Source organism: Hippocampus zosterae, chromosome 11 (assembly GCF_025434085.1).
Source record: "Hippocampus zosterae strain Florida chromosome 11, ASM2543408v3, whole genome shotgun sequence".
In the NCBI taxonomy this organism is placed as follows: domain Eukaryota; kingdom Metazoa; phylum Chordata; class Actinopteri; order Syngnathiformes; family Syngnathidae; genus Hippocampus; species Hippocampus zosterae.
This window is the reverse complement of record NC_067461.1, coordinates 19,533,404-19,605,492: the sequence shown is the minus strand read 5'-3', so window position 1 is coordinate 19,605,492 and position 72,089 is coordinate 19,533,404. Positions and strand designations below refer to the sequence as shown.

The 72,089-nt window shown below is 43.6% G+C and overlaps 1 long non-coding RNA gene across 1 annotated transcript; it reads left to right on the top strand.

Annotated features, from left to right (window-relative positions):
* Positions 1-17,315: 17,315 nt before the first annotated feature.
* On the top strand, positions 17,316-22,814 carry LOC127610731 (uncharacterized). The gene is made up of 4 exons (XR_007965001.1): positions 17,316-17,545; positions 18,878-19,099; positions 22,324-22,374; positions 22,486-22,814. It is a non-coding gene; the product is annotated as an uncharacterized LOC127610731 (long non-coding RNA).
* Positions 22,815-72,089: the final 49,275 nt, after the last annotated feature.

Sequence of the window (72,089 nt, the reverse complement as noted above, 5' to 3'; positions counted from 1 at the left end):
CAAACCTCATAGACAATAAAACGATAACATAATAGCTAAGGCTTAATGTTAATGTAACTTGACGTTGTTCAAGTACAGAAAAACATTCAGAAGTAATGTCAAATACGCCAATAGAGGCAATATTCAATAGATTTTGGAGGCCCTAAACAAGATTTTACATGTGGTCCCCCTAAATACTTACAGCACAACTTTTCTATTATATTGTGATCACATGACCACAACTTTGCTCTGTTGGCTCGATAGAGGGGGTGTCCCATATTGCACAATGTCTCACATCGTCCCAGTCTCTCCCAAAGAGGAGGAGGCATGCATATTTGCTCACGCTAACTTAGCGATCCATACACGGCATCTTTCACTAATTAACATTGTGTAGAGCACTCGATACATATTTGTCACGTCCTTGTTTATCGTAGATGCGTGTTATTGATAACACAAGTGTAGCCTGTACTACTGGAGACAAAGTCCTTGTGTGTTCTACATACTTGGCCAATAAAGATGATTTTGATTGATTCTGATTCTCAATTTTCACTTCTGAGTCTTTGTTCACTTGTCCTAGACGCACACAGCTGAACAACATTATAGTCCTGTACATGCTATCATTCACCAACCAACAATAATTATTATTATTTTTCAAATTTATCTATGCCAATCACATACTGTATAATAAGAGGCAGGAATTTAAATGTTCTTTCACTATATGACCGAATGTAAATAATAAACTAATACGACTTCTATATAAATTGTCTTGCAAAGTGGTCTGCCGTGAGATTTTTTTTTTTTCTTGGTGAAATATGTGCTTCGGCTCAGTCAAGGTTGGGAAACACTGATCGAGGGCACCTCAAAAATGAATATGTCTCGGGATTCATAAAAGCAAATAATTTACATAGACTGAATTCATTATCTGCACCACTCAAAAAAGTCACAACAGTGGTCTGATTAGATGTATGCCAAAAGTTAGCACATTGTCTTGGTCATATAAACAGAAAAATGCTTGTGCACACACTGACACACACACACACACACACACACACACACACACACGCACACACACACACACACACACACATATACACACAGATGAACACACTGGACATAAGGAAGGGGCTTAGCCAATCGTCCTGACTTAGATTGAGCTCCAGACCGGGTCTTAATATTCTGTTGGAGTGGCAGAGCCGTTCTTCTGCACGACCAATCCCATCGTCTAGTCAAATTTGCATTAGCAAATGGGAAAGTAGCTATGGTCTATTTGTTAATCTGATCTTTGTTTACCCAACACTCTTGTAATCCACTTTTAATTAAATAGCTACCCAAATATGTGCGAGCAGCAGTTTGACTTTGTCTGTGCCCACACAGCCAGACTGATGCAGAAAGAAAGATCTAAAGAAAGAAAGAAAGAAATCACAAAAGAGCGAAGGAAAAAGAAAGAACCAAACATCACTCACACACATAAACACAAGCTCCAGAAAATGTGAGCACTGCAATTTATATATGCACACCTATGGGTCACTTCTGGAGATGGAGCATATTCCATTGTCTGGTCAAATATCTAATTCTAACCTCACAATAGATTTTGTATACACTATCTTGCGTAAAGCATGCACCGGGTAGTTAGAATAAATCATAAGATGCACAAACACACACACATTCTGTAGGTGCAAACACGGTGTCCAAAACGCACACCCCTACCAACACAGACAGACGGAGCACAATATCGCTGCATGGAGTCCTTTATCTATTAATAGTTAATGCCTTCCAAGGCCTGATAATGCAAGCAGATACCAGGTAGGCAATTACATCCTTCCGATTTCTTCTGCAATAAAAATTCACCGGTAATAGAAAAAAAGGATAAATAACATCACTGAATGGATGAATCCGAGGTTCTCGCCACTGCATATCCCCAATAAGTCAGCCCGCACTGACACAATCCACATTGTCATTCATATGTGTCGGCTCTGGTGTTTTTACTTGTAAAGGGAAGGCGCTTCCGAGGACGCTGTATCTGGATCTGGGTATTAGAGGTGACATCACATTACCCTTATCCCCAAACCAGATCTAAATAACTTTCTTCTTAGATATTTATGGGCCTCCCTCGAAGGCTTTGTATTCATATAGACACTTTGTAAGCTGGAGAAAGATAGAAGGTGCCATGCAGATTGCGTGCATATGTGTGGGAGATGAGTTATGTACAATGTGCTGGACTTGACAAAAGGCATCTCCAAGGAGTCACGAATGAGAAAGGGACAAGTGTGTCATTAACTGGACTTTGTGTGTGCTGTTATTATTCATATTTCATTTTTGCTAAGATTGGCTCGAGTTTGAGGAAGGCGACATGAGCACAGGAAGTAATAAGGAAAGTCCATGGCTGGGGATTTTGGGGGTACTGTATTGCTGTCGTTGGAGAACTGCGACAAGGCTTCCTTAGCACAGTTGAGGTTCCCTTTAGCAAGACACTGATTTTCTTAAATGCATGAGTCTCCCCTTGACTTCGGACAATTCTACGTCGCCCGTTGAGAACTCTGTGTGTGTGTGTGTGTGTGTGTGTGTGTGTGTGTGTGTGTGTGTGTGTGTGTGTGTGTGTGTGTGTGTGAGAGAGTGAGTGTATAATACAAAGTGAATATGAAATGCTGACAATCAACCTTTCAAATGCCAAGTTTTTGTGATATGGAAAAATGTGACCATGATAAATCATTTCAAAACTTCTTCCAACAATAACGTGAACACTCTGAATAACTCATTTCATGTGATTTCCTTAGATTAAGAGGAAGTAATTATAATAATAACTCAAATAATGTGATGTGGGATGTGGTTGTGTTCAGGACTAATTAAATACATTTCAAATCAAATATATCAATAAATGTAACCCGAACAAATGTGCACACGCATATTTGGGAGATTATTGATTGATTGATTGATTGTGGTTAAATGAAACTAGGTTCAACTGCCATGACTCCAGAAGGTATGTTTGGTGCAAACACCAATACCAAATAACACCAGTGAAGTATGGTGTGGCACCATCAGGCTTTGGGTTGAGCTTTCTTTACACAATAGATACCTGCCTCTCTGCATGCCTCTGCTGTCAAAGCCTTCAAATACAGCTGTAAAATGGTCAATGTTTCAATCTACTTAGTTATCATTTTTAAGTAAAGTTTTATGATGTGATTCAATCCAACGTTCCCCTTCTTTTTAAACTTCATGTACAGTGTATCATCGATGACAGACAATGACATCCAAGCGTATAGCTCCATACAAATAATCATAAATCTTGGCATGGTCACGGGAGCCCAGCAGTTGTCATCTATTTCTTTTATCTTTGTTTTCATGAATTATTCACATCAACAATGTTGGGCTCAAGTTATTCTTCCATTCCCACAAATATCGCTACCCCCTAATTAAGTTATTTGGTTTAGAACACCTTCCATTCTCGTTGTTAAAAGGCACGGTTTGTAATAAGTATTTAGCGACACTGAGCCATGAATATTTATTGTTGGTTCACTTTCCTCATAATGCTGCAGTCATAAAGGAGGAGCGGGGCTCTAATATACCCATCATTCCAGGGAGAGAGTATTAAGGAGAGATTTAATAGAGCCATGAGTATGGGCAGACTCATTATCTTTCTATTAGCCCTGTCGCTGTGCGCTCTCTGCCAGCAGGGTTATACTGACTTCTATTAGGTTAGCGGTCAGATACACACTTTCACACACATATTAACTCAAAAAAAAAAAAAACTACTTCCAATATAGGCCAATTTGGTAGCCTGTGCTTCCCAGCACAAATAGTTCAAGCAAATGAGTGTCCATTACACGACTTGATTTACGAGACTGGTAAACCTGATATTTTATTTGGTATGTGTGTGCGCTTTGCAAGTTGTTCAGCATTTGGACATCAAATAGATGGCTCCTTATGGGAGGAAAGAACACATAACCAGGAGTAACAGCTACCGCTTCTTGTTTTTTGTTGTTGTTGTTGTTTTACCCGAAAGAGTCCAATCCAATCAGTTCTTATGAGGGCAGTAACTGAGAAATACTCTCACACATTATAATTTGTTCATCTGCCCACCCCTATAACATCACACTATGCTGAGTCTCAAATGCAACCATCCATCTTCTCAACCGCCAATCCTCTTGAGGGCCATGCTGGACAACATCTTAGACATCTGCCGCAAACATGTTACAGAGAAAATAAGAGATGTCAAATTTGGCTTAAAAATTGGGCATCCATTGTTGAAAAAAAGACGGGCAAAGCAATAGGTTGGCTTCTATAAAATCTGAGACCCTAATAGAAATGTTTATCAGGAAACTAATATTGGGACATAGGAGCCAAATTCTTATTAACAACATGGCGTTCATTGCTCATTGGCTTTGAATCTAGAACGAAATTGAAAGTTATTGACTGACTGCGGTGGTACTTACATATGGTTCCAGCAGACATAAACCTATGTACACTCTTAGCCATCAAATTGTCAGGAGCACTGGGCGCATGTGAAAAGAAATCACCAGGACACCCAACATGAACCAAATTCCCAAACAAGCGCATTGAGTCCTGCACCGGACTCAAAATCAATATATCCTCCTGACTACCAATAGTTCAAATTTGTCCTCTGTCGAGGACATTTGTGAACCTAATTATCTCCCACCCAGTGCATCCAATCGCATGAACTCCTTGTGTGCTCTAAAGAGGACATCCAGTGCTTTCCAATGATGCCAAATTAGTGTGAGGTGGGGCTTTGTTACTTTGACTTCCCTCACTGCAAGTACTTTTTATGGGAAGAGGAAAAGTAATACTTTTTATCAAAAACATTTTGTCTTGAAATGCTGTTGGCATTTTATTTATAAGACTCTTATGAACACGTTAAAGTGTTGTTTGTGTGTATTTGAGCCTAGTATTCAAGTGTTTAAAAAATGTCCTCTGTAGTGGAATTTCAAAAAAATATTTTGGAGTAGTCCAATTACTTCACATAGATTGGGGAATTTCAAAATAAATGTGATTGGACAACATTTTTTTTCCTAGGAGTCAGGAGGATTTGCCACTTTTTACACTCAAGCGCAAAAACACGAGCCCTCAGTCATGAGAAGTTGTATATGGTGTTGTTTAAAGACGTAAAAGTAAACATTTTTTGCCCCAGGATGCAAACCTCGTGGCTTTTGTTCATTCGTAATCAACCGATCACATTCAAACTCATGTTAAATTAGTCACGACACATTTCCACCATTTAAAATGCCTCTCATGATTATGAATTTGTTTGTTTCTGGTATGTGTATGTGGGAAAATGTGTTATGCTCCGATCAAACCAAAGATTATTTTTTTGGGGGGGCCAGAGTTCCATAAAGAGGTGCTGGGGACAAACACAACGCTGCTGACCACCACCACAACACCATATTTACAGCGGTGGCAGCATCATGCTTTGAGGCCCTTTTTCTTCAGCTGTAACTGAGGCCATAGGTGGGATGAATTATAAATAGTTCAGAATAGTCGTCATTGACAGTGCAAAATCTTCAAGCTTCTGCTAAGTATCATTTTAAAACCCTTATATTACAATTTCCACAATTTTTGTAGATTTTTGCGTGTTGTCATCTTTAAATCAAAGACAAAGCATAAAAACTGTGTGATATATAAATGATTGAATAAATAAAATAGAACACATCAAGCAAAGACTACTTGAACATCTAAAATTATTTGGGGTTAATGAAAGGTACTTTAAACAGTGGCAGGTGTAAGCTGACTGCCATTGAAACTACTAATATTATTATTACTACGACTACTACTCCTAACAATATTAATCATTGACACTCAATAACATAGAGACCTTTTTGGACAAAGATGCTTCACAGAGTAAAAGACAAACAATGACAGCCAAAAACAGAGACAACAATAATTCCAAACCAGACAACAGAATTAAAGAAACTTCAATTTGAACAAGTGGTTTTAAAGGAGGGATTTGACGTTTTGGAATGAGTTCCTGATGGGTTGTGGCAGTAAGTTCCAGAGGGTGGGGGTCCGTGGCAGCAAAGCCTCTGTCCCCCAAAGGTCCAGCGTTTTGTGCAGTTGCTGAGCGGGGCTCAGTGGCGTTCCAGGAGGTCGGAGAAATTGGGAGGGGACAAGTTATAGACGGACATGGAGGTCAAAAGAAGGAATTTGTATACGATGTGGTGTTGGATAAGAGCCAGTGGATTGTGGTGGTTTATGGAGGATGGGGCGATGTGATCCCGGGAGCGGATATTGGTGTAGAGGCGAGCTGCTGAGCTCTGGACATTTATCCATCCATCCATTATCCGGTCCACTTATGCTAACTATGGTTGCAGGCATGTTGGAGCCTATCCCAGGTATCTTCGGGCAGTAGGTGGGATACACCCTGAACTGGTTGCCAGCCAATCGCAGGGCACATAGACAAACAAACATTCACACTCATAATATAGACAATACACAGAGGGTTCCATTAACCTGCCATGCATGTTTTTGGAATGTGGTAGGAAATGTGGGAACATATGGACTAGGATAAATGTGACATACAGTTTTTCTCTGAATGATCTGAATGTTGAGGTTTTTTTTCATATTGGTGTCGTAGTTACAAAAGTATGTCTTGAAGATTGGTGTTGGAACATCGGGGCAATGCGTGACACTACTCTACCATTAAGAGGTGGGGATGAATATTTTGGTTTAACCACCACCATTCCCATACCATTAGGAACACGAGCAGCCTTTTTTTTTTCTATACAGTGTGCTCAAGCATTCAGCGCACGAGGAGCAATGGCCCTGCACAGATATATTACAAAGCACTTAAATCTTAAATATATTTAATCTTAAATATATATATATACCAACGTGTCTGTGTATATATATATATATATATATATTACCCAATTAATAAATAAAGACATTTTTTTATTAATGAAGTGGAAAATGTGGTATGGTGAGACATCAATCATTTATCATAAAAAACATGGGTATTAGTAGGGTGATATGGTTCACGGGGATAAAATTAGACACGTTAAATAGGGAGCGCTGTGTGCATTAGTGTGAGTTTTTACATACGCAATTATGGAAGCCTTCAATGTTAATTTATGTGTGATCACTGAACAAGAAGAGGGAGGGAGAGGGTCATGTAAGTGGGTGAGATAAATAGATGGAAATAGGAGCAAATGGGGAGGAATTGTGTAGCCGGTTGCTCGACAGAAAGGGAAGTGAGAAGATGGAGTGAGGAGTTGTACAGGACGGACGGAATGCATTAGCGAGGAGACGTGGGAAGATTGTGTGAAAGACAAGCATATTAATGAGGCAATATGAATCACGCTGATTACTCAACAATTAGGGATATGTAGACTTCCTGCAACTGCACGAGGCAGTCGTTGAAGAAGAAGGAAGACACGGGAGTGTCAGTTGATGGACAAAACTGCAGGTGCATCGGAGGGGTCTCGTTAAACAAACGTGAACAGGCAGGCAGCGAGAAGCAGATTTTTTCAATTGATTTAAAGAGGAAGTGCACAAAGTCAACGCTGGATTGGATGAACTTGTAAATGAACTCATGAGGCATTGAATGGGGCTTAATGCACACCTAGGGTAATCTTTAATACTCCAAGCGTTAGTTTGACCATCTCCTACTGGAAAAACAAATCATGATAATAATAATACACTATCGTGGCAAAACCCTTTTGATCACGGCTAGCAATCACTGTCCTCGAAGAGATCCCGCTCTCTCCCTCTCTCTCTCACACACACACACACACACACACACACACACACACACACACAGACACGTTGGTCCAGTGGTTAGCGTGTCGACCTCACAGTGCAGAGGTACCAGGTTCAATTCCAGGTCTGGCCTCCCTGTGTGAAGTTTCCATGGTCTCCACGGGCAACTAGTTCAGGGTGTCCCCCGCCTACTGCCCAAAGACAGCTGGCATAGGGTCCAGCACCCTGCACGACACTTTTTGAGTATAAGCGGATTGAAAAAAAAATATATATATATATATATATATATATATATATATATATATATATATATATATATATATATATATATATATATATATATATATATATATATATATATATATACATACACACACACTCAACTGCGTACCCACACAGTTGGATAAAGTGAATTTTGTTATTTAATGTAGGTATATCATTCACTTACTTAAATTCAACTGTAATACATGCTAATGATGATGTGTGTGTGTGTGTGCGTGTGTGTTTGTGTATGTGTGTGTGTGTTTGTACGGCTATACTTGTGAGGACCACTGTGATTATAAGACCAACGTAGTGAGGACATTTTTGACAAGTGAGGACATTTAGGCCAGTCCTCACAAGTTTTTCATTCTAAAGGCCTCTAGAGGGTTTATATAGGCATCTCTCAAAGTTTCAGAGAGGTCCTCACAAATATACCAAAAATGATTTTTTGTGTGTATTTTCATTTAAATTCAATACACACACTTTTTACTCACTACCGCCACCTATTGATTTCTGAAATATTTTTGTTCCAACAAAACTGAAACTATAGAAAACAGTCTCATGGGCTTATTAGAAAGTAAAACAATGATGTATTTTTATTATATCTAATATTTGTCTAAGTTTAACTTTTTTAACAAACATCTTGTTATGAAATAGAACTTGTTATGCAAACCCAAATCTGGAATATGGCCTCAGACCCACACGAAATTACACCTTAAATCAAACCACTAAATAAAAAACCTAAAATAATTTAGTGAAGTACACACTTATTCCATTTGTGACATATTGAGGTTTTAGTTGTCATTTCATAGCTCCACATTTGTAATTTGAAGTGCACATTTCTAACATTAAGCAAAGCTCTCTGAGTATTTTTACTGAGTAATGTTTTATATTCTATTGTATACTACTGATGGAACTATTATTTACTATTATATTTAGGGCATCAGTCTCATCTTTTCCATAAGGACACAAGGACAGAGGTGGCAGAATAAATGTGCACTCAATTGTATTAGTGTTACTTTTGAAAAATATGACATTTAAAAAAAAAGAGTCCTTGAATAAGAGTAAATATGTACGTAGTGGGGCAGCCCGGTAGTCCAGTGGTTACCACGTCGGCTTCACAGTGCAGAGGTACCGGGTTCGATTCCAGCTCCAGCCTCCCTGTGTGGAGTTTGCATGTTCTCCCGGGCGTGGGTTTTCTCCGGGTGCTCCGGTTCCCTCCCACATTCCAAAAACATGCGTAGCAGGCTGATTGAACACTCTAAATTGTCCCTAGGTGTGAGTGTGAGTGCGAATGGTTGAACGTTTCTGTGTGCCCTGCGATTGGCTGGCAACCGATTCAGGGTGTCCCCCGCCTACTGCCCGAAGACAGCTGGGATAGGCTCCAGCACCCCCGCGACCCTAGTGAGGATCAAGCGGCTCGAAAGATGAATGAATGTACGTAGTGAAAGAATCACAAGTACTGAGTAATTGGTGAGGAACTTCTTATTTATATTTTCAAACTAACCCATTTAATAGAAATAGGAAAGTGCAATTAAATTAAAAAAGTTAAAGCTGTAAGCATATTTACGCCCTCAGGCATGTCGGAGTTCTCATTGTAACATACATTCAGTCATTTTCCGATCCGTTTTATCCTCACAAGGGTCACGGGGGGTGCTGGAGCCTATCCCAGCCGTCTTCGGTCAGTAGGCAGGGGACACCCTGAACCGGTTGCCAGCCAATCGCAGGGCACACACAGACAAACAACCATCCGCGCTCACACTCACCACCGAGGGACAATTTGGATTGTTCAATTAGCCTGCCATGCATGTTTTTGGAATGTGGGATCTGGAGAGAACCCACACAGACCTGGGGAGAACATGCAAACTTCACACAGGGTGGCCAGAGCTGAAATTAAACCTGGTACCTCTGCGCTGTGAGGTCAACACGCGGACCACTAGTTCACCAGGCCGCTCCCCAGAAAATCCATCCATCCATCCATCATCTACCGCTTATCCGGGGCCGGGTCGCGGGGGCAACAGCTTTAGCAGGGAAGCCCAGACTTCTATCTCCCTAGCTACTTCTTCCAGCTCTCTCCGGGGGATCCCGAGCCGTTCCCAGGCAAGCTGGGTGACATAGTCTCTCCAGCGTGTCCTGGGTCTTCCTCTGGGTCTCCTCCCGGTGGGACATGACCGGAACACCTCACCGGTGAGGCGCTCAAGAGGCATCCGAATCAGATGCCCAAGCCACCTCATCTGGCTCCTCTCGATGTGGATGAGAAGCGGCTCGACTCTGAACCCCTCCCGGATGACTGAGCTTCTCACCTTATCTCTAAGGGAGAGCCCGGACACCCTCCGGAGAAAACTCATTTCGGCCGCTTGTATCCGGGATCTCGTTCTTTCGGTCACGACCCATAGCTCGTGACCATAGGTGAGGGTTGGGACGTAGATCGACCGGTAAATTGAGAGCTTCGCCCTTTGGCTCAGCTCCTTCTTCACCACGACAGACCGATACAACGTCCGCATCACAGCAGACGCTGCACCGATCCGCCTGTCGATCTCCCGCTCCCTCCTACCCCCACTCGTGAACAAGACCCCAAGATACTTGAACTCCTCCACTTGGGGTAAGATCTCTTCCCCGACCCGGAGGGGGCACTCCACCCTTTTCCGACTGAGGACCATGGTTTCAGATTTGGAGGTGCTGATTCTCATCCCAACCGCTTCACACTCGGCTGCGAAACGCTCCAGTGAGAGTTGGAGAGCCCCGTTTGAAGGAGCCAACAGCACCACATCATCTGCAAAAAGCAGGGATGCAATACTGAGGCCCCCAAAACGGACCCCCTCAACGCTTCGGCTGCGCCTAGAAATTCTGTCCATAAAGGTTATGAACAGAATCAGCGACAAACGGCAGCCTTGGCGGAGTCCTACCCCCACTGGAAACGATTCCGACTTACTGCTGGCAATGCGAACCAAACTCTGACATCGGTGGTATAGTGACCGAACAGCCCGTATCAGGGGGTTCGGTACCCCATAACCACGAAGCACCCCCAACAGAACTCCCCGAGGGACACGGTCAAACGCCTTCTCCAAGTCCACAAAACACATGTAGACTGGTTGGGCGAATTCCCACATACCCTCAAGGACCCTGCTAAGGGTGTAGAGCTGGTCCACTGTTCCACGGCCGGGACGAAAACCACACTGCTCCTCCTCAATTGGCGGCTCGACTTCCTGACGGACCCTCCTCTCCAGCACCCCTGAATAGACCTTACCAGGGAGACTGAGGAGTGTGATCCCTCTATAGTTGGAACACACCCTCCGGTCCCCCTTTTTAAAAAGAGGGACTACCACCCCGGTCTGCCAATCCAGAGGCACTCTCCCTGTTGACCACGCGATGTTGCAGAGGCGTGTCAACCAGGACAGCCCCACAACATCCAGAGCCTTGAGGAACTCCGGGCGGATCTCATCCACCCCTGGGGCCTTGCCACCGAGGAGCTTTTTAACCACATCGGTGACTTCAACCACAGAGATAGGAGAGCCCACCTCAGAGTCCCCAGGCTCTGCTTCCTCCAAGGAAGGCGTGTTGGTGGAGTTGAGGAGGTCTTCGAAGTACTCTGCCCACCGGTTCACAACGTCCCGAGTCGAAGTCAGCAGCGCCCCATCCCCACTGTACACAGCGTTAGTGGTGCACTGCTTCCCCCTCCTGAGACGTCGGATGGTGGACCAGAATTTCCTCGAAGCCGTCCGGAAGTCCGCTTCCATGGCCTCACCGAACTCTTCCCACGCTCGGGTTTTTGCCTCGGCGAACACCGAAGCCGCGGTCCGCTTGGCCAGTCGATACCCGTCAGCTGCCTCTGGGGTCCCACAGGCCATAAAGGCTCGATAGGACTCCTTCTTCAGCTTGACGGCATCCCTTACTGCTGGTGTCCACCAGCGAGTACGGGGATTGCCGCCACGACAGGCACCAACCACCTTACGGCCACAACTCAGATTGGCCGCCTCAACAATAGAGGCACGGAACATGGGACTCGGACTCAATGTCCCCCGTCTCCCCTGGAACATGGGAAAAGCTCTGTCGGAGGTGGGAGTTGAAACTCCTGACAGGGGATTCCGCCAGACGCTCCCAACAAACCCTCACTATACGCTTGGGTCTGCCAGGACGGACCGGCATCTTCCCCCACCATCGGAGCCTACTCACCACCAGGTGGTGATCAGTTGACAGCTCCGCTCCTCTCTTCACCCGAGTGTCCAGAACATGCGGCCGCAAATCCGATGATACAACTACAAAGTCGATCATCGAACTGCGGCCTAGGGTGTCCTGGTGCCAAGTGCACATATGGACACCCTTATGCTTTAACAAGGTGTTCGTTATGGACAATCCGTGACGAGCACAGAAGTCCAATAACAAAACACCACTCGGGTTCTGATCGGGGGGGCCGTTCCTCCCAATCACGCCCCTCCAGGTATCACTGTCATTCCCCACGTGAGCATTGAAGTCCCCCAGCAGAACAAGGGAGTCCCCAGCAGGAGTACTCTCCAGCACACCCTCCAAGGACTCCAAAAAGGGTGGGTATGCTGAGCTGCTGTTTGGTGCATATGCACAAACAACAGTCAGGACCCGTCCAGCCACCCGAAGGCGGAGGGAGGCGACCCTCTCGTCTACCGGTGTGAACCCCAATGTACAGGCACTGAGCCGGGGGGCAATGAGTATGCCCACACCTGCTCTGCGCCTCTCACCGTGAGCAACTCCAGAGTGGAAGAGAGTCCAACCCCTCTCGAGAGAACTGGCACCAGAACCCAGGCTGTGTGTGGAGGCAAGTCCGACTATATCCAGTCGGAAATTCTCTGCCTCACACACCAGCTCGGGCTCCTTCCCTGCCAGAGAGGTGACATTCCATGTCCCAAGAGCTAGCTTCTGCAGCCGAGGATCGGACCGCCAGGGTCCCCGCCTTTGGCTGCCGCCCAGCTCACATTGCACCCGACCCATTTGGCCCCTCTCATTGGCGGTGAGCCCATGGGAAGGGCGACCCACGTTGCCTCTTCGGGCTGTGCCCGGCCGGGCCCCATGGGTGTAGGCCCGCCCACCAGGCGCCTGCCAACGAGCCCCACCTCCAGGCCTGGCTCCAGAAGGGGGCCCCGGTGACCCGCGTCCGGGCAAGGGAAACCTAGATCCATTTATTGTATTCATCATTGGGGTCTTTGAGCCGTGCTTTGTCTGGCCCCTCACCTCGAACCTGTTTGCCATGGGTGACCCTGCCAGGGGCATAAAGCCCCAGACAACTTAGCTTCTAGGATCATTGGGACACACAAACCCCTCCACCACGGTAAGGTGACGACTCACGGAGGGCCCCAGAAAATCCAATTCATTTTATTCTGCTTTGGACATTGAAACTGGAAAATATGACTTGCATTCAATAAGTAAAGAATTCCAATTCCAAGAAACCAAGAAACGATTAAATTCCATATTAGAGTTTGGAATTATGTTGCTTTAAAAACAATTGTAAATTTTTAAGTCAGTTTAAATATACTGTGTGTGCGGTTGTGTTTGTGAACATATATATAATTTTATTTGCTGTAATTATTTTAGGAGTATGTGACATTGGTGATCCTCGTTACTCAAATACTGTATGTAGATGTTGCTCAAAATTTATCATGCTCTCCTTCACATCAGACCTCAAAGTTCACAAAGGCTGTGGGAACTTTGATAATTGACTTAATCATTGGCCAAGAAGAGGAGCGGCTGTTACCTGCTCCAAAACGAAGTTTTTGCAGCACCCCTCCCCCCAGACATGAGTTTGTTTACATTTCATTTAGCAGAGCTGCGCAGAAGCCAGCCACAACGCTTTGCAAGAAAAAAATGAGTTAGGTACTGTATTGCAGAAGTGTCCCCAGCATATCCAATTTATTTCATTCAGCTTTGGACATTGAAACTGGAAAATATGACTTGCATTCAATAAGTAAATAATTGTTTCATCTAAATTCCATATTAGAGTTTGGAATTATGTTGCTTTAAAAACAATTGTAAAATTGTAAGTCAGTTTAAATATACTGTGTGTGCGCGGAGTATGTGACATTGGTGAGGCTAGTTACTCAAATACTGTATGTAGATGTTGCTCAAAATTTATCATGCTCGCCTTCACAGCAGACCTCAAAGTTCAAAAAGGCTATGGCAATTTTGATAATTGACTTAGTCATTGGCCATGAAGAGGAGCGGCTGTTACCTGCTCCAAAACGAAGTTTTTGCTGCACCCCTCCCCCCAGACATGAGTTTGTTTACATTTCAATTAGCAGAGCTGCGCAGAAGCCAGCCACAACGCTTTGCAAGAAAAAATGAATTAGGTACTGTATTGCAGAAGTGTCCCCAGCATATCCAATTTGTTTCATTCTGCTTTGGACATTTCAACTGGATCATTATGATTTGCATCCAATAAGTAACAACAGTAAGTATTCTTTAGTAAGAAATCATGTTTGCGTTGCTCAATCAGTCTTGATAACAGAATTTCCTTATGTGGGACATGACTACGGTACACGTCCTTTATGAACATGCAAGTGTGTTAACAAAATACATGTGTAAGAACACAAGCAGTAAAATGCAAAAATATATGCTCCAACAACACAAATAACACAAAAACGGCAGTATACAGTATAGGTATATGAACAAAATACATTATAACAAGAGTAGTCACAAAATGAGGGCTCTTTGCTCCAAAATGAGACCTATAACAGCTGGTGGCTTTTCTTTCCAATCACTCACTATCTCGAACTTGACCTCCCCTCGATCACCACCCAAGACAGCGTTGCTCAGCTGATGTTGTGCAACAAATGTCTGAAGGCATCCACGGGACCCTTCAAAGTCCTCCATGCCCATAGCGCGATGGAACTCGCCTTCTCTCTGATTAGCGCTCCAGTTAGCGCAAATTGTTTTCAAATCTCTAAATGACCTTTTCAAATCTCTAAATTACCTCGTGCCACCTTACCTCGCTGACCTCATCTGGTCTGCGGACCAGACATTATTAGAAGGACCAAGAACTAAACTGAGGCTCAGAGGGGATGGAGCCTTTTCTGTTGCTGGTCCCTCTCTCTGGAATGACCTCCCACTGAACATTCGGCAAGCCTCCTCGCTGCCCATCTTCAAAACGCGCCTCAAAACTCACTTGTATTCTTTGGCATTTGACTCACCATGACTTAGATTTGTTCTTGGTTTTGCTGTTCGGTGCTTTCTACTGTATTTATTACAGACTGCGTTACTGTTTGTTGTATATGTTAAATTGCTCCATGTAAAGCACTTTGTATGCAGCGATGGCTGTTTGAAAGTGCTCTATAAATAATGAGTTGAGTTAGCATGATAGCAGGTCAAGCATTCCAGGAAACGTTCATTTACTCTACAGTCCGTCGAGCCACAAGCAACTTGCTTTGAGCATCGGATGCATTCCATGTTCTCTTCCACAGTCATTACCATTCCTTTGTTTGGATGCAACGATCGACAGGACGTAAATGTAAATGAATGGAATAGAAAGTCGTTCACGATTCCAGTAAACTCATGCTAATAGAGAGATTCTGCTGTTTTTGTGCCAAAGAGAGTAAAAAGTGGTGCAGACAGTAATCGACGGTATCGAATGGGACTTGCTTGAGTTTGCTCTAATTCGAGCTTCCGTATGGCTTCCAGGTTCCATTTATCGGAACGTTCGTCCGTTGTTATGAATCGATCACTAATGTAATATCCATCCATCCATATTCCACCGCTTATCCAAGGTCGGGTCACAGGGGCAGCAGCTTTAGCAGGGAAGCCCAGACTTCCCTCTCCCCAGCCACTTCTCCTAGCTCTTCCCGGGGATTCTGAAACGTTCCCAGGCCAGCTGAGTGACACAGTCTCTCCAGCGTGTCTTGGGTTGTCCCCGGGGCCTCCTGCCGGTGGGACATGCCCGGAACACCTTTAAAACTCATTTCGGCCGCTTGTATCTGGGATCTCATTCTTTCGGTCACGACTCATTGCTCATGACAGTAGATGAGGGTTGGAACGTAGATCAACCGGTAAATTGAGAGCTTCGCCCTTTGGCTCAGCTCCTTCTTCACCACGACTGACCGATACAAAGCGCGCAGAGCAAGCAGCAGCCGCTTCACCGCTGCGCCTGTCGATCTCTCATTCCCTCCTGCCCTCACTTGCAAACAAGACCCCAAAATACTTAAACTCCTCCACTTGGGACAAGATCTCCTCCCCGACCCGGAGAGAGAACTCCACCCTTTTCCGACTGATTTTCATCCCAACCACTTCATACTCAGCTGCGAAACGCTCAAGTGAGAGTTGAAGGGCCCTGCTTGAAAGAGCCAACAGTCCCACATCATCTGCAATAAGCAGAGATGTAATACTGAGGCCACCAAAATGGACCCCCATCAACACTTACACTGCGCCTAGAAATTGCCAATGTCCGTAATGTTTATGAACAGAATCGATGACAAAGGGCAGCCTTGGCGGAGTCCAACCCTCACTGGAAACGATTCTGACTTACTGCCGGTAATGTGAACCAAATTCTGACATCTGTGGTGGAGGGACCAAAGTGCCCGCATCAGGGGACTCGGTACCTCATACTCCTGAAGCAATCATATAATGTAATATCGTACTCAAATGTGTAATGCATAGATTTTTATTCTGGGTGAGGGAATTTTCGTTTGACAGAAGTCAATAGATGGCAATACTTACTGTAATTATGTTTCATTGAACAATTATAATATTTAAGTCTGGTTTAAAAAATATGAACAGGTATATACATTTGTGTTATTACAGTTGCTGAAACATATAGATGTTGCTTGAAATTTATCATGCTCCCCTCAAAACAGACCGCAGAGTAAAATAAAAGTTAAAGGCTGAGCAATTTTAGTTTATCGTTGGCCATGAAGGGGGGAGGGGCTGTTCCCAGCTCCAAACCCTCGCAGTTGCACTGTTTGAACCTAGTTTATTCAGCTCCCCTCCCCCACACTAGTTTGAGCACGTGATCAACTAGGAGCGCGGTTCATACAGCAGCAACAAAGCTTTGCAAGAAGAGTTGAGTGTTGCAGTCGTGTCCCCAGAAAATCTAATTCGTTTTATTCTGCTTTGGACATCGAAACTGTATAATACGAATTGCATCCAATAAGTAAATAATAATGATGTTTCATCACAATTCCATATTAGCATTTGGGAATAATGTTGCTTTCAGAACAATTACAATATTTTAAGTCGTTTTTAAAATATGTGTGTGTGTGTATATACTGTATATATATACAGTATGTATATATGCTGTGCTCATTTTAGGAGTACATGACATTGGTGTAAACAAGAGTTCATAAAATATGTTGATATTGCTTGACATTTACTATGCCCCACTTCAAAACGGACCTCAGAGGAAAAGTGAAGGAGTTTTGGTTATTAAGGGGCGGGGCTGTTTTCACACCCCAAAACGTCACAGTTACGTTGCAGGAAACGAGTTTCTACAGCTACCCTCCCCCACATCACACTCGCTGACCATCAATTAGGAAACGCGCGCTTTGCTACCTGCACAAAAGGAAGGCGTTGAGAAGAGTGAGCGTTCGAGTCAGCATCATCGAGAAAACCCCAGAAAGTGACAAATACTTCAGAATTAAAGCAGGTAAGACACTCAAGTTTTGAATATTTTCTTACAAGTTAGTTATTCTAAGTAATTCGGGCAGGCTCAAAGGTTCGTGTTATATAAGCATTAGAGTGAAACCAACTATATGAATAACTCTACTATGCTGTACCTAAGGAGTTGTCACCAAGATAGAAAGTTTCCTCTCAAACAATAAACTTTCAATAGGCCGTCAGACACACAATACAGCGCCACAGAATAGGCCGTTGGTGTGGTAAAATGAAGTTTTAACACCCCCCCCCCCCGCCGCCGTCGTCTCGCCGTCGTCGTCGTCGCCATTTTAGTTGAGCAGAAAATTAGTTGCAAATGACCCAGCGTCTTTCGCCGCCGCCGCCATCTTAGTTGAGCAGAGAATTAGTTGCAAATGGAACCAGTGTCTTTCCATATACAGAAAGTAACTGCAAAAAGACGATGTAAAATACCAAGCAATTTACAGATAAAGTGGGTTGAACGAAATATTATACTGTGAACCATTATCAACACAAAAGTTAAAATTAAATAATAAATGAATAAAAAACAATAATAAAGGTTAAATGTGTGGATCACCAAAACCTATGCATTTTGGGCTGAAAACCCCCCCCCACTTATATGAGGAGAGATGCATATTTTCTATGTTTGTTAAGCTTTCTACTATTTTATGGGGACATTTTGATGATTTTTTTTGTGGCAACATACATTGTCACTGTCATCAACCTTTGCGATTTGTAACCACACTCGCTCATCGTTTATTGATCCCAAATACCCTTATTGGCAAAGCCGAATTAGTGGTGATTGAAACTTTGACTTTTCAAACGTCAAACCAGTTATTGGCCCAGGCTTATAAAAACACACTAGTGATGCATTCTCAGCATGAATCTTAACCTTATCATACTCATATCAACTTAGTGATTAGACGTTAATCGGCAAATTAGTGGATGAATGTTGATGTTGATTTTCTGAAATATCGATTGCTGGTATTGGCAGCCTCCACGATAACCTTAAAATAATGCCAGTATCAGCCTGATACCATTATTTGGTTTCGGCACTTACCTATCTTTGCCAAGCACTGGAAATGAGTGATATAGACATTTTTAAAAATTATAATAAGTCGACTTTTAATTGATTACCCGGTCAGTTACAAATGCTGTATTTGCCCATATTAAACAAAATAAGTTATTTCTATAAGGTATTTCTGTTTTGCCATGTTAATGTGTTCGATTAATATTTTATCCCACAGAACTATCTTGTCATGTAAGCCTGAATTATCAGTACTATTCTCTAACATCATTAATTGCAATGGTATTTTCTGATCTTTTTTTTTTTTTTAAATAACAGATGGACAATCCCACTGAAGATGGTGATTATTCTGACTCAAGTCTTTTTGGATCAGATGAGGAATACAAACCAACTAAGACATCCTCTGAGTCGAGTGATGACGAGGAGATATTCCATCCAAAGGTAGAAAAATTGTTCTTATGATACATCCAGTGAAGACTCTACAAGTCATCAGACATATGAAGCAGAGGAGCACAGTCATGTCTGCAATTCGTAAAGAAGGTAACCCATTAACCTATGTAAAAACAAAAGATGAGCAAAGAAGATCCTTCTTTAACCATAAAAGCATTTACAAAAAGGGAAGGCAAATGAGTTTGGCACAGAAGTCATTATTGCTTCTACTGTGGCCAATCAAATTTAAAGATGGCAAGGCAATTGGAAAGGAAACATAAGGCATCACAAAATAAATTCTGTGGGGGGGTTTGTGAACACATAAAGGAACAAACTACACAATCAACTCTGAGACGGTGCAGTCTCCTACAAAAGGAAAGATGACAGAAGTACAAACGAGCACGAAAGCAACACATTCTACCTGTATGTAATCAACTCTTTTCACGCGTAGCAAGTCTACTCCTGTAGCGTTCACACGTCCCATTTTATATCGGTGCTGCCCCGCATACTAGCATTTACTCCAGAGTAAATGTTTAAACCACCTCCTGAGCAGGGTTACATTTGCTCCGTTTTAAGCTGTTTTCAGGGGCTACACTGGTGTAACTTTGTACGTGGCAACGCTCGACATGGGGGCAGTCGGCTTTTGGGGTGGGGGGGGGGCAGAACGGATGAATGGACATGTCAAGAGTTTTAATTTCTCCATATTTTGTTCCGGTCAGTTGTCACGCAGTATGAGGAACATATATAAATTATATTTAATCCTTGTGTATTTTTAGCCGTTATAAATCAAATGTTTCTTGGGGGAAATAATGCGGCGTAAATTCACTCTAGCACCTAAAGCACTATGAAATGACATACAACAAAAATTTCTACTGTACAATATTACACGATCGATTACAGCATTGTTTTGGGTATTTTTGTATTTAGATTCATGTTCTTACCATTTCATTTATCAAATGCATTGCCCACACTGGACAATGTAATCTATCAATATAAAAGATGTTTTTCGAAACCCCTGCTATTCGCGTTCAATAGAGACCAGGCTCGTTCACTGGCTGCCACTGGAATGCACTTGAAGGGGGAAGATAATTTATGGATGATAGTTATTTTGAATCAGGAATCAGTATTTTATTTCTGCCAAATATTTGCATTGGTCTAACAAAATGTAATTATGTCGGTTGGTTCACACTGACTAGCATGAAATCATACAACATGTTCTTGTAACATACCTTTCAAATGTTATATGTTGCCCAGTAAATCTTCTCTATTCTTAATGGAAGCACGAACTTGTATTTAATACATAATACAATGATTTGCATGTCATGTTCAACCTCTATTTACCGTATTTTCACGACTATTCGACGCATCGTACCAATGGCCGCAGTCTCATTAATGCGTGACATTTCTGTATTTTACACATACACAGGACGCATCGTACGAATAGCCGCAGTTTTACAGTGGTAAAACATACGCCAGCTTAAACATACGGCATGCATGCGCGCACTCTAACACGTTAGCTTGAAGCATACGGTAGCATGCCAAGACATACAGATAAGATAAAAACAAGTTTTTAAAAAGGCAACGAAAGCAGAACTGAGTTCGGGTGTATTTTATTTAGCCATCGTACAATGTTCTCACGTTTTCGATCAATCATCACCCAGAAATCCATCAAAGTCCTCATCCTCTGTATCAGAAGCAGAGGACTGCACATCTCAGTTGTCATTGAATGCATCACATGCTAGTGTGAGTTGCTACGCATTGCCGAGCGGAAAGAAGGAGTAGCAACAGCAAAGTCAACATTTTTCTCGTGTGAAGCTTTCCCACATTTGAAAGTAAAGAACAGAGCGAAACATGGTGGCAGCGCGTGTGTGTGTAGAAAGAATTGAACAATTGTGCAAGTACCGTAATCCATCAAAAACGCCACGTTCCCTCTCGTTGTTGCGTATTGTGGCGTAACTCGCCCAGCGCTGCCTCTCACTCTTTGTAAAGTTGTGTTTGCCATCGATCATTGTTCCCATGCTGTTCGCAACTTTACTTTGAACGCCCGGTTGATGCCAATGTCCAGCGGTTGGAGTTCTTTAGTCAAGCCTCCGGGAATAACGGCAAGCTCAGAGTTCATTTGCTTGACTTGATTTTTCACCGCTGCTGTGAGATGGTCACGCATGCCAAAAGCATAACCGGTGGCTTTAAGTTTTAACTGAGCTTCGTAGGCATGTCTCTTTGTCGAATTTATTTTCAGGGGTTCTTAGAAACCAAAACCGGAGTTGTTTTGCAACAATGCACATTGCCACACGCTGTACAAGTGTTGGTACTGGCTTGAGGCGTCCACTTACACGCCCACCCTTCACCATTAGCGGACTAGCTTGTCTGTCCTCTCTCTCCCTCTCTCTCTCTCTCTCTCCCTCTCCATATATGTATATATACACGCCCACCCTTCTCTGATTGGCCGACTTCTTTCACAGTCACTTCCGCCTTTTCTCTATATAAACAGCGTGTTGGCTGTCAGTCAGATTTTGGAACTCGGCGCATATAAAGGACGCTCCGCACCATAAGGCGTCCTGTCCATTTTGGAGAAAATTTAAGACTTTTAATGGCGCCTTATAGTCGTGAAAATACGGTAATTGGCTACACTACTATGTTGGAATTGATGGCTGCAACACGTTCCAAACAAGCTGGGACAAGGTGGTTTTGGATGCAGTGCTCTCTGATAGGTCGAAGGTCATGGCCTTTGAATGTTATCTGTTTTTGGCCTTGCCGCTTACATGCACTGATTGGTCCAGATTCTCTGAACCTTTTGATATTATGGACCAAAGATGACGTAATCCCTCAATTCCTTGCAATTATACGTTGTGAAACTCTGTCCTTCAACGATTCAACTTGTGGTGACCCTCACCCAATCTTTGCTTGTGAATTCAGGATAGCTACTTTTTGACCCAATCATGGCACCCACCCATTCACAGTTAGCCTGTTCACCGGTGGGATGTGACAAACAGGGGTTTGATGAGCATTTCTCAACATTATTTTTTTTGCTAGCTGTTCCATCTTTTATGGAACGCATTACAGCCATTAAATTCTAAGTTAAATATTATTGGAAAAAATTAAATGTACCAATTTGAACATTGAATGTTGTCTTGTCTTTGTAATGCTTCACTTAAATATAGGTTGGACATGATTTGCAAATCATTGTATTCTGTTTTGATTGATGAGCATAATGTCCCAATTTCACTGGAATTGGGTTACTAAATGAATGCCTTGATAGCATATTTTTGTTCAACACTGATTTAGTAAAATGTGTCACTTTGTTCTCCTTTTCATGTGGTGGTATCGACCTTTAGCCCCAAAAAGGGAAAAGCATCTCTCCAAAAGAGGGAAGACTGAATTGGATGGTAAGCTTTGGATGAGGAACTATATCTCTTTTTTCATAATTTAACCAGTTAAAATGCATGCAACGTATTTGACAATGAGTGTCAAATCAGGGATGTCCCATTTCATTGCAGATTCGAGTCCAGGCGGGGACCCTGGCGGTCCGATCCTTGGCTGCAGAAGCTAGCTCTTGGGACATGGAATGTCACCTCTCTGGCAGGGAAGGAGCCCGAGCTGGTGTGTGAGGCAGAGAATTTCCGACTGGATATAGTCGGACTTGCCTCCACACACAGCCTGGGTTCTGGTACCAGTTCTCTCGAGAGGGGTTGGACTCTCTTCCACTCTGGAGTTGCTCACGGTGAGAGGCGCAGAGCAGGTGTGGGCATACTCATTGCCCCCCGCCTCAGTGCCTGTACATTGGGGTTCACACCGGTAGACGAGAGGGTCGCCTCCCTCCGCCTTCGGGTGGCTGGACGGGTCCTGACTGTTGTTTGTGCATATGCACCAAACAGCAGCTCAGCATACCCACCCTTTTTGGAGTCCTTGGAGGGTGTGCTGTAGAGTACTCCTGCTGTGGACTCCATTGTTCTGCTGGGGGACTTCAATGCTCACGTGGGCAATGACGGTGATACCTGGAGGGGCGTGATTGGGAGGAACGGCCCCCCCGATCAAAACCCGAGTGGTGTTTTGTTATTGGACCTCTGTGCTCGTCATGGATTGTCCATAACGAACACCTTGTTCAAACATAAGGGTGTCCATATGTGCACTTGGCACCAGGACACCCTAGGCCGCAGTTCGATGATCGACTTTGTAGTTGTATCATCGGATTTGCGGCCGCATGTTCTGGACACTCTGGTGAAGAGAGGGGCGGAGCTGTCAACTGATCACCACCTGGTGGTGAGTAGGCTCCAATGGTGGGGGAAGATGCCGGTCCGTCCTGGCAGACCCAAACGTATAGTGAGGGTTTGTTGGGAGCGTCTGGCGGAATCCCCTGTCAGAAGGAGTTTCAACTCCCACCTCCGACAGAGCTTTTCCCATGTTCCGGGGGAGGCGGGGGACATTGAGTCCGAGTGGACCATGTTCCGTGCCTCTATTGTTGAGGCGGCCAATCTGAGTTGTGGCCGTAAGGTGGTTGGTGCCTGTCGTGGCGGCAATCCCCGTACTCGCTGGTGGACACCAGCAGTAAGGGATGCCGTCAAGCTGAAGAAGGAGTCCTATCGAGCCTTTATGGCCTGTGGGACCCCACAGGCAGCTGACGGGTATCGACTGGCCAAGCGGACCGCGGCTTCGGTGTTCGCCGAGGCAAAAACCCGAGCGTGGGAAGAGTTCGGTGAGGCCATGGAAGCGGACTTCCGGACGGCTTCGAGGAAATTCTGGTCCACCATCCGACGTCTCAGGAGGGGGAAGCAGTGCACCACTAACGCTGTGTACAGTGGGGATGGGGCGCTGCTGACTTCGACTCGGGACGTTGTGAACCGGTGGGCAGACTACTTCGAAGACCTCCTCAACTCCACCAACACGCCTTCCTTGGAGGAAGCAGAGCCTGGGGACTCTGAGGTGGGCTCTCCTATCTCTGTGGTTGAAGTCACCGATGTGGTTAAAAATCTCCTCGGTGGCAAGGCCCCAGGGGTGGATGAGATCCGCCCGGAGTTCCTCAAGGCTCTGGATGTTGTGGGGCTGTCCTGGTTGACACGCCTCTGCAACATCGCGTGGTCAACAGGGAGAGTGCCTCTGGATTGGCAGACCGGGGTGGTAGTCCCTCTTTTTAAAAAGGGGGACCGGAGGGTGTGTTCCAACTACAGAGGGATCACACTCCTCAGCCTCCCTGGTAAGGTCTATTCAGGGGTGCTGGAGAGGAGGGTCCGTCAGGAAGTCGAGCCTCCAATTGAGGAGGAGCAGTGTGGTTTTCGTCCCGGCCGTGGAACAGTGGACCAGCTCTACACCCTTAGCAGGGTCCTTGAGGGTATGTGGGAATTCGCCCAACCAGTCTACATGTGTTTTGTGGACTTGGAGAAGGCGTTTGACCGTGTCCCTCGGGGAGTTCTGTGGGGGGTGCTTCGTGGGTATGGGGTACCGAACCCCCTGATACGGGCTGTTCGGTCACTATACCACCGATGTCAGAGTTTGGTTCGCATTGCCAGCAGTAAGTCGGAATCGTTTCCAGTGGGGGTAGGACTCAGCCACGGCTGCCCTTTGTCGCAGATTCTGTTCATAACCTTTATGGACAGAATTTCTAGGCGCAGCCGAAGCGTTGAGGGGGTCAGTTTTGGGGGCCTCAGTATTACATCCCTGCTTTTTGCAGATGATGTGGTGCTGTTGGCTCCTTCAAACGGGGCTCTCCAACTCTCACTGGAGCGTTTCGCAGCTGAGTGTGAAGCGGTTGGGATGGAAATCAGCACCTCCAAATCTGAAACCATGGTCCTCGGTCGGAAAAGGGTGGAGTGCCCCCTCCGGGTCGGGGGGGAGATCTTACCCCAAGTGGAGGAGTTCAAGTATCTTGGGGTCTTGTTCACGAGTGGGGGTAGGAGGGAGCGGGAGATCGACAGGCGGATCGGTGCAGCGTCTGCTGTGATGCGGACGTTGTATCGGTCTGTCGTGGTGAAGAAGGAGCTGAGCCAAAGGGCGAAGCTCTCAATTTACCGGTCGATCTACGTCCCAACCCTCACCTATGGTCACGAGCTATGGGTCGTGACCGAAAGAACGAGATCCCGGATACAAGCGGCTGAAATGAGTTTTCTCCGCAGGGTGTCCGGGCTCTCCCTTAGAGATAAGGTGAGAAGCTCAGTCATCCGGGAGGGGCTCAGAGTCGAGCCGCTTCTCCTCCACATCGAGAGGAGCCAGATGAGGTGGCTTGGGCATCTGATTCGGATGCCTCCTGAGCGCCTCCCCGGTGAGGTGTACCGGTCATATCCCACCGGGAGGAGACCCAGGACACGCTGGAGAGACTATGTCACCCAGCTTGCCTGGGAACGACTCGGGATCCCCCGGGGAGAGCTGGAAGAAGTAGCTAGGGAGAGGGAAGTCTGGGCTTCCCTGCTAAAGCTGTTGCCCCCGCGACCCGGCCCCGGATAAGCGGTAGATGATGGATGGATGGAAAAAACCTTACACCCAAAGAGCAGGCAAAATCTAAATTGGAGAAAAAGACAAGTACTTTTATTTTTTTTACGTATAAAATCCATATTGTAAAGCTATCACAAGGTGGTCTTTGTGAGTATCATTAAATTGCAATTGTCATCATATTTAGGGTCTCCCAGAGCAAATTTGAGGAGACCATGGAATGAAGAAGAAAAGGCTGCTGTGGAAAAACACCTGGGGAGACTTATAAAAGGGTGTCAAGCAAGAACAATGCACTGACTGCAAAATGAAAGAGCCGCAGGCCTTGGGTCAAAGAACCTGTAAAGACGTAAAGAACTTCAAGAAAAGATCTGCTTCTCGAGTTCTTCATTTTTAAATTTAAATTTTCTTGCTGGAGTATTTTTTTTTCAATTCTTTTCTACTCTTCCTGAGCAGTGTTGTTAAAAATGTTCTACTTGAGGTGAGATTTAATGTTGACATGTACTTATAAAGTTTTACAATATATTTGATTTAGTTCCGTAAATTAATTGGCCAAAGCATGGGTCACTTTTATTGTAGTAGTAATTGTACAGCAATCAATCGGTTCAAGTTGTGATTGATATATAATGTATAAATGAGGAACTCTGCTTATCTTAAGTTGAAACTATCAAATTATTCATAAAACAGACTACTCACACTTTTTAAAATTAAAATACAAAATGTCTGCTGTGTAATTGCAGGTTAATAAGAGAGGAAAAACTCTGAAGGCCATACCAAAAGTTGATTTGTATGCTTAACTGCAACAAAACCAAAAAAGATAAGATATTTTAACCAAAGTCACAACAGGAGTGAGGACTTTGAATGTGCCCATTCAGAGTCCTCACTCCTGCTATGATTTCAGTTTCAAGTCTACTTTTTATTGCTCTGTTTTTTAAAGAAGTTGAAGTGGGGAAAGTAGTTGGGGTGACATCTAGTGTACAAATCTAAGACTAGTTCCTCTCTAAACCTATCAGAAAGGGTGGTCCTCACTCCTTATCTGGAGTTACCCGGACCTCACAAATATAGTCTTACAGGAATGTGTGTGCGTGCGTGCGTGCGTGTGTGTATGTGTGTGTGTGTGTGTATGTGTGCGTGCGTGCGTGTGTGCGTGCGTGCGTGTGTGTGTGTGTGTGTGTGTGCTTGTATCAGACGAGCTGGATGTGTGCACTGATCTTATTAGGCAGTAACTGGCCTTACCCCGACCTCAGTAACTGAGGCGAGACCCTGCAGTGCCCCCATTCACAGAGAGTCCCCTGTCTGGTCTGAATACCCTCTTACATACAGTACATCCTGACTGCCCGACCAATCTATCTCTCTATCTGTCCATCATTCCGTCCATCCTTCTGAATAATTTTATTCCCTTTGTTGGATCCACAATTGATAATCTTCAAAATTATTTGGCCATTTTTGGCAGGTGATGACTCATGTCTGTCGATATGTAGTTTATAAAATGCTCGTGTGTGTGTGCTTTGTGTCTCTCTAGGGCGCGGGTGAGGGACACAGCTGTCTAAAATCACCACTGGGGCAAAGAATAACCTGGGGTCTTTCAGGACTTCATCTGTGTGCACACATACACACTAAAACCACACATAAACTCATCCCCACAAAGAAATAATTCACTCATAGCTGAAGCGTGATTTTGCGGAGAGCCTTAGGGTCAGAACTCACTGGCCTCAAATTATATTTCTCAACATGACAGACACAAAGTGGAATTATTGTCTCAGGTTGTGTTTGGCTCGGGTGTTTAAAATGCCTGATGGCAGCTCTTTTCATGTTCTCCTCTAACGCATACTCTCGACACAAATACAAAGTGTGCGCTGGAAAGAAAAACGTGGAAAATAAAGATTCTACACTTAAAACGTGTCAACCTCGAGTTTTAAATTGATGACTGATGATAAAAGTTGTGATGATTATGATTGAATGTAGTTGTATTTATAAAGCGTAAACATTTTCCAGTCTTACAGCAGCATTTGTCATTTGTCTTTTTTGGTGTACACTTTCGAAAAATAAAATATTCAGCCCATGTGATGGCTGAACTTTCAGGAAGTGACAATGAACAAAATACAAGTCCAAGTTTTCACTCTTCTGCGAATACTTTTTGCAAGGTGTTGACATGTGTTGTATGATTTTTATCCAGTTCATCCCAAAAAAATATTTTGTGGTTAGAGGTCACTGATTAAGGGCCACAGAGGGGCCCAGAGGTATCACCATCCATTTTTGGTCTAATTCGTCTCAAATAGTTGGGTGGAGGATGTTTCACGACAGGGACATTGCTTTGTGCACGAGGTCACAGTCATTCTGAAACAAAAAAAAAAGACCCTGTTGGATGTGTAAAATTGTCCAAAAGGTCAAAAAACTTTGAGACCACGATTGAGTGGCAAATAAATGGCAGCTTGTTTTTTTTTTTTGAGAGATGACTTTGATCCATAGTCCTGCTTTCACCCAGCAACATTTGACACAATCGCACATAGAAATCTTAATTTGCAGAACCATGACGGAGGCACTGAATATTTTGAAATAACCGTAACCTACGCAAATTTTTTTTTAAAAAAGTATAAACAGGCAAGCTCTGTTTTGCTCTCACATCATATTTTTCTTTCTCTTCATAACATTATGAATATTTTTGTTTCATCTCTTCGCTCTGTCCACATGAGTTTATTAATTGAATGGTCAAAGAATAAATGTTCAGTAAACATCTACACACAAGCTTTTTAAAGTACCTTGAAATAAATCCAACAATAATGTACCAGTTACTAATCACACTTCTTGGAGTATTTAGAGTTTCTTGGGTAGTGTGCATCACAGTGTCCTCAAAGCTTACAGCTCCAAATATATTTTTTACAGCCATCTGCGCCAGTTGGCTATTCTTAATCTGTGCGTGTGTGTGTGTGCATGTGTGTGATTTTTACCAACCTTACATACTGCAGTGGATAAAGAAAGTCATCAGCAGCACTTGGCTCAGGCACAGTGCCTCTGTGGTATATGCTGTGATGCCAACATAAATGCCAGTGGAGGAGCGTAAATGTCAGTCATGCACACTCAAGACACGCATGCCGAGTTTTGAGGGATAGTCTTCATGCAGTAGCATGGGGTCTTTGGCACGTACTCTTGCCCAGACTCGCATGTGGTCTGGGATAAGTGGGGAGGCGTTAGCTGAGCTGACACACTACCAGACGTGACATACTGCACTCGATTCTCTCCTTTTTTTTGACTGTTGTTCTCTCTCTTGTTTACTTAATAGAACTATCAAACAAGTGAATAAAGATGATCCAAAATATCAAAAACAATAGTTTGCGTCCAATTCGGGATGTTTTCAAGGTGCTTGTCAGAGCGGGCTTGATGCATGAAAATATATCAAAGAAAATTGTTCATGTTTGTCGGGCGAGGGGGCAACTTGGAATAACACTTTCATGAATATAGCTTTACATACACCGAGTTCGCTTTAAACCGTGAAAATAACTTGCGCTTGTCTCACGTGGAGATGTAATCTCTGACTTTTTCTGATTGTCTTTTTTTTTTCTCCCTATCTCTAAATGTGCCCTGTGATTGACTGGATGAACCCACATCTCACTCAAAATCTGCTGGCAGGGTTTAAACTACCTGCGGCTGTGACAGAATCAGAATCAGAATCATCTTTATTGGCCAAGTATGTAGAACACACAAGGAATTTGTCTCCAGTAAAACACGCTGCACTAGTATCATCGTAAACAACAAAATCATTGAACCATTTTAGAGTAACCAGTAGTTTTGTGGTACTATTTTGTGGTGCAAGAAGAGTGACTACGTCACTGACTGTTTAAGGAGTTAATGGCTAGAGTGAAGAAGCTGTTTAAGTGTCTACTGGATTTGGTGCGCATGGATCTGTAGCGTCTGCCTGAGGGGAGTGGCTGAAAAAGGTGGTGGGCAGGGTGCGGGGGATCCAGGAGGATTTTCCGTGCCCTTGTCTTGATTCTTGCAGTGTGCAAGTCCTCAAGAGTGGGTAGGGCGGTGCCAACGGTTTTTTCTGCCGTCCTAACTGTCCGTTGAAGTCGGATTTTGTCCTTTTTTGTGGCGGCCCCAAACCAAACCGTGATGGAAGAACACAGGATTGATTCGATGACTGCCGTGTAGAACTGTCGGAGCACCTCCTGTGGCAGGCCATGCTTCCTCAGCAGCCCCAGGAAGTACATCCGCTGCCGGGCCCTTTTCAGGATGGAGATGGTGTTGACTTCCCACTGCATGTCCTGGGAGACTGTGATTCCCAGGAACTTGAAGGTCTCGACGGTTGACACAGGGCAGTTGGATAGTGTGAGGGGCAACTGTGGAGAAGAATCTTTCCTGAAGTCCACGATCATCTCTACAGTGTTGAGCGTGTTCAGCCCGAGGTTGTGTCGGCTGCACCAGAGCTCCAGCTGCTCCACTTGTTGGCGGTACGCAGACTCGTCGCCGTCTTTGATGAGACCGATGACCGTGGTGTCGTCTGCGAACTTTATGAGTTTGACAGCTGGATCTGTTGAGGTGCAATCCTTTGTGTAGAGAGAGAAGAGCAGTGGCAAGAGGACACATCCCTGTGGGGCTCCAGTGCTGGTGGTGCGTATTGATGATGTTGTTGCTCCCAGTCTCACCTGTTGTGTCCGTCCCGTCAGGAAGCTGAGGATCCACTGGCAGATCGTAGGGGACACACCGAGGTGGAGTAGTTTGGGGGTGAGGAGTTCCGGGATGATGGTGTTGAACGCAGAGCTGAAATCCACAAACAGAATCCTTGCGTAGGTCCCTGTGCTGTCGAGGTGCTTGAGGATGTAGTGCAGACCTATGTTGACTGCGTCTTCCACAGACCTGTTTGCCCGGTAGGCAAACTGGAGAGGGTCCAGCAGGGGTCCAGTGACATTCTTTAGGTGGTTCAGCACAAGGCGTTCAAAGGACTTCATGACCACAGACGTCAGGGCGACAGGCCTATAGTCGTTCAGTTCCGATGTTGCCGATTTCTTGGGAACTGCGATGATGGTAGACTGTTTGAAGCAGGATGGGATCTCACACAGCTCCAGGGATCTGTTGAAGATTTGTGTGAAGACCGGAGCCAGCTGGTCAGCGCTGACTTTCAGGCAGGAGGGGGACACTTTGTCGGGCCCCGGAGCTTTCTTGATCTTTTGCTGCTTGAAGAGCCGTCTCACGTCCTGTTCGTGGATTTGTAGTGGAGAAAAAGAGGGTGGGGGGGTAGGTAGAGTGGTTTCTGGTAGAGGCGCCGACAGGTATGGCAGCCTCGGTCACACGCACACTAGTATTTTCCCTGTTTTTGTCATTTTCATTTGTTTTTGGCGACCCTGAGCGGCTTACTTACACGAGGGAAAGTTGCTGTGCATTGGGGAGTCTACGCTCGGTCTTTTTTCACCAGCACACGAAAATCCACAAGGTTTTTCGGAGCTAATCGCGAGCGGAGCGGCTGCGCTGTACGGAGCATGGAAATGCCGCCGGAGGAGGGGGAAGCGAGCCGGCGTGCTCGTCAAGCTCCGGCAGCGCGGATTTCGAACCCCGCTCCCATCGATCCATCTTGCTAATCTACGATCTCTGCCAAACAAGATGGATGAACTTCTTCTCCTCACAAAGACCAACAAAACCTTTGCATGGTCTTCTGCGCTCTGCTTTACTGAAACCTGGGTCAGTGCCGAGCCGACCGCGACACGGAGCTATCAGGGAAATCGAAAGGTGGTGGGATTTGCTTCTATATCAACGAAGAATGGTGCACTGATGTCACGAAGCTCGACGCACACTGCAGCCCGGACCTGGAGTCGCTGTCTTTAAACTGCAAGCCATTCTACTCGCCACGTGAGTTCACCTCCTTTTTACTAGTCGGTGTTTACATTGCGCCACAAGCTAACGCTAACACGGCGATACAAACGCTAGCCGAACAAGTAAACAAACTCGAACTAAAATACCCAGAGTCACCCCTGATCATTTTGGGCGATTTTAATAGAGCACATCTTAACCGTGAACTTCCCAGATATAAGCAGTACATCGACTGTTTCACCAGAGAAGGCAATATTCTAGACCACTGCTATACAACAATCAAAAATGCATACCGATCGGTCGCCCGTGCAGCATTGGGTCTTTCTGACCACAATTTAATCCACATAATACCTACATACAGACAGAAACTCAAATGTGTTAAACCGGTTGTCAAGACTGTGAAAAAATGGACAGATGAAGCAAAGCTAGCTCTACAAGCATGCTTAGACTGCACTGATTGGGGCGTCTTTGAAACTTCAACGGGCACATTGGATGAATACACAGACACTGTAAAATCATACATCAGTTTCTGTGAGGACATGTGTGTACCAACGAAGTCCTTCCGCTCCTTCAACAATAACAAGCCATGGTTTACTCCCAAACTCAGGTAACTCAGGAAAGAGAAAGAGGCCGCATTTAGAAGTGGAGATCGGGCACTGTACAAACATGCCCGAAACCAATTGACAAAGGAAATTAACATCGCTAAGAGAAGCTATGCAGAGAGGCTGAAAAACCAGTTCTCTGCTAACGACTCTGCATCTGTATGGAATGGCCTGAAAGCAATCACTAACTATAGAATGCCATCCCTCCAAACAATGAACAATAAGGGTCTTGCTAATGAACTAAACATGTTTTTCTGCCGATTTGAAAAGGATAGGTTACATCATACAGTAAAGGAAATGGATGGAAGTATCAAGACATAATTTCAACACTTTAAATAGTTTGTCAAGTGGCACAAGGAAATTAACCGCAATTGGTATTGAAACGTGACGATAAAACACGTACCGCTATCTTTTTGCTGCTTGTCCTCATGAGGGCCATGGGTAAACTTGTAACATAACCTTGCCGACATTGGTTGACACTTTGTGTGCAAGGGCCCAACAGTATTCAGCACAATGTGCAGTCATTCTTGTTATTTTGGTTTTCGTGATGGCCGAAACGTACAAAAGGTGCTGGCACTTTGCCCCTTGCTGAGTGTTGTTGTTAGCATGTAGCTCAAAGGGGCATGTTGTACCTACCTAATCTTCTGTTCGATCAAGGTCAGGTAATTCTGAAATGAGATTTGCCTCCACCCAGTCCAAGAAATGCAATTTTATCTGATCCCTCTATTTTGATAGCTCCTGAGTTTCGTCATGTGCGGTGAGGATCACGACCAGTGAGCCACTGATTCATTTGGAGTCAAATATAAAAATATCAAACCAAAATAGAAGATTAGCCCACATGATAATGTTTGTTTGTTTAATGTTTTAATTGAAAGGTTTGTTTCCAAAGCTTTTAATTACACTTCGATCAATTCCACACTGTTCAACTATGTGATAGCAAGTAAAACAAAATACTACTCGATATAAGGTCAAGTTCATTGGTGTTGCATTTATTTGTATTTATTTATGTCTTGATAGTTGATTTCTCCTTTTTTAAATGTAATTCTAGTATCATAATTGCATATAGAATGTTTCTAACAAACCAATCTGTGTCACAATTGTGAAAGAATTTGATGAAATCTGATGAATTTATTGGGGCCAACTACAGTTGCCTCAATACAAGGGAATGGAGGAGTTCTCTGGTCAAGATGGAGTATCCTCCATCTTGGTCTGCACATCCTCCACCAATACTGAATGTCAGGATGTTCAGTACATTTATGATAAAACAAGTACAGTGTTTTGTTTATATGAAGGCAAACAAGCAATGTATCTTGTGTGACGGCTCTTGCCAAATGCTGCCCATGGCAGTTCATTTGCGGAGGCACTAAAAGTGAAATGCCAATGTTCCCTTCCCTCCCATGTATTTGGAATGGAAATATGCTAGTTTATTAATTTTTATGATGATTCATTGACATTAATTGATTTAAAATGAATATGAATGTAAAGAATGGACCACATAACTAAAATGGAAAATTATTGGAGGTTATCATTTCTATTATTTTTTTTACTCATTCACATGCAGAGGAGGGGACAGTGAGGCCTCTCCTGACTACACACCTCCCTGGTTGTGTCAATATGATGACTGTATATTGAAAAATAGATAAATAAATAAATAACATCCAAACATGACAATGCATAGGAAATGTTGTAGTTGTTGGTTTTTTTTTTTTACTGTTTTAGTATTTCAGAGAAAAACATTTTGATAAAAGGATTTTCCATGTAACAATAAACTTTGTTATTTATCTGTTAACTTTGTTATTTAACTGTTAAATAATAAAAAAGAAAACATCACAAAAACACACAGGGCATGGCCATTAATTGAGATATATGCATTTAATTGAGATGATGCATGTCCCTGAACTAATTTGTTGACAATGTATACAGTACTGGCCCTGTACTTGGTGGCGGATCAATACGAAAATAAGCACACCACAACCCCGTCAAGCAAACATTTCAACCAAGCAATGACTTGTAACTAAAAAAAAAGAAGAACTTGTAAGAATAGGCGCTTGTAAGTCAGGATACAACTGTATCGTTTTATTTCATGCTTTTCGTTCCATTTGCTATCCTGTTCAAGGTCACGCTTAATGACTGATAAACTGCTTTCCACCCGTCACAACACAAATTGTCGAGTCACAAAGAGAAACGGGTACATGAGGTATTAATGAACAACTTTACAACAGTTTAGATTACTACAATGGTCGCATATATGTTTGTTGTAAATCCTGTCTTGTCAGAGTGGATGCAAAGTACTTAATAAGAATAAGAAAACCTTTATTCATCTCACAATGGAGAAATTCCCAATTTACAGCAGCAAAGTTATGAAAGGAAGAAAGTAGAAGAACACAAAGTATAGGAGCTGCTGTAAAGGTACCATTTCAAGGGCCTGCCAAGTTCCAAATCAATTGCTGGCCCAAAAACATTTCTTACTGGCTCTCATGCTTTAATTTGAATAGGATTTCTTCAAGCCTTGACGACGAATAAGTAGTGATCAGAACAACAGTGCATTTCCAATGCAAAGTATGAAAGTGAATTAGCTGCTAATGACTGGGCACGGATCGGAAAAGACAGATATGAAGAGATGGTGTGAGGCCAAGTTGGAGGACCTGATGGAATGAAATAATATGATTGGCCAAACCTTAGCCTGCTGGGATAAATTTCAGAAAAGCAAGAGAAGTGAGTCCAACGTCTGTTGCACAAGGAGCGTCTTCTCAATGATTTCTTACCCTGCTGCCCACCCCTTCCTTCAGATGAATTACTTATATTAGAGGAGTATATTGCTTGGCATATGGGAGTTACCAGTACCCTGTGATGCAAGTGCCAGTTAATCCAAGGTCCTTCCCGTCTCTCCGTTCATGGCGAGCCCGGTGGGCCATGCAAGGCTCAGCCAGGTTGGCACAGCTCCGGCTTGGCCAGTGGATTATTGAGGGTTACCAGTGATGAGTGGAGTCAGGCAGAACAGAGACAGGTGAATTGTTCAAATATTAAGACCCCCGCCCAAAAAACTAAAACAAAAAAGGAAAATAGTCAAGTCTTTGATTGGTGGCATGAATGATGACGAGTACTTCAGGTCAAGCATGATCAAAACAAAATAATTGTTTCCATTAAGTAGTACCTTTTAACTCATCTTGGTTTGGTTCAAATATTGAATAGATTAGTGAATACATTTACATGCAGTCAATAAGGGTTCAAAAAACAAAAACCCTTTCAAATCCTGAATATTGGCAATATTCAACTTTTGAAAGCCCATGTAAACACCCACAAAACCCCAAATAAGCTCATATCTCGATTATTATTTTTTTAAACTGAAACATACTCATGATCACACCTCTGTGTTACTGCTAACGCATATTGCAATACTTATGAGAGAGAAGACTTGCTCAGCAATAGGGAGTCTATGCGCTATGCGCTATGGCCCAGGGGTGCCCAAACTTTTTGGATCGAAGATCTACTTTTTGATCAACTAACCTCCCGGGATCTACCCTTACCGGCACGCGCGCGCATGCGCACACACACGCACATATGCACGCCATGATGAGAAACAGCCTGAAACTGAGGCATGCGATACACTTTTGCAGCCTGTTAACTATAGTAGTTCACACGTACAGTTTTAAAGTGCTTCCCTGGGCCCTCCTAGATTCCTATTCTTTGCCCGTGCCCTCGAACAATTGTACACAAAGCAAACTCTGAATGAGAATAATGACGATAATTGCAGACTGCTGAGCGCAAACAACTTCCAGTGATGTAATCACGTGCCACCGTAAATTCAAGATTTACCTGCTTTATTTTATTTTTTAATTATTTTTTGTGTGTGAAAATGAGACTGATAGGATGATTAGGGTGCAGCGTACATTAGCACAAAACATATATATTACTAACATGTACAAAGACACACAAATAGTTGTTTTTTTTTTTCTCCTCGACACTCCTCGGATCTACTTGGGACCTGTCTTAGATCTACCGGTAGATCAGGATCTACCTAATGGGCACCCCTGCGCTATGCGCTATGCGCGTCTTTTTTCGACACCACAGACAAACCCACAACTGTTTTTTAAGTTAATAGCTGGAAGCGTGGAAATGTTGCCGGAAGAGGGGGAAGCAAGCCAGCTTGCTGGTCAAGCTACGTCAGCGCGGATTTTGAACACCGCTCCCATCAAGCCATCTTGATAAACTAACTATGTTCTCTGCCAAACAAGATGGATAAACTTCTCAGAAGGATGAACAAAACCCCTGTATTTCTGCCGCACTCTGTTCCACCAAAACCTGGTTCAGTGACCACCACCCGGACACCATGCTTCACCTACCCGGCTTCCGTCTCCACTGAATGGACCATAACACAGAGCTATCAGGGAAATCAAAAGATTGTGGAACATGCTTCTATATTGACGAGGAATGGTGCACTGATTTCACGAAGTTCAATACAAAATGCAGCCCAGAATTGGAGTCGCTGTTTGAAAACCATAAGCCATTTTACTCACCAAGCAAGCTAACGCGAACACAGTGCTCCAAATCAGACACTTGAAAGCAATCAAGGACTTTCTGTATAATTACACACCTAAAGTTGTACTACAATTACTGTTACTGGTCACTTAAAAACGGTGCGATTATCTGCACCAACTGCACAACCGTCATCATATTGCATTTTCACACTGATCACTTTATTTCTGCTCGATGGCTGTGCACATTGTCGCACAGCTGTCAATGGAAAGTCTTTCGATACTTACAGTATATGTCATGCATGTCCTTGTTTATCGTAGTATCTTGTTATTGCAATACTAGTGGAGCCTGTACTACTGGAGACAGATTCCTTGTGTGTTCTACATACCCGGCCAATAAAGATGATTCTGATTCTGATTATAATGTCAGGAATTCCAATTCTACTCCTTTGACACAGACATTAAACAGATTGCTTGCGTCCTATCTTTTTGTTCAATATTAGAAAGAGCAAATGTACAGAGAGCGTTGTGTAAGTACACAGTATTATTTTGTCTTGCAGGTTTTCCAATTCCATTCTGTGGAATCCTAGTATCAAGTGTAGGCCTTTCTAAATGTTCTCACACTATGACCATTCAAATCTCACAAAGTGTGGCAATATGTACACTGCCATTGTTGGGGAAAGCTGAGTTTTTTTCACCCCTCGTGTTGGAAGCCACAGCATTTCAGCATGCAACATTTGAAAATGGGGCTAACATGTTGTGACATCAAGGAGGCAAGAGATAAAAAGTTGCCATGCTGACATCGGAGGCCTTTGGACCCTGTGGCACAGAGAGGCATTCATGCCATGCCTTCAACTTTCAGCTCTCGCATGGATGACTACGACAATGATCACCATCACGACCACAAGACTGATTGAAACTCAAGCCAAATAATAAGGAAAAAATAAACATGTTATATTCTGCAATTGTTTTAACACTGATGATTTAAACTGGGAATAACAAAGAGATTTTATCTTCAGCTTTTGTCGCTCCAAATGGTCAACATGGAAAAGCGATAACAAAGCTGTTGGAGATGTCTGACCATATTTTGTTTGAGCAGCTCATCCAACATTTTGAAAAACAAATGGTGTTAATGGTGATAGTGGTGGGAGGCAACACTGTGATGGAGGATGATTTCAAGTGGGACTTTCGACTTCACACACATAACTTCAGCACGTAAGAAACGCTCTGCGTGATCTTCCAATGCAGCTTGTGGACAAATATGTTTGCCAAGTATCACTGAGTGTCATCTCAATTATTTTGGTGTTTGTTTATCATCCAGATATTGTCTGCATTAAACATTGTACGTGAGTATAACAGTGAAAGTATTTTAAATCTACGGACCCTTTTTACATATTATGATTTATTCAATTAGACCCCACTTATTTCCTCTTATTCTTCCTTTTTTTGGAGTAGGTTACCTTCTGAAGAAACAACAACACACAGGTACGACATTGTGACCATCCCAATTTACTGGACATGTATAGTAAGTTCTCCACTTATCCGGGGTCATGTCACAGGAGCAACAGCTTCATCATGGAAACACAGACTCCCCAAGCCACTTCCTTCAACTATTCTGGCCGGTTCATAGTTCATTCCTAGGCCCACTGGGATACACGAGGCGCCTTTCTATTACAGGTTCCAGAATCAGTTGGCCCCGTTCTTCCCCACACTCGTTTGACCTAGCCTGGCCTTTGTTGCTTTTCAATTACAACAGGCAGGATCAAATGAACTGTGCAAGCCTCCACTGCACACTCCCGGTGTGCAAGGTCCTGCGAATTGAGTACACAAGTGGCCGAGTCTCTGACACTGTTTTTGGCTGTGTTTTGCTCGCTTAACGCCAGGAAAGGACAGTATGCAGTGGAGTTAAGATGTAGGCTTCAAGAAAAGCCTACATCTGTCAGCCAATCAGATGACAGTGATGTCACGGCCCTCCTCGACACCGCATTGTAGAACCAGGAGATTGGGAGAGGTTATCAGGGACAGTTCCATTGTTATCACTTGGCCTCAAAAAATTATGATGGAAAAGTGACCATACAGGGCGGAACCAGAAAAAAAAAAAAACAACCATTTGTGTGTCTTTGTACATGTTAGTAATATATATGTTTTGTGTTAATGTACGCTGCACCCTAATCATCCTATCAGTCTCATTTTCACACACAAAAAATAATTAAAAAATAAAATAAAGCAGGTAAATCTTGAATTTACGGTGGCGCGTGATTACGTCACTGGAAGTTGTTTGCGCTCAGCAGTCTGCAATTATCGTCATTATTCTCATTCACAGTTTGCTTTGTGTACAATTCTTTGAGGGCACGTGCGCGCGCGTGCCGGTAAGGGTAGATCCCGGGAGGTTAGTTGATCAAAAAGTAGATCTTCGGTCCAAAAAGTTTGGTCACCCCTGGTCGAGAGCATCTCATACGATTAAAGAGCCATCCAGATACCTTGATACTGTATACAATGTAATCTGTTCGATGTCCGACTGATACTTTAAATCATTTTGTGATTGCTATATATTTTCATTCAAATTTTATTCTTGCCCTCTCCGTTATTGGCAGTGCAATTTCCTCAGAAATTTCAACTGTAGTTCACACAGCATGCTCAAGTGCTGATTTGTGTCAAGTGAATTTAGATTTGGGTCTGATTTGGTCCTTTCCGCTTCAAGTTTAATTGCTCATTGGTGATAACCAAGCACATTGACATGCTGAAATATTCCACAGATGACCTTTATTGGCAAGTGTAAAAACAACATTGATGGGTATTATTACATTAGCAACCCCATTTATTTTATACCCTCACTTTAAATGCATGGTTGAGGCCATCACTTGCTGAGTGTATATGTGTGGGTGTGAATAGACAATTGCAATCACACACACACACACATGCACACAATATCAAACACGGCCTGCACACCTAAATTAAGATACTGTCTTGATGAGGTACGTGTGTGTGTGTGTGTGTGTGTGTGTATTTTGGCAAGGCCCTTCTGTACTCTGCAGGGAAGCGTTCCATTAAAGTTGGCAAGAGACTTGTTCACCCTGTGCTTATGCAGCCCTTGGTCTCAGTGTGCGATGAAAAACTTGCACCACATTAAACGAGCAGCACAGGTTCCCACTGTTTACGTGGCAAAGGGAAAGAATGCTTCAGAAGAAAAGGAAAATAAAGAAAGAAACTCCCCAGGCATTTAAAAGATTTCAGAGTGGAAACTTTCTGTTTAACCTTAATGTAAAACTAAACAAAAACAAATAGGAAATGATGGTTGTTTAATAGATGCAACATATCTGATTAGCGGGACATCCATCTATTTTCTGGACCGCTTGTTCATGGTTGGTGCACCACAACAACAACAAAAAAACCTGGAAACAATACATGGTTGCGCTCTCCCATGTCTGACCCCCCTGACTGATCACATTCTGATCAAGGTCTGATCATGCATTTTCACGTTCTATCAAGGCTTTTTCGATGGATGAAATGTGGGCACTGGCCAACTTCGGAGAATGTTTGTGGCCACAGCGGGGTTGAAAGAACCACCATTGCTAGGCTCGGCTTTATACCCCCCCACCCCGCACACACACACATTCCTAAGACCATTGTAGAATGCAATGTGTCTCATCTCAAAAAAACCCGCACACAGAGATGCAGCTTGATTGAGCGTAACAAAGTGACACCAACCAATCTTTCTGTGAGAACCATGACAGAATGTGGCAAAACACAACAAAAACCAAAATAAAATAAATAAAATAAGAATATGGAATGACTGAGACGCTGGCAAAATAGTCCAACTGCAGATTGCCTTCAACTCTAGTTATGTCGTCTTACACAGTGTCACATTTTGTTGCCATTCATTCCAATTTACAAAAGGTTTCTCATTCATACCGTGATTTTTTTTGACGGGGGGGGACATTTTAATTTTTAAAATGGCCATTTATTTTGCTTCTTGTAAAAGGAGTGTTAGGATGCATTGTTTGTCCACGGTGTTGCCCCTCCCTTTTTGTTGTTCCCTTTTTTCAGTCTGGACTGGGCGTCTCGCTAATTGGTGCACCTGCCTCCCTTACACACTTGCGAGTCTTCTGCTTATCAGCCACTTACAGCATAAAAGCCAGCCTGAACAGCCACCCGTTGCCAGTTCGTCAGCGATTCCTTCCTGCCGCACTCGCTTCTGCCCAGCTGTTACGCCCCTGCGCCCTGCTCTCCTTGAATTGGTTGTTTTTATTCTACTATCAGATTCCTGCCACCTTGACCTATCCCGCTCCGAGCTAAATAAATCCTTCTGAGTTCATTGTGTCTGTGTATGGGTCCTGTTAAAGTTAAAGTTTTTCTTAACAGGACCTTATTCCACGAAGCCTAACAAGGAGTTCATGAAAATAGGATCTTTTAGCATGAGTTTTTCTTCAAACCTGAGGCAAATGTGATTGCTGATTTTGGCTTAAATCAAACAAAACGTGGCTTTTATGCAGTTGCTGGCTTCCACAAAATGACCGGAATAAAATAGTTTTCTGTTCTTTGTAATGTATTTGTTTTCATCTTCCACTTCCACTTCAAATGATATCACTTAAAATGTTATTTTGAAATGTTGCACAAAATTTCCAGAATGAATAGCATCAGACCCACCCAGAGCCCCTTTAAATAAGACACCCGTTGCCATCAGCTCACACAATTTGTAAGGTTCAGTGAACATACAATTTCTCTTCAGAGTACTGGTAAAAGATTGCAATCTTACTAGAAACATGCCCAGCAGCCGTGGGCACAATTTGTTCGAGTGAACACAATTTAGCCCTCGTTCTTTGGGGCCTTAGCCCCTTAATGTTTCAAGCTCATGACAAATACTTTTTCAACTAATTCCAACCAATTGGTACATGCAAAGGACAATTAGGGGCCATTTTATATTCAATATTTATATTCAATCACTTTGAAACATTGTTTTCAGCTTTCTCAATGGGTCTTTGTAAGAAGAGCCCAACCTAAAACCCAGGTAAGATAACCTTGACAAAGAACCTCCCATCCAGCAGATGTATCTCATTAAAACACAACACAATGGTCTTCTTCAGTTCTAACATCTGGCCAAAGGTCAGAGCGAATAAGACTTTTGGATGAGAGGTAAAACTTCAATAATCAGGAAGTCAGGGCTCTTCTTGTTCAACTTCTGCAGATTATTACCCTATTTTTTTTTTCCATGCGGGTGGGTGCAGACCGCTTGACAGTCTATACTTGTATTCTGACCTCTCAACATAGATAGGAAAGAGTAAAGTCCCTTTTGACCCTGTGTAAATAATATGTACGTACTGTGGTGGTTCTTAATAATTCTGGGCACTAAACCTCCCCCCCTGATACTGACTGTTCTGTCCCGACATTACCAATGACGGATTTTGATTTGCATTGCTGGCTCTCTGGATTTGTTTCCAGAGAGCGTTGGACTGGGCAAGACTATACCCTTTGTCACCGATTCTGTTCATGATTTTTCTGGACAGAATTTCTAGGTACAGCCGAGACATTGAAGAGCTCAGATTGGTTGCTTCAGTCTTTCACCTCTGCTTATCGAACAAGACTGTATTGTTGGCTTGTTCAAGCCACAATTTCCAAATTGCACTGGAGCGATTCATACCAGAGTGTGAAGCAATTTAGATGAATATCTGGGACGCTTAAAGGGCCACACTAACGAAAGTCTGGAATCTCTGAATTTTTGTTCGGCTTGCCGCATAGTGTGACATGTCCTTCACCTTCCTTCTTTAGCATTGACCACTTGAAAAACAGTGCACTCCTGATGGCAAGAAACATGACATGAAAGAGGCCACTCTTGGCCTTTCTGATGTGGCGCACACAATCATATTGTGGTGTACAGTATTTTAGAAAAAATATAAATACAGCACTTCAACTCATGCTACATTTACTCCCTGCAAAGCTAGTACCTGATTCGCAAATGTGGTATCATTAAATAAATGTGTTCCCTCAAGTTCTTTTTCTCGAATCGACTGCCCTCTCCCCAACATCCAAGAACGAGTCGATACTTTTTTTTTGGGGGGGGGGGGCGAGATGCAAAAGGTGGCTGGAGAGACGGAAGTCTTGGCTTCAATGCTGAATCTGCTGCCCCTGTGACGCCGCCCCAGATAAGTGGTATAAAATGGATAGTTGGATGCTCACTCATACATAAGTTATTTACATCATGCAAAGCAGGCCAATTACTTGCTCTTTGTTTGAAACTTTGCTAGTATCTTACAGCATATACTTTGAGTTTATGCTGCCGGTTCTGCCATATATGTTTTAGGTCCATACATTTTCTTTTTTTAGCTCTGTTATGTCTTTTACTCCCTTTGGCGTTTGACTCAGCATGACTTAGATTTGCTCTTGATTTTACTGCTTGGTGCTTTCTACCGCCTTATTACTTATTACTTATTACTGATTCGTCTTACTGTTTATTGTATATGTTAAATCGCTCCATGTACAGCACTTTGTATGCAGCGATGGCTGTTTGAAAGTGCTCTATAAATACTGTTGACTTGACTTGACTTTGAGCTGCTTTATATCCCCATGTAAAAAGTGCTGGTCAATTTAACACCTTGTCTCACGTGAACCTTGTTCAAGTTGGTCTTTTGAACCACAAATCACCATCAAACATTCAGAAGTGATGTGACAAGCGTGCCTCTGAGGAGATGTCCGCTTGAATGCGGTTGGACATGTTGAATTTGTGTATAAAATGTGTAAGAAAATGTATGAGAAACAGAAAGTGAGTTTCCCGAGCGTCAGTACTGTTCATGCGAACCTTGCTTCATATTTCAACCAATGCTTGTCCATCGTTATGAAAAGAAAATCGGAAGACTTTTGAGCACGATATGACTTCTCCGTGTGCTTTTGTGTGAATCTGGTGATACGTGTATGTGCGCTTCTGTGTGAGTGTGTGCGTGTGTGTGGTAGGTGTATTGACATTGCTCCCTGTCAAAGGCGATTTGAGGCCAGTTCAGTCACTGTCAGGGCTGAGGCTGAGGTTGTGCAGCGTTTGTGTTTATCAGCTCTGTTAGATGCTGTCATCGAGCAGACTGCAAGCGGTGCGCAGGGGACCGATCATCATCTCATCCAGCAGGTAAAGAACATTGAAGTGACAAGAAAGGACCTCCAACCACACATACGTGCACGCTCACAAGACATGCCAAATGTTGGCCATTCTCAGTGCTGGCTCAGCCCTCAGGTGTGGAAGAAAGGTGTGTGTAGACATCTTTGACAACCAATAGGAGTTTTAGTACGTGCTAGGCATCAGTCAGAAATGATTGCCTCATCGACAGTTGGAAAACATATTTGAACACAGAAAAAGTACAAATCAATTGGAAGCGTAAAACACATTCTGTGTTCATGCGACTTTGATAGGCGGGTCTTGTCGGGGTGCTGTGTGACATTGGTGAATGTGTGTGAGTGTGCGGGCGGGGGAGTTTTGGCGGGCAGGAGCTTCTGCGTGATTGTGCTCTGAGTGTGTTTTTACGTTTTATTGATCCGGTAATCAACAAAAGGCTGAAAAATGAATCTACGGTTCTCCTCTCTCTCATGTGACATGAGCATTACATTAAGTCACTTGTTGCTTTGACTTTTGGGTTGTTCAAGTAGGAGTGGCCACAGGAAATCACTAGTATTATTTTTTTTCTTATTTATTTATTTATTTTTGGGCACAGTTTTTACATTTCCTGACGCAACCCACCAATTTCTTTATCCTTACCCAAGCTTATTCTTTTTGCCCTGGCTGGGAATAAAACCCAACCAACCTGCATATAAGGCAGCAAAAATGCATTAGGGCAGGGGTGCTCAAACTTTTTGGATCGAAGATCTTCTTTTCGATCAACTAACCACCCGGAATCTACCCTTACCGGCGCGCAGGTGCACCCGCACATGCACACACACACACTTCATTTTATTTTTTACATATCTTTTGGGTGAAAATTAGACTGATAAGATGATTAGGGTGCAGTGTACATTAACACAAAAATATATATTATTAACATGTACAAAGACACATAAATGATTGTTTGTTTTTTTTCTCCTCGACACTACTCGGATCTACTTGGGACTTGTCTTAGATCTACCGGTAGATCAGGATCTACCTAATGAGCACCCCTGCATTAGGGTATTTACAGTGGGAGGAAATATTTTATGTTGCAATTGCCAAAATCAACCGGAACTTGGGGAGACCTCAAGCTTTGATCCTGTAGTGTTTTCAAGTCCTAATCAACATTTTAAATCCATTTTCAAGGCAGATTTTGTGAAAAGAAATTAGACGAACATGAGATCAGCCTTTATTTTCTTTTTTCGAACATCCATAGTTCTGTGGCAGGAGCACTTACACAGATTCTTACTCTATGGGAAAAATATTCATAACGATAAAATTTTGAATTTTTCAAAAAGGGACCAAAACTATGCTGATACTCCAAATGGTTCAAGAATAGCTACAAATTTACTTTGGGTGCACCTTTCCATAGACGTTTTTGGCAAAGTGCCCGAATCCCTGCATTCAAAATTTCATTCTATTTTTAAATCATTATCTTGAAGATCCACCAACCTAACACATGCCAAACACAGTGAATTATCTCTCGTTTCTTTGTTTTACAGCCTGTTTTTAATTTTTGTTGATCCTATGGTGTATGTGCAAGAATAGGTTCAGTAAGTTGGGGCAGGAGGATACTAAATAAATATATGCATTTATTATTACTATTTGAAAGTAATCATATTGGGGTTTAATTTATCCTGCCACAAAATAGTGTGGCTAGATTAAGTCTACTGTCATTGAAGTGCATTATTTGTTCTTGAATTCAAAATTAAATAGCTGACAGGTTGTGGGTTAATTCATTATTTTATATATATATATATATATATATATATATATACACAACTAACTTTTGTGGAATGCTAATCAATAAACCCAATGCTGTTGGAAAGTTCTCTTTGATACTCTTTTTAATAGATGAACAGCAGTACATGTTTTGTGTCATGTACAGTTACTTCCTTCATTTTCTCAAGTGAATTTTCAACCAAAATTTTCCAAACAGGTAAACAAATAGATAATTATCGTGGAGTTTGGATACTGATTCAGAAACTCCCTTTCCAACTCACTCACATGATGAACAAAAAACATTATATTGTAAATATGAATAAAGCATGATGGAATAGAAGAGAATTAAAGAAACTGAATTCAGAAGAGTGGAGTGAAGGAGATCGCTGTGCAGTTGAGGTCAGTAATAACTGTGGACAGGTTCGGATGAGCAGACCGCCAAGACACGAGTTCCCCGCAAATAAGATTAACAGGGATGAAATTTTCCCTGGAGGATAGGATTCCTTCACACCAAAGAACGATGAAAAGAGCGACATTTCTCCCTTGCTTTGCAATACATTCTGAGGACCGCGTTGTGTGTGTGTGTGTGTGTGTGTGTGTGTGTGTGTGTGTGTGTTTATGCTTTTGTGTGTTTGGCGGACTTTGGTGGACATATAAGAAAATATGAGTACACAGTATTGTATTATCACATTTGTACATAGTTAGAAGGGTCATGCCAAAATGAGCAAATTACAGAAAAGTTTAAAAATGTTTCTCAACATACAATTGCAAAGATTTGAAATTAAAATTCTGAATCTGCGGAAATCTGTGGATGTAACCAGCAAGCCTGAAAATCAACATGAAATTTGAGGATATTGCCACGTAAGCTCATAAACACTTGAGAAACCCATTGTCAGGAAACACAGTTTGTCGCTACTTCTGCAAATAGTTAATCCTTGACCATACAAAGCGAAAGCCACATCTCAACAACATCCAGAAACCGAGACGGTTTATCTAGGCTCGAGTTTATTTAAAATGGACTACGCAGTGGATTGTATTGGGAAATCATGGGCGTGGTGTCCTCTGGGCCAAATAGGAAAAGGACCAATCCCGAATGTTATCAACCAAGTTAACATCCAGCATCTGAGATGGTACGGTAGTGTCTGTTAGTTCCCTTTGGTGAAACCATTCATGCTGAAAGGTACTCGACATATTAGAGTAATAGTTTTGTGACACGTTGTAACCGTTGTTTGGGAAATAGAGCTCTCTTACTCTGTGTTGCCTTTCAACGGGCAGTGGCTTTGTGTGGGGTGTGGCCAGTTTATGATCACGCCTGCTTAAAGATGAACACATTAGATACAGCTCTGCTTTTCCAAGTTAACATGTGGAGAGCTTTTTTTGTTGTTGCTGTTACTCAATGGAAAAATTGTTTGTGTAAAACCACGCTGATTAAGTTGTACCTTCATGAACTGACAAGACTTTTGTGAAATCAAAGCACTTTTGTGGGTGAGGTTTTTTGCCTCTTGTCCTTTTTACTCCACCACGTGATCCTGAAAAGTTACAACCACTTAAAATAAAGTTGAAAATCTCCACATTCTTATCATTTTATTTGAAATCCATTGTTGCGATGTATAGACAGATTCATTTAAAGTCATTGACCAAATTGTATTTAATTACAATAAAAATATAAATACATTTCCTCACCTCAACTCCACCAACATTATATGACTACTCAACTCAAAGTCTTCCAAATTGTGACTGTGGAAGCAACACAATTATGCACACTAACCTTGTATGTTTTTATTTACTCAATTTGTTTATGCATTCACCTCCTTGAACTGAAGGAAAGGCAAAGTGTGAGGAGGAAAAGTGAGTGCGTGATTTCAAGTGACATGGAGGGTTGCCTGGGAGCCTCTTCACGGCTCGGCTCGGTCTGCGACAAAACGAGCCCTTCAACTTCCGACACACACAAGCCTGTGCATTACATGCACACACACACACACCCACGCATGAACATACACACCTGTTATACTTTGTTCTGCAAAAAATTTCACAAACTAGACTATGTTCACATTGCAGGAGAATATGCCCACATTGTCCCCCGCCCCATGTTTACAAATACACATGTTTACTTTAAAACAAATACAAACTTCTCATGCGAACGAAATGCATCCCCGAAGGAGCACGTGCACAAAATACGACATCAAGAGACACACGCATGCACACAAAAGTTGACTTCACATAGCGGAATGGTTACAGACATAAATATGGTCATTTGGGTACTAAAGATATCAGTCCTTACACATTTGTGGCATTTGCAAGGATTTTGTGCAAACCAGTCCCCCTACATACAGTATTTAGCCATTCTAAAGCATCATCTTTCTGCTTTTCACGTTCTTTGTTTATATTTTTTATTTTGCTTCCACGTGGGTCGGATAAGTGCGAGTGTCCATATTGCAGTCTCATCGGACACACATACAAATGATATCCACATACTCAAGAGGCCTGGATGGGATTTGGAAAATCTAGATTGTGCAGTTCACGGTGAACTAAAATCACATGCGTGGGGAAAAAAATCTGAACTGACCTGCATCTTAAATGTAGCTTAAGTCTGTTCCACTTCCAAACCGAACATTTAAATATGGCAGTATAGGAGTTTGGTGTCCATATATGAGAATATATACTTTTAACATGTGTGCACTTTATTATTTTTGAAACCATTTGAAAATCATTGCGCTTGTGAATGCCAAAGTTGCCAGGCAGAAACTCCCTTTCACACTGTCAATTGTCAACATATGGTTTTACGCTCCAGGATGATGAATTCCTGGTGCAGATTGATGTTGGCTCAAATTCCAAAGAACCTGTTAAATCAGTGGTTCTAACCTGGATTCGATCGAACCCTAGGGGTTTGGTGAATCGTCTTGGGGGTTCAACGGAGCATGTCAATTAGTTGTGATACTCCCGCTTGGCCATCACTGGCTGCAGATGATCACCACATTGATTGTCCAATCAGTGCTGCGGGAAATTTAGTTTGCTCCGTGGTCAATGTGTGACTGTCGTGATAGTACATCATGCACGGTTCACTTTGTGCACATTTTAAAAAACATACATATGTCTTGACATTTTATTTACTTTTTTCTCGTTTTAATAAATGTGTTTTTTTATGTCTTGAATTTGTAAAAAAAGAAAAACAATAATAATATTTTTTTATTTTTCACGAATGAAGAATTTGGTGAATATGCATTTGAACAGGTTGGGTTCAGTACTTCAAACCAGGTTAAGAACCACTGTGCTAAACGGTTGGACAATTGAAGCACTCCACAAATTCTGTCACCATTTCTTGAAGCTAAATTATGTTAAACCAAAGGTGATTACACAGAAAACTAGTAGTAGACCCTACACTGTAAATTTCCCCATTGCGGGACAAATAAAGGATATCTTTATCGTAAAAACACTTTCACAAAGTTGTTCATGAAGATGTTAAAAATAAATTTCCTTTGGTGTGTTTGCAAGCTCCATGTGGCATACCACGAAGGTTGACAAGATAAAAGGAATGCCACCAAGTTCAAAAAGCTTTACAGACGTAAACTTCAGCATCGTGGGTATTGTGGTCCGCTGTCTTCTGTGGGTCTGGGATCTCTGCCTCTCTTTCTGCCTGACTCATCTTCCTATTTATGACCAGAGTCAAGTGGACAGGACTGACGGATGAGCCCCTGAAGCAGGGGTTAGGCAAGAGAGAGGGGAGAGGAGGGTGTTTGTTTTGAGGGGGATGTTTGCACTCATTCCTCTGCAATTAGAGGAAAACAGTGTGCGAACAGTGTGTGTGTGTGTGTGTGTGCGCGTGTGTGTGTCATGTGTCAGGGGCAGACATGGTGTGAGTTGGACTTTCCTAATCCATTATCAGTGGGCCTCGCTCCAGGTGGCGTTATGTCGACATGCTGAATGGCGAGTGTGTTGTGATGTGACAGGTTGGGTGTAGGAATGATCCACGGAGGCATCTGATGTGCGGTAATTGCTTCCCTCTCAGTTAACGGTTAGAGATCATCTTGAGAGCGGAAATTTGGTTCATTCAAGGCACACTTTCTCACCACCAGTGCCAAACTTCACTTTTCTCTTTAGAGGGCTGGAGAGGAAATGAGTAGCTTAAAGGGGAGACAAAGTGTCCCTACTTTGTTGGTGTCATGTAACAACAGATACACAATATAGTTCTTCTTAATTTAACTTACTACGATTACACACAATCAACAATGTGATTCAGAAATTTCATCTTATACCTCCTTGACGGAACATAAGGTAGCACTTTACATTTGATCATTTTGCATATTATATGAATACGTTAGATTGCGTTTGGACTTTCTTCGCCGAACATTTTTTAAATTTCATCTCCATGCTCTGTATTTTCATCTGTCTCCTATCAGCCACCAAGTTCCTAGTGGCAAACCTTTATTCTGTCCGAGTCTGAACAAGTGGCAAGAGCGCATCGACATGTCGCCACATAGAGAGTTTAGATGACTTCAATGTGTCTGGCATTCCTGTCGGCCCTCAGATTTCCCAACTTGTCTACTGTCAAGTTACGAATGGTTGTTGGAGTGTGTGGCCCCCAGGATGCCCCTGAGCAAGTCATCCTGGCCGGCCTTACGACCAACCAAGCCAAACCTGGTTCCTGATGTCCCAGTTGCCCCTAAGAGTGGTCTCTATCAACCCTGAACCTGAACCCTGAACCCTGGCTTCCTGCAATTGAGTCCACCTGTCTCTGTCTCAAAACTGCCAACCATGACCCTGTCATGGCAATATGTGAATGGTGACACCTAGTTGCCGCTGACTCATCCAAGCACCTTCCATGAAAGCTACCAAAGACTCATTTATTTTGTGAATGGTGAGTTAGAATGGTTGAAAATGAAGGATTTGGAAGGGACAATTAAGTCCAAATTACTGTCTTGTGATGAGCAGATTGCGGAAAAAAAAAAAATCTTTATGAAGCAGGCGAGGCATTTACAGAAGGTGACGTTCCAATTAGTCTGCTTTCTTTTTTACAAGAACATTCTAACATTAGGGGCTATGTTTTTTTTTCAAATTTTTGTAGATATCTCATGTAAGTTTAATAAATCAATTCATTGAACACATTATTTTGTCTATTACATTTTTAAAATGTCCCTCCTGGGCCACAATACAGATATGGGAGTGGTGGGGAGTCACACACGGACACGAACGATAAGGCTGGAAGGCAGTGATCTGCGATAGCCTTGGCCAATGTTACATCATCTACCCGTGGAAGTCTGATTGCAGTTCCTTATGAATGTACTTTGCGCGCTTCGATCTTCTGCATGGAAATATTTCTGCTTCCACAATGTCAAACCCTGTGCGACTCCAGTGCGCTGACGTTAACGGGAATGAGAGGAGCCGATTCCATTCTAGTCCAAAAGTCCATTTCTGACTGGGCTTGTTTGAAAAATACCAAGAGAGGGAAAACTCCACCCAAGCACACATTTATACCTTGTTTTCCACTATATTTGTACTGGTTATGAGAATAGGAAAAAGCATGTGTGCTTTTTGCACATCATCTCCAGCATTGCCCCAATTTCTTTTTTTATTTTAATTTTTTCAAAAAGTCAAGTTGTGAGACTTACTTTCTATCCATCCAAGACCACCATAGGTCATCTGACAAAATAATTTGTGTGTGTGTGTGTGTGTGCATATGTGTGTGTTTGTGTGTGTGTGTGGAGGATGTAAACATCTGACAAGCAACACTATATTTAGCAGTGTTTAGGAATTGAATTAGTCAATTATTCCACTCCATACTGCATTAGCTGCATCCCACTCAAGGCCAAAAGCATGAGTGAAAAATACATACAAAGTAATCATGTGGAATTAAACCGTTTTTACTCATTTAAAACGCATGTTGTTGTTGGGTTTTTTTTGGGGGGGGGGGGGGTCATTGGCAATTCTTTATTGAAAAATTTAGAGTTTAGCTAGTCATAAATAGGATTTATCATAGGTAGTCTATAATGGCATGTTTTACTGCAGTATGATGTTGGTAACCAGTATTACACACAGTGGTGCTTCTTGTAAAAGTGCCAATGTGAGCGCTTTTGTGAGGATGGTTTTATCGAGGCCGTGTACATGAAGTGGAATGTTCACATAATTAGGTCACAAATTCAAATACTGTGCATTAGGTCGTTTCCCTATTTGCGATTAAGTAGTTCTTAGTGGGCCATATCTGTCATCAGGAAGGTTGTTATTAGTTAACACACATTTCTTTTTTTCTCAAACATACACACACATTGAATTCAAATGGATTCTTTTAGTATTCGCACATTTGCATCTGCCTTCAATCAATCACCTACAAACCACAAAATGGACATCAACGGTGCACACAAAGGAAATACATTTTGCTTGCTCAGTCCTTGAAAAAGTGTGCGGGCCTTATACACTGAGACTTCCAGAACTTGCACACACGCATGCATCAAAAACGCACACGCTACAAATACCACTTATCGGACTTACACATGCCCACGACATGCTTACACTTCCACCCTTGATTGGTGAACCGCAAAACACACAAACACTCAAACAGGCACAGCTCCCAATGCTTCTAGGCCTTCTGAAGGTATTTTCACTCTCTCTCTGCCTCATCAGGCCCTGTAGCAAAGGGCAGGCAGTAGCTAATAATAGGTATTGACTGGTTCAACGTGGGATGAGCAAGGTTCAACCATTGGATCTCCAAATGTGCCCGGGGGTCACTCTTGCAGCGAACAAGTCTCCCTGGACCAGGCTGAAAGAAAAGGCATTTTAAACTTTCATGACTTCTCTGAAATCACAGCTGTTTCGCCTTTCAGGCCTTAACTCTTTGTACTGAAAGCGCTCAGCCCGATCAATATCCACGAAATAGAGTGAGCAGGGGGAGAGAAAGTGAGTCGAGGATGGAAACCAGACATCTTTATTTCAACAACAGAAAGTGGTGTGCACAGAGCACACAGGCCCAGGTTTGTTCGGTCACTGCGGTGGTGAACTTTGTGAGCGCATTTGCTGTTTCTACAAAACAGTGTGATGTGCATTTGAAAGTTGACATACTGTTTGCGATCCCCTCTTGCCATAAGATGCTCTAATTGAGCGCTTGCTGATTGTGTCATTTTAGAGGGACCACGTTCTGATGACCAAGCGAAAATCCACTATTGAAGCCACCCTCTGAGTGAATTGTTCTATGGTGTAATTCATTCATTCATCTTCCGTACCGCTTGATCCTCACTAGGGTCGCGGGGGGTGCTGGAGCCCATCCCAGCCGTCTCCGGGCAGTAGGCAGGGGACACCCTGAATCGGTTGCCAGCCAATTTCAGGGCACACATAGACGAACAAGCATCCACGCTCACACTCACACCTAGGGACAATTTAGAGTGTTCAATCAGCCTGTCATGCATATTTTTGGAACGTGGGAGGAAACCGGAGCGCCCGGAGAAAACCCACGCAGGCCCGGGGAGAACATGCAAACTCCACACAGGGAGGCCGGAGCTGGAATCGAACCCGGTACCTCTGCACTGTGAAGCCGACGTGCTAACCACTGGACTACCGGGCCGCTCTATGGTGTAATATATTTACTAATACTTAACATTATTCTTACTATTGTTGTTTTTTTTAAAAATAAACCACGATGTGTACTTGATTGCGCCGACTTTTACCTTTACTTACCACAACCATGCTCCATGTACAGCACTTTGTATGTAGCGATGGCTGTTCGAAAGTGCTCTATAAATACTGTTGACTTGACTTGACTTGACTCAGACAAATGTTTTCACAATTGCCAATGTTAATTCTGTAGTTCAAATATAGATACCGGAAAATTTTAACATGATTCCAAATTCAAACTCCTGGTACTCTGGTTTCCTCCCACATTCCAAAAATATGCAGGGTAGGGGTGTCCCCCGCCTATTACACGAAGACGGCTGGGATAGGCTCCAGATCTCCCCGCCACCCCTGTGAGTATAAGCGGATTAGAAAATGGACGGATGGATCTTACATTACCCTTAAAAAACATAATTGGCAACTGGCCAGCATCTCTTCCCAACAAACTCAGCTCCTTCGACACCAGATTTGAGATCAGCAAGCGCCACTCAGCTTGCCAACACAGATTCTCAAACTTAGGCTTGTTGACCCCTTTGTTAAAATTCCACACCAAGGATGTGGTAAAGCCCCTTTCAAGGACCAGAATGAGCAGTGACCAGAAGCTGACAATATGAGTGGCCAGTCTGTCAAAACACTGCACTGAGCAGCTTAGGTGCATTTTTCAGATCCTATTCCAGACCTCCATAAGCACTGCTGCTGTCCTCAAGCTATAGAAAAACTCCAGCATCATCCCCATGCCAAACAGTAACTCCATCTGGACCATGAACCACCTCTGTCCAGTGGTCTTCACCTCCTTTGGGATGGAAGTCATATGAAGGGGCGTTTGAAACACCAAATTCTCTCCCAGACCAGATCACACCTCAATGCCCTCAAACCTGCATACCAGGAAGGTAGAGATGTCTGTGTCCTCTCGCCATTGCTCTTCAACCTCTACACCGACGAGTGTAGGTCCACTCAGCACCCTGGACCTGCTCTGCAGCTTTTTGTTCCAGAAGGAACAGAAATTTAGTAAGATCAAGGAGATAATGGTGAGCTCATCAGAAGACAGAAAGTGCAAGCTGAAGCTGGAGCTGACATGTTTTCAAGGACTGACCAGTCCATGGGTCCCGGTTGGGACTGTAACCCAGTAGCAATACCTAGGGGGTTATCTTACATTTCCACCTCATGTTTTCCTCCAAATAAAGGTGACCCTCAGGGTCTCTCTGTCTCCTTCTCTGTCAGTAACAAGATTCTTTGATGCCTTCATTGAGCCTGTCATGTCAGTATCGATAGTCTGTTGGTGCCACTCTATAATCCTGCAGGAGAAGATCTACCCGCCCACACACTGTCGTCGAGGTGTGATGCAGGTTCAGAGGAGTTCTCACTTGCTATCTGACTGCTATTATAAGTAGCAGGTTTGTGACATGACTGCATGTATCTCAAAGCCCCACCCACCAACATCGCAAACAAACATTTGCGATTGACAGTTGTAACATACTCTAGACACTTTGCTTTCCTCCCACATTTCAAAAACATGCACGGTCATTGATTGGACATTCTAAACTGCCCTTAGATGTGATTGTGAGTGTGGATGGTTGTTCGTCTTTGTGTGCCCTGTGATTGGCCGGCAACCAGTTCAGGGTGCCCCCCGCCAAGTGCCCAAAGTCAGTTGGGATAGTCACCAGCACTGTGTCCCTCGTGAGCATAAGCGGATTAAAAAATGGATACATGGATATTCTTGCAATATTTTAAATTCAAGACCCATAAGAAAACAACTAAGCACATAATGTACTGTAAAACTGTGGCTGTATTGTTCTGTACTTTACTCTGTTCCGCTTACTTGTGAAACTAAACAATCAACAAAAACAATTCCACAGATTGTCCAATTCATGTCAGTGAATTGAAGACATGCACTTCATTGAAATACATAAAATACAATATACCAAAGAACGCAAAACACAGTATTAATCTTTTCATGATGGATGAATTGAGGTCTTATAAGTTACATCTAGACCATAGGAAAATTTACAGGGTGGCTTGGGGTGACAGCTGCTAAAGTTTGGTCTCAGTGTGTATGTGTGTGTGTGTGTGTTTGTGTGTGTGCGCGCGCAAGTGTGTGTGTGTGTGTGTGTGTGTGTGTGTGTGTATTTGTCATGCCTTCAGGTACAGGGGAGTTCATCCCAGTGTTTCTCCAGCTGCGATAAAAGGAGAAGTTAATACTCAGGGCAGTGAGACAAACGTTTTTATTCAAAGGACACTCCAGCTGCGGCTTTTCCGGATGAACGTCATGGTCATGAAAGTCTCTGATTTAGAAACTAAGTGTTATTAAATATGCCATAAGCCATAAAAATAGTGAAGTGAAAAAAACACAGTACACTGCAATTCACCATCAAAATGTGCTACTGATAAATTCAGCTAAATGATTCTTACCCGGAATCAAACTGCACTCTGCACTGTAAGGCCGACGTGCAAACTAGTCAACCACCGTGCCTCCCAACTAAAGAGACTTGTTTTTTTTTCCTGTCTTACTATACAGTAGTATCTTGATTTACATATTAATTTCCCATTTGTTTGTTTTTATGGTCCATGTATTGGTATGAAAAATGACATGGGGCAGAAAACCATGACCATACAAATGCCTGAGTTTCACAAATGTGTGCCTTTTATTCAAGCTTGGTTGCACGGTTCAAGTTGTGCAGTGGCTATTTGTCCTTATAGTTGTTAATATTAAGATGCAAAAACACAACACTGACATTGCACATACTGGAAAATACAATCCTTTGGAATGTCTTGAAGAATAAAGAGACCCCTGGTGGAAAAGGGTACATTGTTTTTTGTTGTTGTTGTTTTTGTTGTTTTTTTGGGGTGGGGGGTTGTTCTATTTGGGGAATCAAACTGCATGTGCTGGCATTTCATTGACAAAAAACATGTTTTGTGTGTCAGGATCTGTAGTCATCACAGTGTCTATTTGTCTGCTTGGGCACCAATGTAAAAGAGATCCTGCTTGTTTTGGACAGACTGTTACACAGTTAGACATAATGTAACTAGCGCCAACAGTCAGTAAAACATTTCTCACGTTATTCAAGAAGTAATAGAATATCCAGATGAGTGGGAAAAAAAAGACACTTGGCCTGATTTACGCAAGTGTACACATGCAAAACTGGCACAAACCTGATTGTTTATGCAGCTGCCAAACGGAGAAAGCTGCAGCACAGTTGACTTTGCATGTTCTTAGAGGAGTGCAATACATGCAGATAGGCTAATTTAGCACACAAAATGTGATTTTTCAAACTTAAAGATGAGTGTCAAAGCTGATTTTGTGTTTAGTTCTGCATCTGAAAAAACAAGTGAAAAACTCTCACTCACACACTTTCCAGGGCTGTGTTTCATTAGTCCGTGTGTTTATGTCTGCATTCATGCGGCCTGGCTGAGAAAACTCCCCGTTTCAAGGTCCTCTTTGGTTGCTTCTCCTGGCTTCTACTTTGAGCAGAGAGCAGAGGGAGTGACCACATTTACTGCTCGGTGTTTTATGGATGGACAGCTTGTATGTGCGTGAATGTGTGTATCGTTCTTTGTAAGTGCACCCGGTCACCTTTGATGGTAAAACATGTGGGACATGCTGTTCTCGTTGATGATCACACGCTTCTAGCCATGCTGACATTGCCGGCCGGTCACCCTAGGGCAGATGGCACCAGAATCTCTGTGAACGTACTTACAGTACACTGTATGTGTGTGTGCGTGTGCATGTATGTGCAAAACCCGGCATTGCGAGGAAACAGCTGACCCATGGGTCACTGGCCCGAGACAGGCTTAATTTTTCAACAATTAATCTCTTTCAGACAGGATGGACAAAATGAGTTTAAAAACTCTGTCACACACCATCTGACAAATGCAGTCACATACGCACTCTCCCCCTGACGGACTTCAAATCACTCTGTGTGTGTGCGTGTGTGTGTGTGTGTTTGTGTGTTAATCTGAGAGGTGAGTATGAGGAGATTAGATGGACCCAGGGGATTAAAATCTGCCCTTTACCTCACAGGATCCGTTCCAGCAGGGACAGCCGGATGGACACACAATACATGCACAAACAAATTTTCAATTTTAAGGTCCAAAAAAGAAGACATTTGTATCACAACAGGAGCGCTTGTATGTTAAATGAGCTAACACAAAAAATGAACAAAATGGTGCCGCCTGAAGTTAATGAGAGGCTGCAAAAAGGGAAGCTGTCATCCAACCAACACCAACATTGGTACGCATTTCTGGGCATGTAGAGTGGGTTTCCCTTCAAATTTCAAAACATTCTTAATGGTTTGGAAAACAACTTCTGACCCTCTCTATCGATGATGAGTCACAAACACATCAACTTCCAAATGCGACACCCACTCTCGTTTTGCTCGCTCGAGCAAAGGAAATCCCATTCATTTTTAGCACCACTTTTATCAGTGTCATTCATAACGGAGTTATTCTCCAGACTAAACACTGGTAATTAAAATTAAGAATTTAAAAAAACGGCAAATTTGTGTGTCAGATGTTATCAAAAGCTTCAGTTTGTTTGCGTTCAACTCCACAAACAGAGGTCAAGCGCAAAATGTTGGCGCCCTCTGCAAGACATTATAATGTACAATGTGGCCATTTAACGGAACACAATAAATATCTGGATTTGAATCATATGATTGTCATCCTATTTTTTTCTTTTTATTTAAAGAACAAAATATGGTATGTGTGTGCAAATGCGTGTGTCCAGTCAGTGACATGCGGGGATACAAGCAGAGACAGGGAGCATGTTGGAGCTGACAAGGCCTGTAGGGTCAACATCAAGCCAAATCAACTGTACTTGGGATCAACCACTGCTCCGGGTCTGTCAAATTAGGGCACCACGCCAACACACACAAACACACATGGACATGCACATAAACAGCTGTCAGGCACACACACACTCGTGACTGCCCACTGCCCCGGAAACATCAGAGCACATCTCTGCCCTGAGGTGAGAATTGCAGTGTGTGTGTGTGTGTTTGTGTGCGTGTGTGCGCGTGGGTGTGTGGGCAGTCACAGGGTCTGTGCAGTGACTGCTTTGCTGGAACATACTGGCTGAGTGGCAAGGGATTTGTGTTGGTTTGTGCATGGACACGTCTGACTGGGGACGTTTTTGTGAAAATTATGTGTTAAATGCTGTTTGAACTTGAGTTAGTCATCCCTACCGGGTGTATACATCGCTTCAGCATCGGCAATAATACAAAGAAGAGCACCTCAGCTGTTCATTAATAGTGTGTGTGCGCGCACATGGTATTTATCTACACCGTATTATAGTCAGGTGTGTGTGTGTATATGCAGAAATGTATATTTCAGAGTATTGTGTGTCTGCATGCGTGCATGTGCGTATGTGTCGGTTATGCCCCAAGGGTGTCATCAGCGGGGCAGTAAATGGGCATCTGTGCGTGGTCCAGCGGAAGCCAGCCGGTTAACTGGGCTAACTGGGCCACCTCTGCCAGCTTTTGCCAGCTGTGTCACCGAATGTCTTCACTTTGTCAACCTCATCATCTTTGGCTTCACTCAGTTCATCCACCATGGCCACCACCGAGACTCTACTATGCCCATCTCGGGCTGGACTTCCCTTCCCTTGTCCTACTGCCTGATTCTAAGTAATTAGTTATTTGGTAGAACTTCCAAGTCAAGCGCAGTATTTTATTCAATTAAAACACACAAACACACACACACACACATTCATTCATTCATTAAAACAATTTCCCGTGAGAGTCACTGTTGTGTTAAAAAACAAATAAACAAACAAACAAAAAAAACAAAGTTAGATTGTTACTATCTGATGTGGATCTTGTATTTAATCGTCATTCTGCATGATTTAAAGCATAAATCCAAATATATTGAGCAAACTCAAATTCCCAGCACAAAATACTGCAATGGTATTGAAGTTCTTTTTTTTTTCAGCGTTACTGAAGATTTCCGTGACCAAACCGTCATGGATTGACATCCATCCATCCATCCATCCATCCATCTTCTACCGCTTATCCGGGGCCGGGTCGCGGGGGCAACAGCTTTAGCAGGGAAGCCCAGACTTCCCTCTCCCTAGCTACTTCTTCCAGCTCTCCCCGGGGGATCCCGAGGCGTTCCCAGGCCAGCTGGGTGACATAGTCTCTCCAGCGTGTCCTGGGTCTTCCTCGGGGTCTCCTCCCGGTGGGACATGCCCGGAACACCTCACCAGGGAGGCGTTCAGGAGGCATCCGAATCAGATGCCCAAGCCACCTCATCTGGCTCCTCTCGATGTGGAGGAGAAGCGGCTCGACTCGGAGCCCCTCCCGGATGACCGAGCTTCTCACCTTATCTCTAAGGGAGAGCCTGGACACCCTTCGGAGAAAACTCATTTCGGCCGCTTGTATCCGGGATCTCGTTCTTTCGGTCACGACCCATAGCTCGTGACCATAGATGAGGGTTGGAACGTAGATCGACCGGTAAATTGAGAGCTTCGCCCTTTGGCTCAGCTCCTTCTTCACCACGACAGACCGATACAACGTCCGCATCACAGCAGACACTGCACCGATCCGCCTGTCGATCTCTCGCTCCCTCCTGCCCTCACTCGTGAACAAGACCCCAAGATACTTAAACTCCTCCACTTGGGGCAAGATCTCCCCCCCGACCTGGAGGGGGCACTACACCCTTTTCCGACTGAGGACCATGGTTTCAGATTTGGAGGTGCTGATTTTCATCCCAACCGCTTCACACTCGGCTGTGAAACGCTCCAGTGAGAGTTGGAGAGCCCCGTTTGAAGGAGCCAACAGCACCACATCATCTGCAAAAAGCAGGGATGCAATACTGAGGCCACCAAAACGGACCCCCTCAACGCTTCGGCTGCGCCTAGAGATTCTGTCCATGAAGGTTATGAACAGAATCGGTGACAAAGGGCAGCCTTGGCGGAGTCCTACCCTCACTGGAAACGATTCCGACTTACTGCCGGCAATGCGGACCAAACTCTGACATCGGTGGTATAGTGACCGAACAGCCCGTATCAGGGGGTTCGGTACTCCATACCCACGAAGCACCCCCCACAGAACTCCCCGAGGGACACGGTCAAACGCCTTCTCCAAGTCCACAAAACACATGTAGACTGGTTGGGCGAATTCCCACATACCCTCGAGAACCCTGCTAAGGGTGTAGAGCTGGTCCACTGTTCCACGGCCGGGACGAAAACCACACTGCTCCTCCTCAATCTGAGGCTCGACTTCCTGACGGACCCTCTTCTCCAGCACCCCTGAATAGACCTTACCAGGGAGGCTGAGGAGTGTGATCCCTCTGTAGTTGGAACACACCCTCCGGTCCCCCTTTTTAAAAAGGCATGTTGGTGGAGTTGAGGAGGTCTTCGAAGTACTCTGCCCACCGGTTCACAACGTCCCGAGTCGAAGTCAGCAGCGCCCCATCCCCACTGTACACAGTGTTCGTGGTGCACTGCTTCCCCCTCCTGAGACGTCGGATGGTGGACCAGAATTTCCTCGAAGCCGTCCGGAAGTCGGCTTCCATGGCCTCACCGAACTCTTCCCATGCTCGGGTTTTTGCCTCGGCGACCACCGAAGCTGCGTTCCGCTTGGCCAGTCCGTAACCGTCAGCTGCCTCTGGGGTCCCACAGGCCATAAAGGCTCGATATGACTCCTTCTTCAGCTTGACGGCATCCCTTACTGCTGGTGTCCACCAGCGAGTACGAGGGTTGCCGCCACGACAGGCACCAACCACCTTACGGCCACAACTCAGATTGGCCGCCTCAACAATAGAGGCACGGAACATGGTCCACTCGGACTCAATGTCCCCCGTCTCACCCGGAACATGGGAAAAGCTCTGTCGGAGGTGGGAGTTGAAACTCCTTCTGACAGGGGATTCCGCCAGACGCTCCCAACAAACCCTCACAATACGTTTGGGTCTGCCAGGACGGACCGGCATCTTCCCCCACCATCGGAGCCTACTCACCACCAGGTGGTGATCAGTTGACAGCTCCGCCCCTCTCTTCACCCGAGTGTCCAGAACATGCGGCCGCAAATCCGATGATACAACTACAAAGTCGATCATCGAACTACGGCCTAGGGTGTCCTGGTGCCAAGTGCACATGTGGACACCCTTATGCTTGAACAAAGTGTTCGTTATGGACAGTCCGTGACGAGCACAGAAGTCCAATAACAAAACACCACTCGAGTTCTGATCGGGGGGGCCGTTCCTCCCAATCACGCCCCTCCAGGTCTCACTGTCATTGCCCACGTGAGCATTGAAGTCCCCCAGTAGAACAAGGGAGTCCCCAGCAGGAGTACTCTCCAGCACACCCTCCAAGGACTCCAAAAAGGGTGGGTATGCTGAGCTGCTGTTTGGTGCATATGCACAAACAACAGTCAGGACCCGTCCCCCCACCCGCAGGCGGAGGGATGCAACCCTCTCGTCCACCGGTGTGAACCCCAATGTACAGGCACTGAGCCGGGGGGCAATAAGTATGCCCACACCTGCTCTGCGCCTCTCACCGTGAGCAACTCCAGAGTGAAAGAGAGTCCAACCCCTCTCGAGAGGACTGGTACCAGAACCTAGGCTGTGTGTGGAGGCAAGTCCGACTATATCCAGTCGGAACTTCTCTGCCTCACACACCAGTTCGGGCTCCTTCCCTGCCAGAGAGGTGACATTCCATGTCCCAAGAGCTAGCTTCTGCAGCCGAGGATCGGACCGCCAGGGTCCCCGCCTTTGGCTGCCGCCCAGCTCGCATTGCACCCGAACCCTTTGACCCCTCCCACGGCTGGTGAGACCATGAGAAGGGGGACCCACGTTGCCTCTTCGGGCTGAGCCCGGCCGGGCCCCATGGGTGTAGGCCCGGCCACCAGGCGCTCGTCAACGAGCCCCACCTCCAGGCCTGGCTCCAGAGGGGGGCCCCGGTGACCCGCGTCCGGGCAAGGGAAACTGGGTACCATCGATTTTATTTGTCATAAGGGGCTTTGTGAGCCGTGCTTTGTCTGGTCCCTCACCTAGGACCTGTTTGCCATGGGTGACCCTGCCAGGGGCATAAAGCCCCAGACAATTTAGCTCCTAGGATCATTGGGACACACAAACCCCTCCACCACGGTAAGGTGACGGCTCACGGAGGAGTCATGGATTGACAGTAATCATATAAATGACAAAGTGCAGATCAATGAGCTAAAAGCACGGGCCACCACAATTTAGGTTGACAGAACCAGGTATATGTCGGAGTGTTCCCTCAGACTGGTAAGATGTCGATTCTCGTCATTGCCACTCAGTCACATATATGTACTGTATATGAATAGACTCGGGTGGCCCAGTGGTCCTGTGGTTAGCGCGTCGACATCACAGTCCAAAGTTATGGGTTCAATTCCAGCTCCGGCCTCCCTGTGTGGAGTTTGTAGGTTCTCCCCGGGCCTACATGGGTTTTCTCCAAGTACCGTACTCCGGTTTCCTCCCACATTCCAAAAACATGCACGGCAGACTGATTGAACACCCGACATGTCCCTAGGTGTGAGTGTGAGCACGGATGGTTGTTCGACTGTGTGTGCCATGCGATTGGCTGGCAACCGGTTCAGGGTGTCCCCCACCTACTGCCCGAAGACGGTGGGGATAGGCTCCAGGACCAACCCCCCCCCCCCCCCCCCCCGCGACCCTTGTGAGGATTAAGCGGATCAGAAAATGGATGGATGAATGGACTATCTATCGATTTTAGTGCTGTACACAAATGGGTGGTAATTTGGACATTCGTCCAAGTGACCATGGCAAATTAAAATTCAAATCATAATTTGCGGGCTGACATGGTGTCAGGTCACAGACGCAGTGGATGACTGGTTAGCATATCGTAGTTGTGCTTCTTTCCCAATCTCACATTTTAGACCACATAATCGAAAACAGACGGATCAGCCAAAGGCCCTAAATTTCTCAATAAGGCCTGCGTGTTGCTTCTTGCAATTACTGCGGACACATGTCCGCTGGTATTCTTTTAACACCTCTCAAAATAGTAATAACTATCTAAACCTGAAAGAAACATTGTGAGTGACCTGTTTGTGGCAAAGGGTCGCTCAGCTGTATTCAGTACATGCCTATTTGAGCCACTCACTGCATACGTGGATGGTCCTTTATGTCACCGTGACTTGAGCGTTCTGGCAGCAAGGACCTCATGACAGATCAAGGCATTCAGGCCAGTGACATTCCTCCCGAGCCCCTGATGCATCATGGGCCAGTGGTGTGAAAAATGCTGGTCGGCCTTATCCACTCAGCTGCAGATGAATGGAGCACTCGGTGCACTCACCCGTAGATGAATGGAGCGATCTGTCATGTCAGTGGAGGTCGACCGAGAGGTTACAGTATCCCGCGTATATACAGTACCTGTGTTTGCTGACTCTGGAAACAAGCTAGAGTGCAACAAACACATCAAAACGGGATACACAGTCTATAACACATAATAACAAAAATGTACAGCAGTTATCTTTAAAATCCCTTGAAGCAGACTCAAATCACAGTCGGTCTGTATCCAAATTACATATCATCACTTAAACATCAACATTTTCAATTCCTGTGTGTTTATCTCATGTCTATGTAGCTAGTATTAAATGATCCTTGTTTTTGTCATGTATTGATACGATGTAAGCCAGTGTCGAGTTTAGCCAATGTGAATGCCGTTATTATCATGGACTACAAGCCCCTGCCTCAAACAAAGTTTATGAGAGACGTATAATCAAAGCCATATTCACTTTCCAGTTGTCTGGATTAACATGATCAGGATCAGATGTGTGAGGCCCAGGTCTTACTGGTTACAAATGTGCTACTGGAACAAGACACCCAAGAAACTTGACGGAAAGCTCCTAATGAACAGCAGAGCTGAAGAGAGAGGTCCAACATGGAAAATGTGACGTAAAAGAGAAACACTGGGAAAAGAATAACTAGTCAGCCATTACTTGAGAGTTTGCAAAAGAATGTCTACAGAAAGACGGCATGAAGATTTGTCAACAATAGCTCCACAAAAACCTCAGTTTTACCATTTTGTATTTGTCTTTGCTACATTTTCAAAAACTTTTCAAAATGTTTGGCTGCAACCGCAAGGAGCTTCACCCTATTGTGGAGACCAGCCAGCCACCTGGTATTCCCTTGGCAAGGAATGCAATCACGCAAGATATATTTTGAGACAAATTTGAACCCATTCTTTTGATTGGGTGCCACTCACTGACGAACGAACAGCTGTTAGGAAATTGCAATTCTTTGTTTACATTTAAACTTGAGCTAATGCAACCAACGCGAATCACATAATACTCGTCATTATGACAAGATGATAATTTCAGAATCTGAGGACCTTATCAATGGTCATAGGAGTCTTCAGTCATGTTTCTCGATCATCGACCAATATTTTCAACAACATGTAGGGAACCTGGACATCATACTGTCTGTCATTGTGAAGAAAACTAGAAAATTATCTTGTATTATGATTGTTATTATTATGATTAGTAGTAGAATTAGTAGTAGTAAAAGAAGTATTTGTGTTTTGTATTTGTGTTTGATCTCATGGAATCAATTTGTTTCAGCTGCAGGTGGTGCTTTGTAAAAAAGAAAGAAAAAGTTGAGTTGTGTTTAGTTGAGTTGACGAGATCACAAGAGTGGTCAATCCAAACTCTCTTGAGAACCCATAGCCATCACGAGCATGTACCGGTACCTTTTCCCCACCAGTATAAAGTAGCTAACTCCGAGCATGGAACATCAAATCACCTGTCTTTTCATCATTACATGGCTAGTTAGATGGTATCGCAATTCTGGCCCAGGATTAAATCTTAATGTGGACCCAGGATATGTACCGGGTAGTTGAATTGTTGAAATGTACTGTATGTATTTTTTTAAGAACAATTTATTGCAGATGTATACAGTATTCACATGTTTGATTCATGCGAATATACATCTGAATACATCCAGTAAACCTTTCTGAAATTTAACAAATATTTTTGCTAACCTGTAAAAATTAAATCTAAAGTAAAAGTAAATCTCGTATTCATCTCTACTTTCTGTTAATGTCGGACCAACAAGCGGAGACAGGTAAACACTTTTTGTGACACACGCGCTTGTGCACACACACACACACACACACACACACACACACACACACACACACGCACACACACACACACATACGCACACACACACACACACACACAAAACAGCCTGACCGTCGCCTCAGACATCAGCCGAGAGCTCAGGCGCCCCGAGCAGTGGCTCTGACATGTCTATATGTTTTTTCCACCTGACCTTTTGCCGTCCTTTCTGCCACAGCCCATAAACCATAAGCTGATGTATGGTGGCAATTTTTAGTGGTGCCACGGGTATCTGAGTGATTGTGTACACTTTGGGTGCCTGCCGTCATGCCACCTCACCTCCTCTCTCTCTCTCTCTCTCTCTCTCTCTCTCTCTCTCTCTCTCTCTCTCTCTCTCTCTCTCTCTCTCTCTCTCTCTCTCTCTCTCTCTCTCTCTGTCTCTCTCTCTCTCTCTCTCTCTCTCTCTCTCTCTCTCTCCCTCTCTCTCTCTCTCTCTTTCTCTCTCTCTCTCTCCCTCTCTCTATGTCATGAAGAGATTTGGTGAGTAATACCAAATCTGTCGATTCTTAGGGTGCTGAATCTATTTGGTAGCCCTTTGTGTACCATACCTACCTAACCAGATGGTGTTGACTCTCTGATTCCTCATGGATAGTGTTAAACATTTGTAGTTGATGACCATTTATAAAGCCATGAATACATTTGTATCAATTTACCATAACTACACTTCTACATATTTATGTAGTATATTGTATATATTTCTGCACATAAACGAAGTTCTGGAGACCACATAACCTTCAAGGGATATTTATTTAGTCATGTTGGGAAGTATAAAGTTAAAGTTAGAATAATGGTTCATGTTTTATCCCATATTTACTCCTATGGTTTTTTCAAAGAGTTTGTTTCAGTGTAACTCGGCAGAAATCTAGGTGTAACCAAAAGGGTCCCGCTCTCGGCTTTTAAGTTAAGATCCTTTTGTTGAAGTTAATGGCTTCTGATAAAAATTAACTGCTGCTAATGAAGATAACATCAACTCAAGGATGACCCCTGTGGGATGTCAACGACGGCAATCACGGACCACTGACTCCCAGCATGACCCATCTGACCACCTCAAGAATTGTGTATTCTGATCGTATGCCCCGTTTGGAGGACTCATTGCTGTTCTGAAACATGCAAGCATTCCCCCACACCCATGATAAGATCGTGTATCAGGGACATCCTTTCAATAAATGCAACGAGACAAACACGGTATCTTCAGAGTTGCCCCAGAACCTGTAACGGTTTACATGGCAGAGCGAGCTGGAGAGCTGCTCTGAGATTGTGAACCGAGGCATGTTTTAGCGCCCTCTCTCTTCTCACGACTCAGAAGACAGACAACCATGCCTGCCTTCTGAGTCGTCCTGTTCCTGATGTATTCTTAGCGTCTGATTACCAGCAAAAACCTAACATTTAATATTTTGTCGACAATGAATTTGATGACTTCATTATTTTTCCAAATAAAATTAACACCTTTAAAATATCAACAGCAAGTTACCAAATTCATTATAGACAAAATATTGACTTTTTATTGCTGAAAATTGCAAAACAAGTTTAATATCCTTTTAAACAAATACAGTACAAATTCAGTGTCAAAAAACTGTTGCATCCTGATTTCCATGCATGGGAATTTGGTTCAACTCTCTGCACCAAGCTGGGCACTCTGGCAGACAGATGGTGCACCAAACACATCTGACATTTTGTTGCAGAAAGTTCTCGAAATGTTACACCTGCTGGAGCCACGGCTAAATTTCGACGCAGTTAATCTCACGCTCATTTGGTGTCAAATAAGTAATTGTATTTTATTAATAAATATGACAACAGTGTACATCAAACACTCTCAATCATTGTAGATGTTTCATTCAATGCATTCTTATTATTATTTATTATTAGTATTATTGAAGTTTTTGTAAAAATCAATCAAGTTATGCAAGGTGGTATTTTTGATCGATGTAAGTGGAAGGGAGTATTGAAGTGCCCACTTCACAGATGCGTGATCTCCCGAGGCTACTTTGTCATCTCTCTTTGCAGGTCATTATGAAAATACTTGATGTGTCTCAATCAGTTTCTTCTTATGCCATGCTATCAATGCAACGTTTGCGTGACGCATTTAAAAGGATTGAGAGGAGCCATTTTCATTGGTGATGAATCAAGTTGGCTGTATTCAGTGGTATTGAATTTAAGGTAAGGCATCACTGCATCACTGCTGTGTTATTTAAGATTTTGGGCTCTATTTTTTTACAGACGGCGCACATGCACTCGGGTCATCATGATTTTCATGCAGGTGCAACCCTCTCCAAGTGTGTTTGGGAATTTGGCAGACAACACTGCGCCGTAGCGGGAGTTCCGGCGGACCAAAAGCATTTTCTTTTGCCAGCCCCTGGCACATCTGACAATTTGGTGGCTGAGAGTAAACACCAGTTTCTCCAGTTAGGAGGAAGTCTAAGTTGTGGCGCAAGTGGATTTTGATGAATTTGATCGAACTGCAGGCAGGCGGATTCTCAGGTCCGCAGATAATTGTGGTGGAAGTCAATACATTTCAGTCATAATTATGACAACAGCATGCATCAAACAAAAAATAAATAAATAACACATTATTATTGTTATCAAAGATGGGCATTTAATAGTACATCATCTGTTCGTCAGTACGATGGAAGGTCTGTGGGTCCGTCACTGACAAATTTCAGTTTAACACATTTATGGAATAAGCGACGGCAGAAGACATTTTTAGCCATCTGCCGGACCACCATGGACCCAAAAAGCAATGACGAAGGGCAGCTTGGGGCCAAGAAGCAGGAGAAGGAGTACCATTAATGTAAGAATTGATTTCTTTGTTTTTTGTTTCAGGTGGTCTAAACTCTTTCTAAATGAATCCAATTATTTGCTGTTACCCACAATGCCACAAACAACCATTTCTAGCTGTGTGTCTCTACAAAATATCAGAAGAAAGAAAATCCACCTATGTGCACAGTTACCCCCCCCCCCCCCCACCCCCCCACCCTTTTTTTTATCCTGGACTTAAATTATCCTTGGAAGAGGATACCGGTAGTTTGAGCGTGTTTTTTTTTCCCCTCTCCCTACCCAGCGTTTTCCTTTCTGAATTCTGATTGTAATTTCCCCATTACGGGACAAATAAAGGATATCTTAATCTTAATCTTAATACTGCACTTTGTATTGCATTGGGCATGAAAATAAGGATGTTAGCCTGAGCAAAAAAACACCAGACCTATACGGGTGCTCGTAGGGATCAGCTGGCAGGTTTTTTAACTCGAATAAATAAACACAGGAGTGTTTTGGAAATGCATAAATTGTGACCAATGCACCAAAATAATGGTTTTTATCTCTGGGTTTGAATCTCAGCTCAGGTCCTCCTGTTTGGGGTTTGCATGTTCTGTGCACTGCTTGCATCGATACTTGGGCTTCCTCCAACATTCCCAAAATAGTCTCTAATAGACTAGTGCACGGGTCTCCAAGTCCGGCTCGCGGGAGCCCCTACATCGAGCCTGTTTTATACTGTATGTTTCCTGGTCCAACACACATTATTTAAATGATCAGCTTAACAGCAAGCTTTGCACAAGCCTGTCCACGTGTGGACAGGTGTATTGGAGGTAGGGAACATATAAAACGTGGATAGGTGCTCCCAAGGACTGGACTTGGGGGCCCATGCTCTTGTGTGACTAAGAGTGTAAATGGTTGTGTGCTTATGGGAACTGTTTTCATGATCCTGCATGACAATTTTTCATGATCCTGCACGACAATTAAGCTGCACCTTTTTTTTATGTCAAGCCCCCGTGCGCCTGTCTACGAAAATAGGGCCATACAGTAGCTGTGCCATGCAATTAACTGGTAGCCAGTCCATGGTGTACAGTTGTTTGCCCAGTGTGAGCTAAGATAGATTCCAGCTCATCTGTGACCCTCGTGAGGAAAAGCAATTCAGAAAATAGATGGGTTACATTAAAATTTTAAAACTATAACGTTAATTGAGCAATGCATTGAATCAAAATTACCTTGGTTCTGAGCAAAACAAACATTTCCTTCGTGTTCAAATCTGCCTCGATCTTGGCTTATTTTTTTTGAAATGCTGGGGATGAGCTTGGTGTGACAAAGAAGAGTTCATGTTCCAGTAATGGACTGCGGCAGCAGCTTGTTAGCATTTTAACTCCTGTTTGAACAGGCTGCAATGTGCCCCTTTAGACCGTTATCACAGAAGCAGATTGAGCTCATTAGCTTGTTACCATAAACTTATGCTATGGGAGCTGTATGGCATTTGGCCATGTTACATTACAGCGACACAATGACACTTGTTAGCTTATTAGCATAACCCTCGATTGAATGGAGAAGGCAGTAGCAGTGCATTAGTACATTTAAGAGGAATGGAAAGGCTTCGTTAGCTTGTTAGCATGCTCAAGATTTTGCAATTGGTAACAGAGCCTTCTTTAAACTAGTGAAACGACCAGCTGAAGTGCTTTTCATCTCCCGGTATGTAAGTGTTTGTGTTGTGTTGTGTTGTGTGTGTGTGCGTGTGTGTGTGTGTGTGTGTGTGTGTGTGTGTGTGTGTGTGTGTGTGTGTGTGTGTGTGAGTGTGTGTGTGTGTGTGTGTGTGTGTGCGTGCGTGCGTGCGTGCGTGCGAGCGAGCGAGCGAGCGAGCGAGAGAGAGAGAGAGAGAGAGAGAGAGAGAGAGAGAGAGAGAGAGAGAGAGAGAGAGAGAGAGAGTTGTCTATAATACTGATCAATTATCATTTTTCAGCATCGATTCATCAACATGGTTGTGAAGTCCATGCAACACATTCCTGAGTACTGAGCCACTGGACACAGCTTCCGAACCATGTGGCAATGAATTACCATCAAAAATGTCTTTTGCATAAAAAATAATGGAAAAAAAATTGACAAAAAGGAGACAAAAATAATCCCTCTTTTTCATTCTTCCATCCATGTTCTATAACAGTTGTTCTCATTAGGGTTGTCGGTGGGCTGTCAGTTTTCCTGCTGACTGGGCAAGAGGACACCACAGCCAATCGCAGCCCATCCATCCATTTTCCGATCCGCTCTATCCTCACAAGGGTCGCGGGGGGTACTGGAGCCTATCCCAGCTGTCTTCGGGCAGGGGGACACCCTGAACCGGTTGCCAGCCAATTGCAGCCCTCTTTTTGTATTTAGTCATTTGGTCAATTTTGGGACAGACAAATGTTTTGCGGCCACTTTGAAAACGCATATCTGATTTTCTCTTGATGGCCCCAGTAACGTTGGTCATGAAATCATTTTTTAGAGGATCTTTTTTTTCTTCTAATTGAGTTGTATTTAAACATTGGAGTACAGTTGCCTCCTCTTGCCACTAGAGCAGGAGTAAATCTTTTATTTGTTATTGTATTTAATTTTAATCATTTGGAGTAAAATTAATATACTACTTTGAGTTAAATTTACTTTGAATATTTTAATCTCTTCCAAGTATATATTTTATTCTGTTAAGACCGGGATTAAATGTAAAAAAAAAAAAAATAATAATAATAATAAATAAAACCCTCGTCTCACCACTCGGGTGGTGTCTGTCCCCCATTCAGCTCAAGTCCTCTACCAGAGGCCAGTAAGCTTGAGGGTTCTGTGCAGTATTCTTGCTGTTCCCGCACTTTTCTGGACTGGTTCTGTCCGATGTTGTTCCCGGGATCTGTTGCAACCACTCATCTAGTTGGGGGGTCATTGCCCCGAGTTCTCCGACCACCACACGCACTACTGTCACCTTTACCTTCCAGGCTCTCTCTAGCTCCTCTCTGAGACCTTGGTATTTCTCTACTTTCTTGTGTTCCTTTTTCTGATATTTCCAGCACTCAGGACCGCTACATCCACTACGATGTTTTTACTCTGCCCGGCTGGTTCTCCATAACCATCTTGTCAGTCTGTATCTGGAAGTCCCACAGGATCTTTGCTCTGTCATTCTCTTCAGAGGTGTTTCCCATTTTGACCTTGGGGTTTCCAGTCCATACGCACAGATGTTTCGATAGACTATGCCAGCCACCTGTTTACGGCGTTCCATGTAGGCTTTCCCTGCAAGCATCTTACACCCTGCAGTTATGTGTTAGATTGTCTCAGGTGCGTCTTTGCACAACGTACACCTTGGATTTTGTCTGGTGTGGTATATCTGGGCCTCAATGGCTCTGGTGCTCAGGGCCTGATCCCGAGCAGCCAGGATGAGTGCCTCTGTGCTGACCTTTAGGCCAGTCTTTTTCAGAGTATAAATTTTCTTGGTTAGAGTGAAATGTTTCCTTGATTAGAGTAAAATGTACTCTGTGAGATTGATTTTGTACCTGGGTATCAAAAATCCTAAGTAAACAAATAACTTACTGGTGTTATGCAGTAATATAGAATCAAGAATTGCGTTTGAGAAAAAAAGTAGAACTCCTGACTCACTAATAAATTACATTTAACACGTTTCGGGAGCCAAGGGTTTCTTCCTCCAGCTACGTTTGTGAATTTGAACCAAAGCACAATATATACACATGGTAGTGGTATTACTTGCTTTAAGCTATGGTCAAATAAGAGACAATTAAATGTTAAAACACTGTAGTTAAGGACACTTTCTAAAAGTATATGGTTGCCTGTTTGGAATACATACAAAACATGATTGGTTAACTGGCTCTATTATTTGACAGTTGCCAAGCCGTTCATTTTAGACCTTATTGTTGCATTTAGTTGTTTGTTAAGCACTCCTAACTAGTGAAATGTATGATTCATTTTCTGTTGTGTCAACTACTTAATAAGCAATTGTTTGTGATCTGCATTGAAATCCATCTCGCCTGGAGCCTTGGAACCCCACCTTGTCATCCTGTGCAACCTTTCACAAATTCCCCATGCTTTTCAATTATGGATGACTGGGGTGTCGTTGGCATTACTTTTCTACAGTTGGAATATTAATCTCTGGGAGGGAAGGAAGCATAATGCAGATGCCTTAATAAAAACTTCATCATGAAGAAGAATAATTACTGCGTCCCCTAAATGATGTACTTGCCAATCTTTTAAATTATTGAGCTGATGTACATTGGTGCGTTGATATCAGAATAATTTCATCATACAAATTTCACCTGACATACAGATGGTCTAATGCGTGTGATGCGTGTGCTTTCACTTGTATGTTTTTACTGCACGAATAATAGTGTTTAAGTTAAAGTTAAGTTAACTTTTATCCTCCTAGTTATAAATATGTGGAATAATAGAAACATGGATTAAAAGGGGGTGGGGGGGCAGGGGGTGTACAGTACAGTTTGTTCATTCTACGATGTTTGCATTATGTGCCTGATTGGGTAGTCAATT